Here is a 72,089-nt window from a genome sequence, read left to right on the forward strand (position 1 = left end):
TTCTCAGAAGAATTTCATAAATTCTTCCTTTTTTTTCTTACTGCAGAGTCTGAATAATACTAATTTGGCCAGGAAGTAGAAAATCATCTTTAGATGCTCCTTGTTCACCAGATTTTTCAAAATCCCTTATAAGTGAATAGTAATTATAGCTAATTCTTTATGTGGATATAAAAATTGACCAGGTTGGGAAAAAAGAAGCTGTTATTTAAAAGGGAGATAGTTTAAGATCATGACCTTAATATCAAGTGTCAGGCAACACCAGAAAATCATAGAGCTGGGGAAATGTCAACATTACTTGAATCTTTCTGAAATTACATCAAAATTACAGCAGCACTGATGGCTTAGGAGGCAGCTACTTGTCTGGGGTGGAGTTGAGTTCAGGGTCATCTCTAGGTGTCAATGTACTACAGATCTACTTCAGAGTTTTTGTTGCTGATTTCAGGCTCCCTCTCCAAGCTCACCCTGGACTGCAGGTTGAATTTGTGATCTAATAGATTATGTTATGTCACATATCATGTGATAGGATAGTATATTAGTGTATTCTTAGGCAGGCTACTTCTTCTGTCTGAACCTGAAGTTTCTCATCCATCAAAGGAGGGAGAAATTGATGGAGTTGTAGTAGATAATCCCCAAGATCCTTCCTACATTTTATAACCTATGCACCCATAAACACTGTAGTACATCATTGCCCTCAGCCAGCTGTGCTTAAAGAAGCACATATTGGCAGTTTTAGCTTCCTGTATGGGCCTTAGGATGATTGAATCATAAATCAAGAGTTGTAGGGAGTTTCAGAGTCCATTTCCAGAGTCCCCTCATTTTATGACTGGGGAAACTGAGGTTTAGCAATTTAAGTTCCTTGACCAAGTTCTCATAGGTAAGTGAGCATCAAGACAGGGATCTGAATTTAGGTCCTCACACACTAGAGCTTTCAAGGAGAAACTTAGAAAAAGAATGAACTGTTGGTAGTAAAATATACTGAATCTTACCTAAGTGGCTGCCACCTTGAAAATTAGAATGGACCAAATGGAAGAAGACATAAGACAAAAAGGAATATCAAAACAAAGTCAAAAAATTGAAAAAAGAGAAGATAATATAAAATATCTCCCATAAAAGAGTTGACTTGGTTGACAGAACAAGGAAAGATCTTTTAAGAATCAATGGACTGTCTCATTTTTTTTGATTATTTAAAACTTATTTATTTATTTTTAGTTTTCAGCATTCATTTCCACAAGATTTTGAGTTCCCCATCTCTGGGCCTGGGGCTGGAGCACTCCACTCTCCTACATTGGTTCTCCACTGACCTTCCAATTTATCCTCAGCATTTTGAGGTCATGAACTCTATAAACCACCATAGATGTGAGAGATTCAGTCTCCTCAAGGCTTGCTGATTTCCTGTCTGTACTGTTGTGGTCCATGCTGGACTGTGCTCTGCTCCCAGTGTGGCCTGATAGACACTTCCTGGTGACCTTCCAGGCTGTCTTGAACTAGAGATTTGTTTAGCTCTGTCATTCTGTGGGTTATACAGAATTTGTTTGGAGCCATTTTTTATAGGTATTTCCCTAGACTTGGAGGGAGTATTCCAGAAAATCCATGCCATTACTCCCTAAATGGACTATCTCAAATTCATGACCAGAAAAAAAGAGAGCAGGAATTATATTTCTGAAAATCAGGGGATAAATTTTCCCAGATCTCCTTCAACTAGACCAGGGGAGAGAAAGCAGCTACCTTGAGGTCTATGTGCTCTTCTAGGTCCTTGTGTGTGGTCTTTTGACTGAATCCAAGTTTTACAGAACAAATTCTTTTATTAAGGGCATTTATTCTGTGAAGCTTGGATTCAGTTGAAGGACAAATTTTGAGAACCTAGATGGCCACATGTGGCCTTGAGGTCCCAGGTTCCCTATCTCTGTAGACTCCAATTTCCTCAGGGCAAAGCAAAATTTGAAAGAATTCACTGTACAGTTCTGGATAAAAGATATCTGAAGGAAAACTCCTAAGAATGTCAGGGCCAGTATCCAAAGGTTCCAAAGTAAAGCAAATACTGAAAGAAATAGTTCAAGAACTGAGTAGCTACAGACAACACTTAATACGATTTAGCAGCTTACATTAAAGAGGAGCGGAGAGTGTAGTATATGTGTTCCTCAAATGAAATAATACACATTTAGAACTAAGAATATCTTACCCCATAAAACAGAGTTTAATTATTCTGGAGGAAAAGGGACTATTGATGAAACAGAGAAATGGAACATTCTTGAAGATAAGACCAGATTACAGTAGAAGCTTTAATTTACAAATAGAGAAATATACAAAAGGTGAGCAACTGGAAAAGACTAAAGTCTTTTAGGAATGAAGTGTCTGCATTCCAATTGGGCAAGAGACAGGAGGCAATATCTTAAAAAGCTATAGTACCAGATGGGGTCATACAAAAGCCAAATAAGATGGAGTACTTGGGAATGATTATTGTAATGTTTTGATGATCTTCAAGGAGAAGAGAAAGGGAGAAGGGAATGGATATACTGGGGAAGAAAATAAGAGGAATGGAGGTAATATATTCCATAACTAGAGGTGAAAGTAGAAATCCAAACAAATGAGAAAGGACATTGATATTTAGAATTACAAGTTCCAAATTCTCTCCCTCCATTCATCAACCCGATCGAGAAGACAAACAGTATGATATCAATTATATCTGTGAAGTCATGCAAAACATATTTCCATATTGGCTTTGTATAAAAAATAAAGGAAGAGGAAGTGAAAAAGTATGTTTCATTCTGTACTCAGTGTTCATCATTTTTCCCTTTGAAGGTGGATAACATTTTTCATTTTGGTTTCTTTTGAATTGTCTTGGATCATTGTTTTGAGAAGAGTAGCTAAGTTTTTCACAGTTGATTATCATTGTATATTCTTGTTTCTGTGCAAATTGTTCTCCTGATTCTACTCATTTCACCTTGCATCAGTTCATGTAACTCTTATGCTCAATAAACTCCAGCAGCTCCAGGAGCAAATAAAAAATGCTGTATTTGGCATTTAAAACTCTTTGTATCCTCACCCTTTAATACTTTTGCATTCTTCTTTCACCTTACTCCCTGTCACCTACACTTTGATCCAGTTTCACTGGACACTTGTCTGTTCAACAAACAAGACACTCTGTCTGAGCTCCAAGCATCTACTCTGTTCCTCTTGCCTGGAATGCTCCCCCTATCCTACTCTGATTGCTGACCTCACTGGCTTTAAGTCATAACAGAAATCTCACCTTCTACAATTAGTCTTTCTCACCCCCTCTTAATTCCAGGGACTTGCCTTTGTCAATAATTTCCCATTTGTTTTGTATATAGCTTGAGTTGTACAGGTTTCTTTTCTCAGTTACTCTCCTATTGAATTGCAAGCTCATTGAGGGCAAGGAATATTTTTTGCCTATTTTTGTATTCCCAGCACTTAGCAGAGTGCCTGGCACACGGTAGGCACAAAATAAATGTTTCTTGATTGATGCATATCTTCTAGATTCATTGTTCTTCTGGTAAGTCTTGAGTCTCCCCCCCCCCCCCCCACTGAACTTGTTTATCCTGCCATTTAAAAAAAAAATGAGGTTTAGCAAGGAAAACAAGAAGTATCAATTCCTATGTTTACCTGTCCTTTGGCCCTGAAACGGATTTGCACTTATGAGCATAAAAGATCCTATTTGCTGACTATGCAGAATTTTTCTTTCAGAACTCATACAAAGACTCAGGTGAGGAGTCACATCTTTTGTTTCAATAGTTAGGATGGGTTTAATCAAGGTGATTTTATTTTCAAACTAGAGAAATGTCCTATGCCACATGGAGAAATTTAATTAATTAAAATTTCCTTTTTATTATGTAGATATTTATCATTAGGAAGCTATTAAGAGTCAACTTATTGTTATAAATAAGAAAATATCTAGAAGGCTGAAATGAATAATAGAAGTATTATTGGCTATATAATTTATTTGATTTAACTCGTAATAATAATGCCAAATTCTTGGTAGGATACAATATGGACTTTGAAAGCTGAAGTATAGCAGTCCCTTTTAATTTCTTTTTTTTAAATGGGGGAAAAATATGCATGGTTAAAAGTCAGAAGAATTAATAAAATCTCTTAATTATAGCAAGTTTCTTGACTCTACAAGTAATAGTATTAAAAGAACCAGAGTACATAATTAACAGTTATGGATTAATGTCGAATCTACAGAAGGTCTCTATTATAATCATATAATTATTACAATACTTTATGTGACATCCTAAGTAGTTTGAATTCATTTGCACATTTTCTAACTTTTTTGATGTATTGATCAGTTGTAGGGAATTTTTGTTCCATTCTTAAAAAGAGTCATATAGTTGGTCTCCTATGGTGATGTAAAAAACAGAAAATATCGATAAGAATTATTAAAATATAAAAATATGAAACAATTAAACTTTAAAAGAAAAATTCTGAAAATGAAAGGCAAGAGCAACAAATTTGAAAGTTAAAAAGTTAAAGTAATGAATAAAACAGGATTATTCTTTAAAATAATGAACCCATTAGCTGATTTTATTTTATTTTACTATTTTTAAATATTATTTTTCCAATTACATGGAAAGACAATGGTCAACATTCATTTTTTATAAAATTTTGAATTCCATTTTTTCTCTTTCTCCCCTCCTCTCTTCCCAAAATGGCAAACAATCTGATATAGACTATACATGTGCAATCATATAAGCCATTTCCACATTAGTCATTGTGTGAAAGAAGAGAAAGAACAAAAAGGAAAAAGACATGAAAGAAACAAAGAAATTGAAACTTATATGCATTGATCTTCATTGAGAATCCATCAGTTCTTTTCCATGAGGATAGAATTTTCCCTCATGAGTCTTTTAGAATTGTCTTGAATCAATGTATTCCTGAGAAGAGTGAAGTTGATCATAGTTGATCATCACGCAGTGTTGCTGTTACTGTGTACAATGTTCTCCTAGTTTTGCTCACTTCACTCAGCATCAGTTCAGGCAAATTATTCCAGGTTTTTCTGAAACCTGCCTGCTCGTCATTTCTTATAGCACAGTAGTATCCCACTACATTCATATAGCACAACTTGTTCAATCATTTCCCAACTGACAGGCATTCCCTCAATTTCCAATTCTTTGTCATCACAAAAAGAGCTGTTATAAATATTTTTGCACATGTAGGTCATTTTTCCTTTTTTATGATCTCTTTGAGATACAGTCCTAGTAGTAGTATGGCTGGATCAAAGGACATGTGCAATTTGATTGCCCTCTGGACATAGTTTCAAATTCCTCTTCAGAAAGGTTGGATCAATTCACATCTCCACCAACAATGCATTAGTGTCCAATTTTCCCATATTTTCACCAACATTTGCCATTTTCTTTTTCTGTTAATAATTGGTCAATCTGATAGGTGTGTGGTGGTACCTTAGAGTTGTTTTGATTTGCACTTTGGTAATCAAAAGTAAATTAGAATATCTTTTCATATGACTATAGATGGCTTTGATTTTCTTCTTCTAAACACTGCCTCTCAATATCCCTTGACCATTTTTTAGCAGTTGGCAAATGGCTTGTATTTTTATACATTTAAGTCTGTTCTCTATATATTTGAGAAATGAGGCCTTTATCAGAAATGTACTGTAAAGATGCTTTCCTACCTTTTTGTTTTCATTCTAATCTAGGTTTTTGATTTTGTTTGTTCAAAACCTTTTTAATTTACTCTAATCAAAGTTATTTAACTTGCATTTGCTAATGCTGTCTAACTTTTGTTTGATCATAAATTCTTCCCTTCTCCATAGATCACACAGATAAACTATCCCTTGTTCTCCTAATTTGCTTATGGTATTATCCTTCATGCCTAAATCATGTAGCCATTTTAACTTTATCTTGGTATATGATGTGAAATGCTGGTCTATGCCTAGTTTCGGATATACTATTTTACAGTTTTCCCAGCAGTTTTTGTCAAATATTGCTTTTTAAAAAAATTGCATAAGTTCATTTTTCAAAGATCAAGAAGGACTTTCAATCTAACCATTTACATTATATCACGATCTTTGTATGATTGCATATAAATTAATAGTTACAAATGAAAGTAGTTAAGTTTATTGTTATACACTAAAACTTCCAACTTTCTGTATTATTCAAATATTTTAATATGCAACATGTCTTTCTTTTGCTCTTGTCCCCTTTTTTGCATATTATGGCATTGGGTTCTAAAGACTGACTTATTCTTTAATTCTTCATCACGGAGTGATATTATTATTCAAATGAACAGTCTATTCATTCAAATCTTCATTAGATCCCATTTATATAGTTTTAGATAAGTGAAGCTCCTAGGCTATTGAAAAATGTTTATCTTTCTTGAATAAATTTTACTTTAATGTTTGTAACTCCATCAATTTAGCAAGACCCCCCGAGTCCATTAGAAATGAAAATTCCCAAAATGTTTTTGAGCAGATGTTTTCTTGCCTGGTATTGTTGGCCAAATTATAAAGGTTTATTTGGTCTTTTGATAATAGGTTTAAAGCCTGTATTGGGATATCTGTGTAGCAATTTGAATATCACTGTGTAGCTCCCTTGGCTGACATATCTATTTCCAACCTGTGTCAGGCACATGAAAATTCACAACTGGAGAGTTTTGTCTTGATTTTTAAAAGGAAAATTTCCATTTAAATGCCATTATCTCTTAGAAAAATCACACCAATCTAGTTACCAGAGAGAGAAGCACCAACATCTGGGTTTTCTAAGTTGGTGGACTCCTTAAGAGTTTCATCTGGCCAAGCAAACACTGCCCCCCAAATACTGAGTTTTATCCCAAAAACTGGAGTTTGGATTTATGCTGATAGAATTTTAAAAAGAAAGAAAAAAGCCAGATTATCTCTAAAAAATGAAAAAGGTGTGAAGAAATGAAAAAAGTAAATAAGGAGCTATTTCACCCATACATGTGCCAACAGAACTGAGAATCTAATAAAACTGAAATGAAAGAATATTTACAAAAGTACAAATTGCTTAGTTAGCAGAACAGGAAATACATTGCATAAATAATTCTATCTTGCAAAAAGTAATTGAAAGAGACCCAAATGAACTTCCCAAAACAAGAAAGACATTAAGACTAGATGGATTTACAAAGGAATTCTACCAAACATTTTAAGAACTATCATGTCATATGCTACATATACTATTTGAAAAATAATAAAGAAGAGGTCCTACTAATTTCCTTATTTGGCACAAATATAATCACAAATATAGAGTCAAAATAGGCAAGGAAAACTATAGTTCAACTTACCTAATAAATATTGATGCAAAGGTTTTAAAGGAAATACTACTAAGATGATAATATATCTCAAAGATGATGCTTTATAACCAGATGGGATTTACATCAGGGTTGCAGAACAATTGCAATATTAAAAATATATAATAATTAACAATAGCAATAATAAAACTAAACAAAATTATATGATTAAATAAATTTGGAAGATATTGACAAAATGCAGCCATTTCTCTTAAAAACATTAGAAAGTGTAGATATCAATTAATCTTTCCTTAAGAAAATAAATAGTAGGTACCTAAAATGAAGAACAAGCATCATCTGTTATGGGGTTAAGCTAGAAACCTTTCCAATAAGATGAGGAAAAATGCAAGATTATTTCTTGCTACTGTTGCAATTCAATATTCTAATAGAATTGCAGGCTATAGCAATGAGACAACAGATAGAAATTAAAGGAATAAGTATAAACAAAGAAGAAGCAACCTATCACATTTTGCAGATCATATGATGGTTTATTTATAGAACCTTAGAGATTCAAATAAAAATTAATCGAAATAATTAACAACTTAGACAGATTGTACAGGTTACACAATATGCTATATCAAATGACCACAATAACCTCATGGACTACAAACTTAATGATCATACTTATTGGGTCAAGAACTCATCATCTGACAAAATTACTGGGAAAACTGGAAAATAGTCTGGCAGGCACTCGGCCTAGAACAAAATTTCCTATTACGTGCCAGAATAAGCTCAAAATTAGTACATGATTTAGACGTGGTAAAATCTTAAAGAATTTAGTGGACCATGGGAGAAAGTACTTATCAGATCTATGGGTAGGGGATGAGTACGTATCCAAACCAGAGATAGAGCATTTCATGGGAGGTAAAATCAATAATTTTGAATAAATAAAATCAAACAAGTTTTTGCACAAACAAAACTAATGCTACTCAAGTAAGAAGAAAACAGGGAACTGGGAAAATCATATTTGCAGCAAGTTCCTCTGATATATCATTCTAAAATATATGAAGAACTAAGTAAAATTTGTAAGAATAAGAATGATTCCCCAATTAATTAGTGGTCAAAGGATATAAATAGGTAGTTCTCAGAGGAAGAAATCAAAGCTATTAGTAATTGTATCAAAATGCTCAAAATCAGTAATAATTAGTGAAATGCAAATTAAAACCATTCTCTTAGACACTGTACACAGTAGGAACAATACTGCAATGATGATCATTTGCAAAACACAGCTACTTTAGTAAAAAAATGATCCAAGACAACTGCAAAGGCCCCATGAAGAGAAATGCACCCAATTCTCAAAGTAAGACAGAGAGAGAGAGAGAGAGAGAGAGAGAGAGAGAGAGAGAGAGAGAGAGAGAGAGAGAGAGAGAGAGAGAGAGACAATTGCAGAATTATAAGTGCGGATTGAAGAATATTTTTCCTTTTTATAGATCTTATTTTTATTGTGTTTTTTTCCCACATGGCTAATATGGTAAAATATTTTGGATGACTTCACATCAATAATCAATATCATCTTGCTTGCTTTCTCAAGAGGTCAAGGGAGGCCAGAGAGAAGGATTAAAATTGAAAATCAAAATTATGTTAATTTTTAAAATGGAACTTGAGAATGTAACAAAATAAATACAATATTTGCTAAAATAATACCATTCTGAGGTGCAAACTGACATCTATTAGATTGGCTAAGATGACAAAACAAGTAAAATGGAGATTGCTGTAGAAAATGTGGGAAAATAGGTACATTAATAAAATGTTGCTAGAGCTGTGAACTAGTCCAACCACTCAGGAAAACAACTTCGAACTCTACTCTCAAAAGCATTACATTGTGTGGTCCCTTGACCTGGCAATATTGGTACTAGGCATACAGCCCAGAGAGATAAAAGAAATAGTAAAAGAACATACACACACACACACACACACACACACACACACACACACATTAATAGTAACTTTTTCTGTGACGGCAAAGAATTGGAAACTGAGGGAGTCTTCATCAATTTGGAAATGGCTGAATTAGTTATGGTATGTAAATGTGATGGAGTACTACTGTGCTGTAAGAAGTGATATAGGGAATAGTTTCAGAAAAACACCAGAAGACTTACATGAACTAATGCAAAATAAAGTGAGAAAAATCAGGAGAACAATTTACATAGTAACAGCATTAGAGTAAAGATAATCAACTATGAAAGACTGTAACCTGAACCAACCCAATGACCCACCACAGTTCTGAAGGAACTTCCCCTCCCCTCCCCTCCCCTTCCTTTCTTTCCTTCCTTTGTTTTTGAACATGGCTAATACAGTAATTTAATAGGCACTGTACTTCTTCCCTTCTGACTGGATGAGGGAGGGTTTGGGAAGGGTATAATATGGAAACGAAAATAAAATAAAATTGAATGAAGCCATAAAAATAAAATAGGTGACTTCAAAATAAAATAAAGTAACTACAGAGAAGACGAAATACTTGGGAATCTACTTTCCAAAACACAGAGGAACTATATGAACATAATTACCAGATACCCTTTATACAAATAAAAATCATGTAACTAATTGGACAAAAATGAACTATTCATGGAAAGACCAAGTCAATATAATAAAAATGATAAAATCACATAAATCAGCTTACTTATTCAGTGTGATGCCAATCAAACTATCAAAGGATTGTTTTATGAATCTAGAACAAAATTATGTATAATAACGCAATTCATTTGAATTTCAATTCAATTTAATTTTATAAACATTTATTATATACCCACTATGTGTCAAGAATTAAACTGGATGCTGTAGGTATAAATAAAAGAGTCTTTTCCTTCAAGGAGCTTACAATTTAACTGAGGGAGACAATACACAGAAAAAAAAGTTAGAAACTGAGGGAGTGGGAGTGGGAGAGAAGGTACCCAGAACAGAAGTGTAAGAATGGTGGAACTGAATAGAGGCATGATAGGGAGTGTAACTGGTGGGATAAAGAACAAAAAGTCAAGAATATTTAAGAAATAAATGGAAGAAAAGTGGAAAGATAGGGAGCTAAGCAGTGCCTGATTTCAAATTACACTACCACGAAGCCGTGTATGTAACAAAAAAATGATCTTGAGTAATAGAGGAGTTAATTAGTGGAACAAATTAGGGACATAATATATAGAAACAAATGAGCATAGTATAAAAATAAAGTTCCGAGATTTGGGGAGAAGAACTCAGTATTCAACAAAAAGTGTTGGAAAAAACAGTTTAGCAGAAACCAGATATATGTCAATATCTCACAATGTATGAGGATAACCTCAAATGAACATATGATTAAGATACAAAGGATGATACTATAAGCAAATTAGAGGAGCTTGGGGGAAAATACTTGTCAGATCTATGAACAGAGGAAGAGTTCATGACAAAATAAGAGATAGATTCACAGAAGGCAAAATGAGCAATTTTGGTTGTATAAACTTAAAAAGATATTGCTTTAATAAAACTAATGCAGCTGAAATTTGAAGAAACTGGGAAAACATGTTTGCAACAAGTTTTTCTGACAAAGGTCTCATTTCTAAGATTAGTGGGGAATTTAGTTAAACTTAAATGAACAGAGCCACTTGTCAATTGATACATGGTCGTAAAATGTGAATAAGCAGTTTTCAGAGGAATAAATCCATCCTATAACTAGTCATATGAAAAATGCTCTAAGTCACTAATAATCAGAAAAATGCAAATTAAAATAATTCTAGGGTAGCATCTTACAACCAACAGATTGGCTGTGTTGACAAAAGGGGGAATGACAAATACAGGAGGGGGTATAGGAAAACAGGTACTTTAATATATTATTGGTGGAACAATAAACTAGCTTAATTGATACAAAACACTTAGGAACTGTGAACAAAAAGCTATTAATCTTACCATACACTTGTAATTTATCAACACTGGTTGTAGTTTTATAATCCAAAGAAATCACAGAATGAGGAAAATGACTCATAAGTACAGAAATATCTGCAGCAGCTCTATTTGTAATAGCAAACAATTGGAAACTGAGGGGATATCCATCAATTGGGGAGTGACAATAAGTTCTAATATGGCAGTATGATGAAACAAATATTGTGCTGTAAGAGAAAGGGGATGGTTTCCGCAAAACCTGTAAACCCTTCTTTGAATTGAAACAGAGTGAAGTGAGGAGAATCAGGAGAACAATTTATACACTCACATTATGGTAAAAATAGTCAACTTAGAAAGTCTATGAAACTCTGAAGCACCATATCAAATCACATCTAAAGGACTCATGATGAAACATGATGTTCAGCTTTAGGGTAGAGAGCTAATGGACTCAAATTGCAGATCGAAGCATACTTTTTTTTAAACTTCCTTTTCCATTTTTGGAGGATATGGCTAATGTAGGAATTTATTTTGCGTCAATATACAGAGTTGTAATTGGTTTTGTTTTTCTTGCCTCTCCAAAGGATAGCAGTGGGGGAGAGAGGATAGAGAAAGAGAATATGGAATTGAAAATAAAACAAAATTGAATTGTGAAAAGAAAGGGGGTATCATTTCTTACATGAGGAAGGTATCAGCTGCACCATCCTCTGTCATCCTCATATTCAACATGAAATGATGTGCTAGTTACAGCCCCTATATCTGAGAAATGACCTTGGAAAAATAAAAGAAAATATCCAAAGAAACACAATCAATCATGGTAGGTAGCTTTATTCTAGTACACCATCTTAAAATCAGTTGAAGGAAGTGAGGATGCTTTGCTTGATTAGAGACAGTTTAGGAAGGTGTGCTAGTTGTCTTCAAATGTTTGAAGGTTCTCACGTTGAAAAAGGGTTAGACTTGATTCACATGGCAGGAGAGAACAGAACTAGGACCAGCTATAGAAGTTACAGCAAGATAGATGTTGGCCTGAGGAAAGTGGACAATTCCTGAGGATTAGAACTACCCAGAACTAGAATTGGGCTGTCTCAGGAAGTAGAGGATTTCTCTTCTTTGGAGGTCTTCAGTGAAGGGTTGGGTGGTGTAGTGGATAGAGTGCCAGCCCTGGAGTAAGGGGCACCCAAGTACATATCTTGCCTTAGGTAGTTGTGTGAACCTGGGCAAGTCATTTAACCCTGTTTGCCTCAGTTCCTTATCTGTAAAATGAACTCGAGAAGGAAATGACGAACCACTGCAGTATGTTTGCCAAAGAAACTTCACGACGAATCAGATAGACTGAAACACGTCAACAACTAAGAAAAGGAAGACTGAAAGAGCACTTGCTTGGCTTGCTGCAGACAAGATGCCTGATCATATATTTGCTGTATTAATATATTCTTTCATGTCCCTTTCAATTCTGAAACAATATAATTATGTGATTTAGTGAAGCAGATGAACAGATTTTTTTTTCTTATCATGAGTTGGAAGCTAACAGTTAATTGGTACCTGAGAGTTCTTACTTGTCTTGGGATGATGTTTATAACACTGGTCAGCAATCTGGGATTTGATCACATTGCAAAACTTCCATAGAGACTTCCTCCAGGTATGTTTCTCTGTGGATGACTAGAGAACATACACTGGGCATTTCATTCTCCTCCCAATACATTAGGGGTTTGCACAATATAGCTACTCATGTACAGCTTCATTAGCAGAGGACACTTCTAGCAATCACTAGCATTTATAAAGTGTTTAAAGTTTGCAGAGCTCTTTGCAGACATTAATTCCTTTGAGTATCACAAGAAACCTTTTAGAAATGTACTACAAATACTATTTTCTCAGTTTCTTAGATGATAAAGTTAAGGCTCAAAGATGGTACATCCTGGGTTTGGAGAAACCTTTGAGCTTCCAGAATACCTCATTTTATTGATAAGAAATACTAGGTCCTGTGATGTAAAACACATTTTTGATGATCATAGAGGCCATAGGTAGCAGACCTTTCATTCAAACTTAAGCCTAATGAAACAGAGTTCAGCTCTTTTTTCATGGTTCCCTGACTCATAACTTTTCTAATCTCAAGCAACTATTAATAGCTGCAGCAAAATTTTCATCTTTGTTTCCCAAGTGCCAAGTGCAGTACCTGGCAAATATAGGCACTCAATATATGCTTTTGACTGATTTCTACTTAAATCTTCATAAAACTTTAATTCAACTCTGGTTTTGTCACTGCTATTTCTGATGAGCATTGAAAATGTTTCTTTGATTTTTGTGCTGTTTGTCCTTCATTCTCAAAGAGGACCACAACATAAGGAAGGTGATGCCATGACTTGTAAGTGAATTGGATTTAAGTGAGGGAGGTCTGTGGAAGGTCACCAGCCTCACTTTCTTTTTGGAGTCATCTGGGTCCAGTAGTAAAAGATAAATCAGGATGACTGAAAATACCCTCCAAAGATGTTTGTAACAATACTTATTTATAATGGTTAGTTAGTGTTTTTTGAACTCAACTGACCATCACAGTGTTCCATGAACTTTTTTTCCCTTACATAAGATCAATAAAGATAAACTCTGAGACTTTAGAGAAGATTTGTATAGGACCATAAAACTCCCCAGTTGGATCACAATTTCATTGGTTGACCTTTTAACTCCCCCTGCTGTTGTGCAGTCTATATATTGTTTTCAGATTTTGTCAGGGAATTACAGTAGCTTTCAAAGTCGAGGTTTAAGAAGTAGGGTAAAAACAGAGACAAGGAAAAGGAACAGAAGTAAAAAGCTGACTAGAAAGCATCACAATGAACATCATCCCAAGCTTAAGTGCTGGAACCTGGGCCCTACTTGTTCTCTTCCTGACTCTCCTGTTTCTGTAAGTGATAACCTCCTTTATTACCCCCTACAACTGATCAAGAGATTAGACCCGGGTTCCTTTGTGACTCTCACAGGACTTTCACAATGACTGGTTTCTAGTTGCTCCTACTCTCTGCATAATGTATATATCTGTTATTTAGAATTTCCGTAACTGAAAATGCTTTCTTCATATAATGGAATTGACATAGTTTGTTAGAAAAAGGACCAAGGGAAAGCTATAAATTCGTCAATCAAAGACTATACTGTCTTTTCCCAAAAGAATAGACTTTGAGGATATTCCTTTGGTGTTGGTTTCATGACTTAAAAATAAAGAAAACTTCTTAAAGAAATCTGAGTTCATGTCAACTGTGTGTGTTTTTCATATTACCTTTCCAATTTTGCTCTCTATTATTTTACTTTTCATAGTTTAAGAGGTATTTTCTTAAGTCTGAAAAGTTACAACTTATTTGCTAATTTTATCTTGACCAAAAAAGCCTGTAGTCTTTCCTCTCATCCAGTTTATAGAAATTCTATATGGCATTTCTACATGTCTTTTTATAGGCTTTAGTTGGGAGTATCACTAAAAGTTAAGCATCCTTAGCATTCTAAAAATTCTGGTTCTGCTTTATCTATCTCCTTTAACTAACCTCTGTCCTCATAAAGCAGGAGAACAGAAAACTGGTCAATGTCATAGATGCATGTCAGAGATGGAAGCTTTTCTGTACAAAAAATACAAGTTGATCAGTTTTGTCTAGTGTTGTAATTCCTACAAGCTGATTAGGCCCAGCATCCTTTCCTGGTAGGAGAACAGGTAGACACTCAACTTCAGATACTGCAACACCCTAAACATCTGCTACCTTTATATTTTTAGGCTTCTGATGACTTTAAGGACTACAACTTAATTATGCTCTATAGGATATAAATATTTTGTACTTAAGCCTTTATTTATTCCTAGTGTGCAAATTAAAAAAAAAAGTTACCACAAAATGAGATAGTGGTCACTGCTTAATATTAAAGGAAAATTCACAGAACTTCATAAATTTTCCTTTTTATTTTTTCTTGTAGACTCTGAATCAACACTAATTTAGCCAGGTAGTAGGAATTGATATTCAAATGCCCTTTGTGTACTAAGATTTTCAAAATCCCCTTTAAGTGAATAGAGACAACTTGGTTTTAATTCTCCACATGGATATAGTCTGGGACAACTGAAGTTGTTATTGAATGGGGAGATAGTTTAGTATCACAATCCCAATATCCCACTTTCTTTCTTAGAGTTATAAGGAAACACTAGAAGATCACAGAACTGAAGAAATATGGACATCAGATGCCACAAAGACCTTCTACGTTCATGCTAAAATCACAGTAACACTGATGGCTAGGAGGCAAACCAGAACGATAGTGCACTCTGGAGTGAAACGACCTAAATTCAGATGCGTCTCTTGATGCCTATTTATGTATGTGATCTTGGGCTAAGGATCTTAAAATGCCAAGTCTCAGTTTCCTCAGTCATATAATGAGAGGACTCTGAAGATGGACTCAAAAGCCTCCTAAAACTCTAGATTCTGTCATCCCAAGTCCCATAGTGGAAGTCAGAACTGCCAATGTGTGCTGCTTTGAGGTATTGCTGGCTGAGATTAATGATATATTGCGATGTTTATAGCAGCATAGAATATGAGACCTAGGAAGGATTTTGGGGATTATCTGCTACAACTTCCTCATTTCCCTCCTAATTTGAAAGATGAGAAACTTGAGCTTAAAACAAGAGAAGGAGTCTGTCTGGGAATACATTCTAACACACCCCAAATATAATATAAAGTGAAACACATAATATAGTATATCTTTGGAACCTACTAATTTGAAGTTATAATAGCAAACAGATATACTAAGCAAGAAAAGAAGGGAAGCTATACCCTAGATGAAGAAATAATATGAATAGTAAATATACAGATGATGAATGGTATATCAACAAATTCTTTTAAAAACTGCTAGAAATGTTATTGTGAATTCAAAACTTAATGAGCTGAGCCTTTGAAACAGCAGTCACAATCTTAGTTCAATCTTACTTCAATATAGAATCAGGTAAAATTACATATAAATAACATGGAAAGAAGAAAAAACACAGTTCCCATTCAGGCTTGCCAGAAATTTTTACCACATTCTTTGCTTTGTTTCCTTCCCATCCCTCTGTTATGTAGGAGAAGTTACAGTGTAACTGTATAATCATTTTGATTTTTTTGATTTTGCTATACCTCATCTCTTAAAGGTCCTTCCTTATTTTCTTGTGTACATTAACCAGAATTACTGTGGGGCATTCTATTATATTTGATTATGGTAATGAACAATTATTTTAACCAATTTTGAACATAATATTTTGTTTATTTCTGTGATACAGTCTTGCAATGCAAATGTTAGGAATTGATATTCCTAATTTTAATTAAATTCTTAATTCTTAATTTTAATTAAAATTATGTTGTAAATTAATTGAGCCTGAGAGAGAAAAGAAATAGAAAGAAAATGAGAGGTGTGCAGGCCACACTTGGAAAGAGAATTGACTATTTGTCATAAAGGGTACAAAATCTTACCCAAGTAACTGTTTCCTTGAAAATTAGAAGAGGCAAAACAGAACACAATGATTCCATGAAAGAAGAAGAAATATTAAAGTAAAGCCAAAAGATTGAAAAGGAAAAGATAATATAAGGTCTCTCATATAAAAAAAATGACTTGGATAACAGATCAAGGAGAGATCATTTTAATCAATGACCTACTTGAAAGCCATGACCAGATAAAAGAGCTCAGGAATCATATTTTGAAAAATCAGAAGATTTTCCAAATCTTCCAAGAAGAAGAGAAAACTTCCCAGATTTCATTCATATGGAGGGCAAAGTAAAAATTAAAAAAATTTGCCAGAGAATTCTGGAGATAGATGTCTGAATGAAAACCCCTAAGAATGTCAGAAACAATATACAAAGACTCCCAAGCAAAGCAAACTATTGGCCAGTGCTAAGTGATGAATAGCCACAGACAGGATCTAGTAAAATTTAAAAGCTTCCATTGAAGAGGAGCAGAGAGTGTGGTATATGTTGTTCCCCAAAGCAAAAGACATACACAATAATAACATATAATAACATAAATAACATAGCCAATAAAAATAAGTTTAATTATCTGGGGTGGGGGGGAATGATGAAATAGAGAAATTACAAGTGTTCTTGAAGAAAAAACCAGATTAAAGTAAGACCTTTAAACCAGAAACTTGGGAATAAGGAGATATATAAAAAGGTGAAAATTGGAAAAGACTAAAATCTTTTAGAGATGAAATGTTTGCATTCCAACTGGGCAAGAAACACAAGGCAATAGTTTGTAAGAACTATAGTACCAGATGAGATCATAGAAGGGCCAAGTAAGACTGAGGGCTAGGAAATGATTTCTATAATGTTTTGATTATCTTTAAGAAGAAAGGAAAGGGAGGAGGGAATATAATCGGTAAGAAAAGAAGAGTAATGGGAGGGGGACATATCCCATAATTGGAGGCGAAAGTAGACATTAAAATAAATGAGGAAGGGTGGGGACGAGTATGACTTGAATCTCACTTTGAATGGAATGCAAAACAAAGTGAGCAGAAACAGGAGAATAACTAATATTCTAATATTTTAAAAATGATCAATTTTGAAAAACTTAAAAATTTTGATCCTCATAATGGTTAACTATGAGTCCAAGGGATTGTGATGGTTTAGAATGCTTTCTGCTGACAGAAGTGATGGAGCCGCTATGCAGAGGAAGACATGCAATTTTGGATACAGACAATGTGGGGATATGTTTTGAATGACTATTTGTTATACAGGTTTTGTTTTCCTTTTTCTTTTCACAGTTTGAGTGTGTGGTGGATGATGATGGAGGGAGAATGAGCGAATGCTTGTTAATATAAAATTATTATTTTTGCCAAAAAAGTGAAGCCAGAATCTAGGAGGATACTGAATGGTAGTGGTTCTGGGATTAGAGTGCAAGGTAAATATGAAAAAAAAAAGATGTAGAGAGGAAAGAAATTATAATATGTGGTCAGATAAACCAATTTTTTAGAATCCTTTATCATAGAAGAGGAATATTGGGGGTGATCATGATGTCGAGATTGTTACTATCCCTCTATGTGGCAGATGGAAAATGAAGGAATAGCACATGGGAATTGAGATTAAGAATAGGGAGGTCAGAGGATTTTGGGGACTAACTGAATATTTATGTGATCTAGAATAAGGGCAGGGTTAGACTGCAGAGAAAGAGTGAGCCAGTGTCTGATGTGCTTGAAAAAAGAGAGCTGTAATGCAAAGGGTGATAATACCAGAGGAAGGGTCTGGGAGTGGAAATAAGGAGTAAGGGAGGAGCATACTGAGTCCTCCACCAGGACTAGTATACCTGAGGGCATGAGAACCCAGGAGATGAAGGAAATGTGTTGATAATAGAATGTAGATTAAGAGGACACAATGGAAGAGGTGGGCAGAGCTGGATTGCTATCTGAGAGGGGCAGAACTATGACATGTAGGGAAAAGAGAATGAAAAATGGAGGCAAGGGAAGTGGGTGGTTTTTGCTAAGTCATCTGAGAACTCTCTATTAAATGGAAGAGTAAGTAATAGTCTTATTATACTAGGTGTATACTAGCAGCCATTTCTCTTTCTAATATTAAGGAGGGAGGGATATTAGGAATGATGTAAATAGCTTGTCCTGTATATAAGGTCCCCAAAGTAAGAGGTGTGGTATCTAAATCTTTGGTGTTAGAGTGGATCATTAAACTGAGTGAAAGATATTGGAAATTGTGTCCTGGTTCTAAAGATGAGTGGTCTGCTGTCCAAGGTACCAGTACTGAATTGGGTCCTAGAAAGGAGGGCTTCAGGTCTGAGGCTCATGTCCTCATCTGTCTTGGTTGTATGTAAGGTGAATTGAGCATAGATTGAATCTAGTCTAGCAAAAAAGTCTCAGTCCTAGTCACAGCACAATAGAGTTAACCTGTAGTGATTATGGAATGAGTCCAGGCAGAGGGGGAGTATATTTAAGCATCAGTGCTGGAGATGGTTTACTCGAGGCTTGCCAAACTTAAGAACATGTTTTGTTTTAATGTTTTGTTTCAGGCCTTATTGCATCAAGGAAATCCAGCTTAGCCTTGGGTGTTTGTGCCCCTTTGGCACCTGGAACTGAGTGAACCCTGCCTTACCTCCGAGTTACAGTTATAGCTCCTTACCTTGTGATAACTGACAAGTAATTACCATTTATGTCTTTGGTCTTTGCCTTGGCTCTAATGTCTGTATTTTTCCTTCACTTTATAGATATGGGACCTATACACACAAGCTCTTTAAGGACCTAGGAATTCCGGGACCAGCACCTCTTCCTTTCTTTGGAACTATTCTTTCTTCTCACAAAGTAAGTTTCTATGAATTTCTTTCACTCTGTACAGTGGAAAGAGCATTTGCTTTTGGCACAGAAGATGGGTACAATGCCAGCTCTCATGTTTGTTAGTTATGTGACTTTGGACAAATCAGTCATTCTTCTTAAAACTCAAGTTTCCTCATCTATAAAATGAGAGAGAGGCTTGGACTTCCAGCTTGAGACTAGGATCCTCTGATTCTTTGTACAACTTTAGATTTTCTAAAGTTGTTACAGTGCGTGTCCTTCAGTGTTATAGGATGGAGCATGTGTTAGTATTCAGGTTCTCTTTCCATGGGACAAAGAGCTTCATTAACAAGTTTTAGCAACTCAATATTTTACAGTAAATTCTTCCTTAGTGGTTTTCAGCATTAATAATACTCTTTGGCAGATTTTACCATTGACTCAAAGAGAATTTCCTTTTGAGTCCAATGCCCTCAGTGCTTTAGAGGATGATGATTAGACCTGTGATTTTAACTGGCACAAGAGTTCCCAGGTGAGGTAATGGCTATTATCACCTGACTTTTCCTACAACTTTTAGTCTTATAGAATAATCTAGAGTATTGATTAATTACCTTGCCCAGTGTCATACAATCAGCATGTGTGAGAATCAGAACTTGAACCCAGGAATTTTTGGTTTTGAGGGCAGTTTTGAAAGACCTCTATAACTTTCTGCTAAGAGCATTTATTTCCAGATGTTGTTGCATAGATAGGACAGACTGCACGTGAAGCTTTATATCAGAAGCCATATCATGTGCTGGAAAGAACAAGACATCAAAACCCAGACTGATGGATCAGTCGCCGAGATGGGGAAACCATTCTACTTTTCTTTCAGTTTACTGATTACCTCATCAGTTGTGAGAATCAAATGAGACACATTGACTCATGAAGTGGATGTGAGATAGCTTTAGAAAGTGTAAGATACTATTAAAGGTAAAAGGGAATTGTGATCATCATAATTATGTAAACAATCATTTCTTAACAAACATCTCTTAATCATTTACTTTGAATGATACATTGTGATAGGCATTAAATCAAGGATCTTATGATAGAAAATGTGAATTTTTTGATTACTATTTTTAGAAAAATTGGATTCTTTTGTAATGCTCTATGTTTTGTGCATTGGAAAACATCAATTTGAGAAGGAGTCTGTAGGCATTTCTACACTACTAAAAAGGTCTATGACACTTAAATTGCTAAGAAGCCCTGCATTAGGGGAAATACAAAGATAAAAAAAAAATCAATGACTGATCACCTAAAGGAGCCTGTTATCTAGTACAGAGAATGACATATAATGAGACAATTGCAATTTAAATAAGAATATAGTGAGAACATAAGTGTTTAGAGTGTATAAATCCATTTTATTATGTGCCTATGATGGTCTAGGGACTGGATTACAAGTACAGTGAATAGAACAATCCCTACTTTAAACCTTTTTCTGGGAAAAGATATTATAGTAAAAATCTAAAGAGCAAGAATTCGGGAGAAATCTCTTTCTGCTAGAGAGATCAGGAAAGACCTCATGAAAGTGACCACATTTGAGATGGGTCAGATGTAAACAAGTAGGCATGCGGAGGGACAACAACCTACAGGCAAAGTGAAGGGAATGATAAAAATAGTAAAACACTATTATTTTATATTTAAATTCCTAATACAAGGCATTTTTAACATCATTCATCATTAAGAATTCATGGCAATACCTAATTTAAAAATTCTTTTTCCAGGGTTTTGCAAATTTTGACCTGGCTTGTTTTAAAAAATATGGGAAAATCTGGGGGTGAGTATTATAAGTAATCTTTCCATTATACCTATACATTTCTATGGTGAATTTCCTGTAGCTTCCCACACAATGCAAATATATTTATGAAGATAGAGGTATTGAAGATAATGTTTAATGCCTCCAAATTCTAATTCAGATCCATAGCATTATAACGGATGTGCCTAGTATGATATTCCTCCGGGTCATGGAGACTGTCCATGTCCCCTTGTTTTTAGTTCAGTGCTATGATAATATGAATGTTGAAGAAACAAGGAAACATTGTATAAAACACCTACTATGTAAAGACCTGCTGAGCAATGACAGAATTGAAAAAGAGTTCCTGCTCTGAAGGAGCTTCCATTCTATTGTGTAATTCAACATGTAAAAAGTATAGCAATAAAAAAAGATGAAACAATAGTGGCATTTTTAGAAATGTTAGCAGTTTTTCATGATGTATAATTATGTATGTAATAGCCAATTATGTAACATCACATGAACTAATCTTGCTTTAATTTCTATGAATAACCAATAATGTAGTGGTGAACATTAGTGTAGCACATGATATGTAGTCTGGATCCTCCTAGTAGCTACCCCAAATTCTAGAGATTTGAGAAGAGGACCAGAATTCTCTCCTAGTCTTAGCTCTTGAGCACTAACACAAAGGTTTTGCTTTTACTAGTCTGCCATAATACACACAGTCCATAACAGGTACTGTAACTAAAAAGCAATGAAAATTAATCAGCAACATAACATAGCCTTTATAAACTTTCAGCTCACTCTCCCTCAAAAATGCCAAAATTCAATGAGAAGAGATCATACATACATACATACGTACATATACACATACCTAGATGTATATATAAATATATGAATATGTACATATGTGTGTATGTATTGTATTGTATGTACATGTATGAGTGTGTACACACACACACATATGTATACACTTTTCCTTATTCTAATTCTCCAACTACTTCCCAGGCCCACTCCAACCCAATTTTCCATCTCCTATTGTTTTTGTCCTTCAAAGAACCCTTGTCCTATCATCTACCAACTTTCCTACAAATCTCTAAACATTTCTACCAGCTTGGTTTCTATTTCCTTGTTTTAGTAGAAACCTTACACTCAACCTAAAAAAGATCATATTCCTTCTCTTCTGTCTCCTACTCTTTCCACCCAATACTCACATGATTAGAAAATGGGGAAGGCATATTCATTAATCATTATTGTTTCCAAATCATTCTTCTTCCACTATCCCTTAAATACTTTCCTCTTTATCTGTTCACCTCCAAGTAACTTTCCCAACTTTTTCAATAACCTTGGTGCCTGATTCACCATCTTTCCTCTGCTCGTCTTCTGCTCTTGGCTACAAAAGAATATTTCGGTTGATAGCCTGACCATGTAAGTCCTCAGCCTCTCTAGTTCCAAAGAGTTCCTTTCCCACCTCCATGTGCCATGTTCACAACTTTTAACTAATAATTTCACTAATGCTAAAATTAAGAATTGAAATTTCACAATTTAACCATCAGCTTACTGCCTTCTACCTCTCCCATTCACTGTCAGTAAACCTAGTAGTCCTCTCTCTTTTTATACATGGTGGTTCTTGACCATTTTCCTGTTCTGCTTCCTTCCCTTTGGTTTTATTTGCCTCAGTGCTTGGCTTTGACCCTATCGCATGGTACTCTAATGTTTTCCTACCTCAGCTTCTAGTATCACTCAAATTCTTTTCTTCCAACAATCCCAACTTCCAAGCCCTCATTCTAGGCTGAATCCTAATAACAGAGTTTTCTACTTCTCTTATGGGAAAAAGACCATTCATAGAAAAACTGTTTCACTCAATTCAAATTCATTTACATAACTTTGGCTGGGACCATGGGTATCACAGTGGGCATAGTGTCAGGTCTGGAATCAGGAAAATCTGAGTTCAAATTCAGGCTCAGACATTTAGTTGCTGTGTGACCCTAAGCAAGTCACTTAATCCTGTTTGTCTCAGTTTCCTCATCTGTAAAATGAACTGGGGAAGGAAATGGCAAACCACTCCAGTATCTTTGTCAAGAAAGCCTTACATGGGTCATGAATATTTTCACATGACTGAAATGACCAAAAAATAACAATATTGTACTGTATTTTTATTTATTTTGTTAAACATTTTTCAATTTCATTTTAATATGGTCAATATGGTAACCAAGACTGCTTATAGATCACCTATGAGTTTGAAACTTCTGATTAATATGGCTATCATTTTCATAACTTTGAGGGTTTTATTCCATTCTTTTTTCTCAGTCTTACCTCAAATTCTTTCAGTTTCCTGGAATTTTCAATTCCATCTTTGCAACATCTCCTAAATTCCTTTTATAGTCCTACTGCCACTACTACCAATATTAGTAGAAGTTATTACTACTCATCTAAAGTATTGTTGTGACATCCTCCTGACAGGATTCTTCCTACTTCCACTCTCCCTTCTACTTGGTCCATTTATAAAATATTCATTTTAAAAAACTACTTTTGACATTAATTTAAAAATTTTAGAGTTTGTAGTAATCACCATCTCTGCACTCCCTCCATAACCCATTGAGAAGGCAAGTAACATATAAATTATACATGTGAATTCATGGAAAACCCAAGTAAAATAAAGTGAAAAGCAATATGGTTCATCAGTTATCCATCTGGAGATGGATGGTACTTTTCACCATGAATGGATCCTTTGGAATTTTCTTGGATCATCTGGTCCATTCTTAATACAACTATATTTTTATGCTCATGTATCTGCATCACTGACTCCCTGTTGCCTCTTAAGTAAAATGCAGAAACTACTGGTTCATGTTCAAGGCTCTACCTCACAAACTAACAATTTATCTTCCTAGGATTATTCCCTATTAGTACTCTCTATTTACTTTGGTCTTTAGCCAAACTGGATGACTCTTTGGCTTCCAAAAACAGTTGCTACTCCCATGCCACTGTGACTCTTCAGGTTGTTTGCTGTCATTGAAATGCCCTCCTCCCTTCCTTTTCCTACTGAATACCTGACCATTCTTTAAAGTCCAATTCAAGTGTCACCTCCTCAATGAAGCTATTCTCCTTTCCTGCAACACTTCACAGCAGAAGCAACAACAAAATCTACACTTTTAGGTTTTCAAAGTACTTTGTACATGTTCTCTTATTTGATCCTCACAAAATATGTTCTCATATTTGATCCTCACAAAATCTCTCTAAGGTTGATTCTATTTTTTCACTCATTTTGCTGATGAGGAAACTGAATCTGAAAGATATTACTGAGTTCCATGGGATCATAGAGCTAGGAAATGTCTGAAGTTGGATTCTAACTTAAGTATACACTAAGTATGTCAAAACTATTCTCTACTGAGTTTTATTTTAAATTCCTGACTCACTTCCACATCTCAGATTAGAGAAAACATAAGTCAACAGCAAGTTAATGCCCACCAGGTTATAGTTTCCATTTGCAATCTCTGTTTCCAACAGTGTAACTTGGTGACTGATGTAATTTGTTCCATTTGGGGGTACAGGTTTTTCGATGGCAGACAACCTGTATTGGCCGTCATGGACCCAGAGATTATCAAATCAGTGATGGTAAAAGAGTGCTATTCTGTCTTCACCAATCGTCGAGTAAGTGGTGGTGTGAAAAGTAATTCTGGCAGCAATGGGGAAAGCATGCTAAGTATATTAAAGGTGACTTGAGTTTTAGACCATCTATAAAGACTAAACTTCATTACTGACATTCCTGCAGAACACAGGGCAGGTAAGATGTCATAGCTGAGGGCAATGCAGCTTGAGTTGGAGGCAGAAGGCAGCCTTTCTGGGTGATTTGAAACTCTATCAACAGCTCTTGGGCCCCCCAAAATTGGGAGTGGTGATGCCTCCCTAACAACTAGACTTGTTTACAATGCAGACCATTATTAAAGGGAAAAGTCACTGTGGAAGATGGACTGCTTTCCTCATCTCCACAGGCAATAATTGCTGATCTGCTGCCTCCAAAGGACAGATGGGCACAGAATACATAGTCCTGGAAGTACCCCAAGGCTTCTTTCCTGTTTTTGGGTAGGCACTCCCAGTAAAGATCCTGGCAAAAAATTCATGTGGAAGAGGTGCTGGCCCTCCCCACCAATTGTCAAACAATTATCATGTAAGTGACAGACCAGTCAGAATAAGTGAAGCAATTGATACCATGAGGAAGACACAGAAAGTGATATGTACTAGGCACGTCAAATTATCATCACTTCCACCATGATCACCACTACCTTCAACACTTCACCTCAGATGCCATGAGAAATAGTCTAAGACATGGTACTGAGGAACCCTGGAAATTTCAATGCTTTTAGGCTGGTACCATTAGTCATCATCCTGGGAAGCAGCCTCTGTGGTGATGCAGTCTGAAAACTGCTCCTACAGGTACAAAAGTCACAACTTTTAAGATCTCAGAAAATAAATTCTTGTCACCAGAGTGTATGGGCTATAAAGAGTCAGATTACAGACTGTAGATATTTAGGAAGAATTAGTTTTTATACTGAAAAGTACAAAAGGTCTCCAGTTCTGGTTCCACAACTTAGTACAAAAATGGTCTTGCCTTTTATCTTTTTCTGCTAGAGATTTGGTCCAGCAGGGATTTTGGAAACTGCTATCTCAGTTGTTGAAGATGACCAATGGAAGAGGATTCGAACAGTGTTGTCTCCCACATTTACAAGTGGAAAACTCAAGGAGGTAAAGCAATGGACATTGGTCAGATTCTAGAAAACTGAGTCTAGGAGAGAGTAAACAAAATAAGTTCCAATGATTTTCTCCACTTAATGGCTAATTAATAGGCCTGCAAGTTTGAGCTTCCTATAAGGGAATATTTTGTTTCCCACTTTTTGTGACACAGTGAAAACAACACAGTCTCTGGAGTTAGAGAACCTGATCTCCAATCTCACCTCTGATGTCAAGTACTGAATAACCATTGGTAGAGCACTTAACCATTCTGGCTGCAGTTTCCTCATCTTTAAAATGAAGTAGTTTGACTGCATGGTCAAGAAGGGCTGTTCTTTTCATAGATATATGATTGTTTACATTCTTTGGGAGTTACCTCACCCTAATTGAGTACCCAATAGGCCTTGGCCTAAAGGGACCAAAGTCTCCCATTGCATCCTGGGCCATCTCCAGTCATCCTGATCAATATCTAGTCACTGGATCCAGATGACTTCAGAGGAGAAGTGAGGCTGGAGACCTTACACAGTCCTTCCTCACTCAAAACAAAGTCAAGTGCAAGTCATGTCACCATTTCTTTGATGGCATGATCTTCTTTGGCAATGAAGGACAAACACAACAAAAAAGAAAAATAAATGAATGAAATACCATTTTGTTTCTTCTGGCTTGGGAAGTTTGGTTTGTTCTGGAACTGAGTTTTCCACTTGTAACTATTATCATTTGACATTTTAGATGTTTCCCATCATTAACCAATATGGAGATGTATTAGTGAAGAACATGTGGAAAGAAGCAGAGAAAAGCAAGCCTGTAACTATGAAAGAGTAAGTATGGGGCGACAGTTGGAGGAATCTGAGGAGCAACAGACTCTCTCCTGTCATCTTTCCTCAGAAACTGCAGCACCCACTTTTAGAGCTATTCTTTTGACTTTGTAATTAACAAAGCAAGGATAAAGGACAGCATAGTAAGATCTTCCCCTCTGAGGCTAAGCACCTTGATTAATCCATTGTTCATTGATGACTCTACTTTTGCTCCTTTTTTCTTTGTCTTTTCATATTCTGAACTCTTTGTAGACTGGCTCCCAAATTTATCATTGAACTAAGGTTTTAAGAAAGTTTAAAAAAGTTCTCCAAAATTACTAATGATCTTTTCTTATATTTAAGAAAACATTTGAAACTCTTTTCTTAACATCTTTCTTTGTCTCTTTCAGAAATTGTGTTTGGAAATATGTCCAAGTTCCTTTGAAGCTTTGCTTGTAGATTTTTTTGGATATATTTTCTTCTGAGGCTGTGTTTTGAATGCCTCTATCACCACCATAACTTTTTATTATTGAATTCTTTTTGCTTGTTAATTTTTTTCAACTTACTAACTTTAGACTTTATGTTAGTTCCAGGTTCTGCACATTTCTGGAGGGAATACATGGGCTGGTTCCATTGCAGCTTTCTTTCATTATTGGTTGTTTTATTATTCTAGGCTGCAAAGGCAACTTATGAGCTTTTGATGCTTCCAAGTAGTCTTAGATGAGGCAAATTCTGATCAATTCCTTTGTCTTTTCCCCTTCCCAGTAAGGTATGAGTTTTGCAGGTTCCTGACCTGTAATTGTGTCGGAGTCGTAACAGACTGCTGTTGTACTGAGGCAGTATCATCAAACTCTCCTGGTTTGGAGGAAAGGAACTGTAGGCTTCTCTTTCATCTGAGATTCTTTTCACTAGGCTTCATATTGGTCTGAAAGCTAGAGTCGAGAGCAAGCTCTTTTCCTGGAGTCTTAGGCATATTTTTGTTGCTTGTTTCTGAACTTCTCCCTTGATAGGGCCTGTGGCTGATCCTCACATCTGGGTTCTTGTCCCTTGCATATTCCACACTGCATCTGTGACCCAGAAAGGTGTCAGAAATAACATCCTGTCAATTGGCACCTGTTCTTATCCCCTACATGAGTTCCCAATGTCCCAGTATTTGTTTAGAACCTTTTATTTCCCTGGAACATGGTCTCTATTTGGTGGAATATTGCATAGGGCTAATTTCTGGCCAGTATCTGAAGACCTTTATATGCCTCCCTATGCCAAGCTAATCTGGATAAATGACTCATCGTTTTTTCACCTCGGATTTCCCAGTCATCAGCCAGTTTGGTCCCTTTTCTGGACAAGTTTTGGGGTGGATGAAACTCTCTTTGATTCTTGCTTCTTTTCCGTGTTAACTCCATCTCTATTACTGCTCAACTAATTTTCAAATCAATGACTTACTGTGAATTTTAATCCTTGATGGCCCCATTGGAGTATCCTATTTTGTTGACCACTTCCTCTTTCTGGATGCTCTCTGTTCTCTGTGTTTTATACTTCTGCTCTGTTTTGACCTTCCTCCTGTCTGCTTGATCATTCTTTCCTAGCCTCCTTTACTGAATGTCTATCCATAGAAACCTACTTATTGTGGCTTAGTCAGTTAAGAACAACTTGTTATTTAATTTATTAAGAAAAACATGAAAACACAATATATGGAAAAGCAAAAGAACTGGGGTTGTGGCTTACATTATCATATCCAGCAAAGCTTAGCATAATTCTGAGTGGAAAAAAATGGACATTTAATGAATTGTCACACTTTCAGTATTTTCTTTAAAAAAAAAAACAACACTCTGAACTTAATAGAAGATTTGACATATGAGAACCAAGAGAACTTTAAGACTAATTACAAGGGACTCAGTAACGACAGACCACTCATCTTTTATGTATGTAAAATGTAAAACTTAGATCTAAGATTGTTATTAGTTATTGAGCAGTTCATAAGAAAGATTAAGGTAGACCTGAGTATGATATGTTATTAAAAAATAAAACCATTTCAGAACAGATTAAAAGAGTAGTTATAGACATGAGATGCAAGAGGAACTACTGACACAGAGGGATTAGATGTGGGGAGGAAGATTGGTAGTCCTGGAATCCTAGTTTCATCAGGAATGGGTTCAAGAGGGAATAATACACATATATTTAGAAGAGAATAAAGTCTTCTAAATTCAGAAATAAATAAAATGTTCAAGGACAGGGAATGGGGAGAGGATAATGTAGGTATTTTTATAAGGGAAAGTGAGCAAGTAAGTTAAGGAGAGTATAGAAGGGTGTTTAGATTAATGGGAATGGGAGGATAAGTGAGGGATCCTTGAGGTGGGGGATATTAAGTAACAAGAGGGCAAGGTAGCAGGTAAAAGTAAAGTCGAAGATACACACAAGCATAGAATAAAGAATAAAGTAGAATTTGTTAGGGAAAAAGGAGCAGGGTTGGCAATCATGATCTTGGACCAAGTTAAGGCTAAAATAGATTTAATCAAAAGAGAAAAATAGGGAAGCTACACTTTGTGTCAGCCATATTTATCAACTTCTTTTGGGCTATTTAAAACAACTAGACAGTGTAAGGTGGGAATATTGCTATGAGGTATAAAATAATGAGTTGGTAGACTTAGAATAATATGGAAAGACTTGGACTTCTGAAAGAATAGGTCATCGACCCTCAGAGAAATAGATAAATAAGTATAGTACAGTCTTACATAGATGCGCATGAATATGTATGTTTATATATGACTATAATTATTGATAGTATATGTAGGTGGAAGTAAATATATATATATGTATATATATAGGGGTGTGTAAAAATTTGTGTGTATGTGTGACTTAATTGTATCCTTTGAGGGGGAAGGAAAGGGAAAATAGAACAAAGTAAAAAGTGTGCAGCAGAGAACAAAAGATAACCTACAAGAAAGCAAAGAAAAGATGGACAGTTCTCAATAAAAAGCTTTATATTTATTATATTGGCTTTCTTGAAAAGGAAATTTATTGCTATCTATTTAGAATCCTCTCTGACATTCTGCTGTGCACATAGCAATGCTCTTTTCTTTTTCTTATTTGGTACTATTTTAGCTTTAGTATTTAAGTTTGTTTCTTTTTTCTTTTCTTATTTTATATTTATGTAAAAAGTAAAAAAAATTAGAAATAGAAAAGAAATGATAAACTAGATGAAAACGTGAATTGACTTGCACAAAATATTGAAAAGGGAAATTCGCAGAAGCAAGAGAACATTGTTTATAGTAATATGCACGTTTTAAAAACAAATTTGAGTGGTAAGTAATTTTCTCTATTATAAATATCCAAATTAACTACACAGAACATATAAAGGAAGATGCTATCTGTATCCAAAACAATGACAAATAGAAATATGTATAAAGTGATTTCACATACAGAAACACACACATACATGCATATATTTGTTTCTAATAGTAGCCATCTCTTTGGGGGGAAAGAAAAAGGAAAAAATAAATTTTCATGATAACATTTTTATATATTTAAAAGAAATATCAAGTTTTTCATAACAGATGTGCACTTTCATGGTCTAGCATTTTTTCTTACTATAGCATGCTGTGGAAATGCTTATTTTATTCTATAAATTAAAAATAAAATATATGAAAATTACAAAAGCAAAGAAAAACATAGAGGTAAAGTGGGAATGATAGTGTCACTAATCTGAACAAGACAGAAGAATATGGGATCAAAGGTACAACTGTTACTACCTTCTCCTATGTGGTCACCTTCTTCTTCTGTATTTATCTTATAGATATTGATTTCTAATTTATATCTTTATGTATGTATCCAATTCCTATTTGTATATAAACTTCTTGAGGCCAGAGAATGTTTTTGCATTTTTCTCATATCTTCAGTATCTAGAATAGTGCCGGGAATATAGTTAACCTTTAGTAAATGATAACTTAGTACTTGAAAGTAGAGAGCATTCACACTGTGAGGAGGAAAATGTACCCCCAGTTAAATGAGGGAAACATAACCTTCTCTAACAGCTTAGTGATAGTACCAATCATCACTGCTATGCATTTTGTCATATGAATGTCCAAGTTATCATTCATTCATTTACTTATTCATTTACAAAATGCTTTTTAGCTTCTAGGTAGTTGAGGAAAAGAATCTTTTTTTTTTTTTTGAAATATCTCAGGCAGTAGATGCTACTGACCATTTTCAAGCTCATATACCTTGCTGACTTGAACATAGAGCACAGTTGGCAAGCCTGATCAGACCACATTAAAATGTAACAGTAAAATATACAATGAAATAAAAAAGAATACAGATAATATTTATGTGTGATTTTGTATTTTCAATATAAGGCTCATGGATATCCTTTGAAATGTTTCAGTGACTCTAATTTCTATTGAGTTTCATACCATATGTTTATTTAGAGCCTCACTTTGCTTGGAAAAGAAAGATGTGGTGTCTATTCTGAGTCTTTTTTTTCTTTTGCTTTCTCTCCAGCATTTTTGGGGCCTACAGCATGGATGTGATCACCAGCACTTCATTTGGTATCAGTGTTGATTCTTTGAATAACCAGAATGATCCCTATGTCAGAGAAATGAAGAAGTTAGTTGCATTTAATATTCTGGACCCATTCATACTTACCATGAGTAAGTTGGTTCTTCTTTTCAGAAATAAATACTTGAAAATCCAGTGGTCCTTACATTTCTGAAAATAACCCAATAGATTGGTTCATAGATTTAGAGATGGACAGAAACTTAGAAGCCGTCAAGTCTAACCCCCTTATTTAACAGAGGATTAAACTGATACATAAAGAGAATGCAACACAATCTCAAGAATTCTGGATATTCAACTCTTTAATTACTATTCTTTGGTGAGGGAAAGCTTTTAGAAAGCAATTGAACTAAACTGCCCAGGGAATTATTTGTTGATTGGGACAGTCATAAGTAGCTCAGCAGTTAGCCTAGAAGACCAGGGATGAGCACAGGTCACCTGATTTTAGAGAGAGATTCCCTTCCACTGTTGGGTTTTTTGACTCCCACCAGTTCACAGATAGTTGGTGATGTCTAAAAGGACATGAATAAACCACATTGTGACTTGTACCTCTTGTACCATCTCCCCATCTATACTGCAAATAAAGGTAATAGCATCTCATAAAATTCTACAATTTCATAAGGATTTATTTTTGTTTCTTTTTCTCAGTGGTCTTTCCATTCCTTACTCCTTTGTTTAAAATATTCGACATATCTCTGTTTCCAAAAGATGCAACAGAGTTCTTAGCAAAAGCAGTTAAAAAAGTAAAGGAAGAACGAATGAAAAGTTCACAGAAGGTAAGTAGGTGTTTTCAATGATTAGAATAAGAATATGTGTACTTCATGAACTGTTGTATTTTCTATCTCCACAGCAGAGTAAAAAAACCCCAACAATTTGTGTTCCATTTTACTTGATATTCATCTATGCTGACTATACGCATATTTATAGAATTTCAATTGACAGATATTTTTGAGGACTTTCTGTAATATGAAGAAGTGTTGCTTGGTGGCCTCTAAACTAATTTCCAGCTCTAATTCTATGTTCCCATTATTTCATATTTACCAGACCTTGAAATGTATGACTCTGGGGGTACAAAAAGAGAAAATACATTATCCCAGATCTCAACTAACTTACAGCTTCATAGGTGGGATAAGGCACATATCCAATATTATGCGGCAAATTAGTATATGACATTTAGCAGAAACCCAAGAAAAGAGGACATATCTTTATCTTTCATTTATAGACTCCCAAAATAGGCCTTGCTAACAATACCAAGAATTATATAAAAATGAGTACAAAATTTAAATGTGCCAGTTATGTTGTATTCAAATTCTTCATATGGACTCTTGGCTCAAATTTTGAGCATTTTACATTGGTGCACAAAGCTTCTCTTCTGAGGCCTTTTAATGGAAGGGCTATGACCCTTAATTCTTGAAGGCCAGTTCAGAAAAATACAACCTATTGTCTATCCCTGAAAGCTACAAAGTCTTCAAGGATTGGGTTCATCCATTGCATGTGTGCTGACCTAGGACCAATTGAACTGAGTTTGAAGAGGCATGTCCATTGCATGATGACACTGAGATAAATTTGTTTGCCTAGAGTGATCATGGAATACTGGCCAGGAAGTAAGATTGTAATTAGTGGTGTCCACATCAATGCTGTTATACGCTTTTGAAGCACTATCTTTCTATCTTTTCTGTCAGACTTAAGAGAATTAATTTTTGGAAAATCTTAATTAAAAAAAAAATTCTTCAGTGTCTGTTTCCCTTTCATTACCCTGGTGATTGGGACCGAATATTTTTAAAGCTTAGGAATCTGATTTGAAGTCTTTACTTTATTCACTCAAGGCTCAGGCTCTTTAACACTCCAATGTCCTTTGTGAAAGTGCCTTGAGTAGAATTTAAATTCTGCCATGAGCTGAGGCCACAGTGTCTCTTATCATTTAGATCTCCACTTGTCTATCATGCAGCAGGCATATTAATTTTCTGTGTTTATAGCTAATTCCTGCATTCTCAAATATTTTCTCAGCATTATTGGTTTCCATTATTTTTTCAGCACCGGGTAGATTTCCTTCAGCTTATGATGGATTCTCAGAATTCTAAGAGTTCAGAGAATCACTCTCAGAAAGGTAAGTTGGGCATGAGGGTGGCAACAAATTGGAATCTCGAAGCCATTCTCTGTGAAAGTATGCAAAAACTTCCAATGTGCTTTGACAATATAACAAATTGCAACAACAACATGGATGACGACAATGATGATGTTGCAGAGTTTTAAGATTTGCAGAGCAATTTGCTTTTATTACTTCACTAGATCTTCATAACAATTCTGAATGATTGGTGTCATTCTTTTTTCTGTTTTAGACATGAGTAGTCTAAGACTGAGAGAGGGTAAGCAACTTGCATTGGATCACAGCTGGCAAAACTTTGAACTAGGATTTGAACTCAGATCTGACTTACCTCGAAGTCCAACACTTTGTGGTGTCACCTAACCACCTCAGAAAGATGCTTGACATCTGTAGGATGAGCTAAATGAGACAATTTTCAAAATCTTATTTGTGTTTGTGATGTCATTTAGTCTGAAGCATAGATGGTGCCACTAAATTCCCTTTTTCATTTCATAACTAGGAACAGCAATGAGGTATAGTGAGGTGAGAAAATGCAAGTTTTTGAAGAGAAAAAAAAATCCGTGCCTTTATCCTATCTGTGCTCCTTAGTCCTTGTGTGACCCTGCACATATAATTTCTCTTGTCTAGATTGCTTGTCATAAAAGTAGTACATTAGGCCAGATGAATCATTTCACTGTCTTCTAGCTCTAAATTCTATAGTTTTACTCTATTGACTGTCCTAGCCCACATTTCTTTGAACTCAGCTGGTTGTACAGCTAGGTGGCACAGTGGGTAGAATTGCAGTCCCCAAGTCTGGAAGACCTGAGTCCAAATCTGGTCTCTGGATTATCTAGGTGACCTTGGGCAAGTCACTTAACCCTGTTTGCTTCAGTTTCCTTATCTTTAAAATAAGCTGGAGAAGGATATGGTAAACCACTCTGCATCTTTGTCAAGAACATGCCAACTGGGGTTAGAAAGAGTTGGACAGGACTGGAAAAAAAACTGAACAAAAATAACACAGGAAAGAAAAAAATAGGCTATTTTGAAATACAAGTTTCTCTTGAAATACAAAACTTGTGGGCAAACTGCTCAAATTGTGTTTTATTTAGTACTATTCACATTTAACTACATGTGGAATGTAGACTCTCCTATGCTATACCTAAATATTCTTACAAGAACTCAACCTGATGGAGGTAGCATATTTTCAGGGAAGGAGGAACTGGAGTTGAGAGTCAAAAGGCCAGATTCTAGACTCAGCTTCAGCCTCTTACCAGTTCGGTGACTTTGGAACATCATGTGACTGCCCTGAGTCTTAACTGCCTTTTCTGAAGAATGGAGAGAAACGTTCTTGCACTAGCAATATCACAGGCTTGTTTGGTGGTAAAATGAAATAATGTAGGTAAAATGTAAATCTTAAGCAGTATGGATAGAAAAACAATCCAAGTTTATTGTTACCTTCTAGATGCCTTCCTTTCATGGTGCCCATCAGAGATAGGATGTGTTGGGGTACAGTGGGAAGAGCATGGTCCCTGATGTTTGGGGAGCTGGGTTTCATTCCTATCTCTGACACCTATGAGACTTTGGTAAAATTATTTAACCTCTTCAAGTCTCATTTTATGTAACTGTAAAATCAAGGTGTTAGACTATACAAGGCTGTTGAGGTTCTTTCCAGTTTTAGGTCTGTGATCTCCCTTCAAACATCTCTCCTTCATATTTACTTTACTCCTTATGCAACCACTCTGCTGGCATTTATTCCCTCTCATCTGAAACATTGCTAGAGTCTTCTAATGTGTCTGTCCTTTGACACAGTGGACTAGAAAGTAGACAGAATTCACTGAAATGAAATTAATTACATTCACAAGCAGCAACTGAGGATGAGGCAGGTGTGTGGAAAGAACAGAACAGATATAGGAGAAATAAGGTTAAGCAATCCCTGTTAGACTTAACTTCTTTTGTTGTGATGATGAATTTGGTTGGAAAACTCCTATCATATCAATGAATGCATTTTTAGATCTCTTCTAGGTATTCTGGAGAGTCAAGCAGACGACTTTTGCAAATTCTTGTGATATTCCTGAATGAATTAATAAAGGTATAATGACTATGTCTGAATATCTCCCTTGCCTTTATTTCAGATCTGAGTGATGAGGAAATCCTGGCCCAATCCATTATCTTTCTTTTTGCTGGCTATGAGGCCACCAGTACAGTCCTTTCCTTCCTTTTTTACAACCTGGCTACTCACCCTGAGATCCAGCAGAAACTTCAGGAGGAGATAGATGCAGTTTTGCCCAACAAGGTGAGAAGATGGGAACAGAACTATCCCACCCCACTCCCCCAACTTACTTTCAATTCACCTGTTTGTCACATCTTCCAGTAGAAGCATTGTTATAATCACCTGTGCTGATTATTAGCTCATTACTGGAACGTAGTCAGGATTTGAAAAGGCAAAGATATATTGAGACACTTATGTTTAGATAAAGCTCTCCTTTAGAACAATGCAATATCTCTATTGTCCACACATTCACACGGCTGCTTCACAGCCCTTCCTCCACATAATGATACTCATTTATCATCTCTTACAAAATGTCTTTGTGACATGGGGTCTCTTCTCTACTGCTCACTTACTCTCTCTCACCTTTCCTTCTTTTATATTATGTTTTTTTGTCCCTTGCTTGTTCTCTCTTTCCCTACTCTCTTCTCATCTCTTTTCAGATTTTCACTCAGTCTCTCACGTGACTGATAACAGGGGTTATAAACTCTTCCTGGTGTCACAAGAAAAAAGGCCTTATGAATGGACATTTGAGTTTGTCCGTACACAGGAACCTCTTTTTGGTGCGCCAGGATGACCTCTCTCTATCACTCTTTGACCAAATTGAATAATTGCTATTAAGGGAATACTTAAACAGTCATTTCCCTACAAAGTCAGGAGATTGCCTTGAGAACATATTGAAATATTCCATTTAAACAGTGATGAGTGACAACGTTACAGTGGTGGCAGTAGGAATGGTGAGTAAATAAATTCCCAAAAGTAGTCCTACAGATCTCCTTGATCATCTGGTGAAGCCAAATGTAAACCTTTCTAATGGTGCTGACAACAACGTAGAACACATAAGAAAATAGGGACAGATTCTGTCTCCTTTTGGTTTGGGAACTGAACTTTTTTCTGCTAGCGATTTTCCCTATTATTCTGCAGGTTGCCAGGGTTTTTTTTTTTGCTTGGAATTTTTTGCTTATTTCTCCCATACTTCTTTTAAGTCCCATAATATTCTCTAAGCTATTAGAAATCTCAGAAGAGAAGGATATGTTCAGAGTTGTCTTTTCAAATAAAAAACTGTCTATATTATGTGTTGGGATGAATGTTGGGAAAGCTCTCTGTCCCACCTCTGAGTAACTTTCTAAATTCAACCATTATGGATACATTGCTTTGCATTTATTTTTGTTTTGAAGAACTTTCATGGTTTAAAATACTAAACTACCAGCGCATCCCCAAATTGATGGTAAGCTGAGAGTGAGGATTTCTAGAGTCTCAATAGAAGTTAGTCATTTTTGAAAGAATAAGCAGGGATGACAAGAAGTGGAAGCTGGGGAGCAATGAAGACACAGAAGTCTCAGGTTTCAAGTGTATCTAAAGTAAACTTAAGGGGTGGTGGTGGAGCCAAGATGGCAGAGTGAAAGCAGGGACTTGCTAGAGCTCTCCTTACAAAACCCAGCCAGATACCTGTAAAAATGACTCTACACATTCTGGAGCAGCAAAACACACAAAAAGATGGAGTTAAGCAAATCTCTAGCTCACAACAGCTTGGAAGGTCGACAGGAAGCATCTATTGCCCTGGACTGGGAGCAGAGCATGGTTAGTCTGTGTCTTGCTGACACAGATGGAACCTATGCAGACCTCAGTGGGACTGAATCACTAGCACCTGTGGTGGTTTCTAGACTTCTTGACCCCTAAACGCCTGGGACATATTGAAAGGTCAGTTGATAAAACCTACTGGACCAGTTTGAGAGAGTATGACCCAAGCCCCAGGAAAGTGAGGGGGTCAGAGAAGCCCACTGCAGGCACAGCAGCAGGAGGGGCAGCTGCAGCAGCTGTTTCTAGAGCTCTAGGCCCACAGATTGTGGGAGCATCAAGCAGCTGACAATAGACCACCCAACCCCTACTGGAAGCAGAGAATTACCTTGACAAAGAGCTCAAAAGTCAAGTAATTGACTGGGGAAGTGAGCAAAAAACAGGAAAAGATCAGACTATAGAATTTTATTTTGGTGACAAGGAAGATCAAAACATACAACCAGAAGAAGACAACAATGCCAAAGCTCCTGCATCCAAAGCCTCCAGGAAAAATATGAATTGGTCTCAGGCCATGAAGGAGCTCAAAAATGATTTGAAAATCAAATGAGAGAAGTAGCGGAAAAGTTGGGAAGAGCAATGAGAATGATGCAAGAAAATCATGAAAAATGAGTCAACTGCTTGCTAAAGGGAGCTCCTAAATGCAGAAGGAAATACACCTTAAAAACTGAGTAACTCAAATGGCGAAAGACATCCAAAAAAGCCAATGAGGAAAAGAATGTCCTCAAAAACAAAATTGGCCAAATGGAAAAGGACGTTCAAAAGATTTTATTTAATTTTATTTATTTAAGAAAGTAATTTCTTGAAAATTAAAATGGAGCAAATGGAAGCTAATGACTTTATGAAAAATCAAGAAATTATAAAATAAAACCAAAAGAATGAAAAAATATCAGATAATGTGAAATATCTCATTAGAAAAACATCTGACTTGTTAATTAGATCCAGGAGAGACAATTTAAAAATTATCGGACATCCTGAAAGTAATGGTTAAAAAATAGCCTAGACCTCATCTTTCAAGAAATTATCAAGGAAAACTGCCCTGATGTTCTAGAATCAGATGATAAAATAGACAGAGAAAGAATCCACTGGTTGCTTCCTGAAAGAAATCCCCAAAGGAAAACTCCTAAGAATATTGTAGCCAAATTCCACAGCTCCCAAGTCAAGGAGCAAATACTGAAAGCAGTCAGAAAGAAACAATTTGAGTATTGTGGAAACACAATCAGGATAACACAAGGTCTAGCAGTTTCTACATTAAGTGATCAGAGGATTTGTAATAAGATATTCCAGAAGTCAAAGGATCTAGGATTAAAACCAGGAATCAGGTAGCCAGTAAAACTGAATATAATACCTCAGGGGGAAAATTGATCATTCAATGAAATAGAGGACTTTCAAGGATTCTTTTTTATTTTTATTTTTTAATGTTTAACAATCACTGCCATACAATTGCGATTTTATCCCCCCCCCACCTACCCCCCACTACCCCCCTCCCTCCCCACGACTGCATACAATTCTGTATAGATTCTACATATACTTTCCTATTGAGTATATTTTCACTATAGTCATGCTATGTAGTCAGACTAAGATAAATGAAAGAAATCGTATAACAAATCAGAACATGATACACAAACACATACACATACACAAACATGATCTGCTACATTATGTGAATGACTTCCATGTTTCTCTCTCTGAGTGTGGAAGGCATTTTGCCTTGAGATCCACCATTGGGATTTTTTTTTTTTTGTAAGAAGTTCTTGTGTTATTACAAAAATCTAAGTCTACCAGAAAAAACTCTCACACACTGTGGTCGTTGCTGTGCATAAAGTTCTCCTGGTTCTGCTCCTTTCACTCAGCATCAGGTCATATAAGTCCTTCCAGGCCTCTCTGAAGTCTTCTTGTTCATCATTTCTTATGGCACAATAGTACTCCATTACATTCATATACCATAATTTATTTAGCCATTCCCCAATTGATGGACATCCCCTTGACTTCCAGTTTTTGGCAGCTACATAGAGTGCTGCTATAAATATTTTTGTACATGTGGGACCCTTTCCCATTTTTATGATCTCTTGGGAATATAGTCGTAGTAGCGATATTGCTGGGTCAAAGGGTATGCACATTTTTGTAGCCCTTTGGGCATAGTTCCAAATTGCTCTCCAGAATGGTTGGATGCGCTCGCAGCTCCACCAACAATGAATTAGTGTTCCAACTCTCCCACATCCTCTCCAGCATTTATCATTTTCTTGTTCTGTCATGTTTGCCAATCTTATAGGTGTGATGTGGTACCTCAGAGTTGTTTTGATTTGCATCTCTCTAACCAATAGTGATTTAGAGCATTTTTTCATATGATTATAGATAGCTTTAATTTCTTCCTCTGAAAATTGCCTGTTCATATCCTTTGACCATTTATCAATTGGGGAATGACTTGTATGATTATACATTTGGATCAGTTCTCTATATATTCTAGAAATGAGGCCTTCATCCCCGAGCTTAGCTGTAAAAATTCTTTCCCAATTTACTACATCCCTCCGGATTTTGGTTGCATTGGGTTTGGTTGTGCAAAAACTTCTCAGTTTAATGTAATCAAAGTTATCCATTTTGCATTTCATAATGCTTTCTATCTCTCCTTTAGTAAAGAATTCTTCCCTTCTCCATAGATCTGATAAATACACTATTCCTCGTTTCTCCAGTTTATTCATGGTATCAATCTTTATACCTAAATGATGTACCCATTTGGACTTTATTCTTGTGTGCGGTGTCAGGTATGGGTCTATGCCTAATTTCCGCCACACTGTTATCCAGTTTTCCCAGCAATTTTTGTCAAACAATGAGTTCTTATCCCAGAAGCTGGGGTCCTTGGGTTTATCAAACAGAAGGTTGCTATATTCCTTGCCTACTGCATCTTGAGTGCCAAGTCTATTCCACTTGTCTACCTCTCTGTTTCTTAGCCAATACCAAGTGGTTTTGATAATTGCTGCTTTATAGTAGAGTTTGAGGTCTGGTAGCGCTAGGCCACCTTCCCAAGCATTTCTTTTCATTAGTCCCTTTGATATTCTGGACCTTTTGTTTTTCCAAATGAATTTTGATATTATTTTATCCAGCTCTAGAAAGTAATTGTCTGATAGTTTAATTGGTATGGCACTAAATAAGTATATTAATTTGGGTAGAATTGTCATTTTTATTATATTAGCACGGCCTACCCATGAATAACTGATGTTTTTCCACTTACTTAAATCTGACTTTATTTGTGCAAAAAGTGTCTTGTAATTGTGTTCATATAATCCCTGGGTTTGTTTTGGCAGGTAGACTCCTAAGTATTTTATACTGTCTACCCTAGATTTAAATGGGATTTCTCTTTCTATCTCTTGCTGTTGGACTTTGTTGCTAATATATAGGAATGCAGAAGATTTGTGTGGGTTTATTTTGTACCCTGCAACTTTGCCAAAGTTGTTTTCTTAATTCAAGTAATTTTTTACTTGAATCTCTGGGATTCTCTAGGTAAATAATCATATCATCTGCAAAGAATGATAACTTAGTTTCTTCTTTGCCTATTCTAATTCCTTCAATTTCTTTATCTTGTCTAATTGCTACAGCTAACATTTCTAGTACCATATTGAATAATAGTGGTGATAATGGACAACCTTGTTTCACCCCTGATCTTATTGGGAATGCATCTAGCTTATCCCCATTGCATATAATGCTTGCTGAAGGTTTTAGATAGATACTGCTTATTATTTTATGGAAAGTTCCCTTTATTCCTATGTTCTCCAATGTTTTTAGTAGGAATGGATGTTGTATTTTGTCAAAAGCTTTTTCTGCATCTATTGAGATAATCATGTGGTTTTTGTTAGCTTTGTTGTTGATGTGATCGATAATGCTAATAGTTTTCCTAATATTGAACCAGCCCTGTAGTCCTGGTATGAATCCTACCTGATCATAATGTATTAATCTCGTGATAAGATGCTGTATTCGTTTTGCTAAAATCTTATTTAAAATTTTTGCATCTATATTCATTAGGGAAATTGGTCTATAATTTTCTTTCTCTGTTTTGTCTCTTCCTGGTTTGGGTATCAAAACCATATTTGTATCATAGAAAGAATTTGGGAGGACTCCTTCTTCCCCAATTTTCAAAAATGGTGTATGTAGTATTGGAATTAACTGTTCTTTAAATGTTTGATAGAATTCACTTGTGAATCCATCTGGCCCTGGAGATTTTTCCTAGGGAGTTCATTGATGGCTTGTTCAATTTCTTTTTCTGAGATGGGGTTGTTTAAGTATTCAACTTCCTCTTCTGTTAATCTGGGCAATTTGTATTTTTTAAAATATTCATCCATCTCGTTTAGATTATCGAATTTGTGGGCATAAAGTTGCGCAAAGTAGTTTCTAATTATTGTTTTAATTTCCTCCTCATTGGAGGTGAGTTCACCCCTTTCATTTTTAATATTAGTAATTTGATTTTCTTCTTTCTTTTTTTTAATCAGATTGACCAAAGGTTTATCAATTTTATTAGTTTTTTTCATAAAACCAACTATTGGTTTTATTTATTAATTCAATAGTTTTCTTAATTTCAATTTTTTAATCTCTCCTTTGGTTTTCAGTATTTCTAATTTGGTATTTACTTGGGGATTTTCAATTTGTTCTTTTTCTAGCTTTTTCAACTGCAAGCCTAAGTCATTGATCTCCTCTCTCTCTGTTTTATTTATGTAAGCATTCAAAGATATAAAACTTCCCCTAATAACTGCTTTTGCAGTATCCCATAAGTTTTGGTATGTTGTCTCACTATTGTCATTCTCTTGAATGAAATTGTTGATTGTTTCTATGATTTCTTCTTTAACCAACCCTTCTTTAGAATTAGATTATTTAGTTTCCAATTGATTTTTGGTTTCTCTTTCCATGGCCTTTTATTACATGTAATTTTTAATGCATTATGATCTGAGAAGGATGCATTGATTATCTCTACCTTTCTGCACTGGATTGTGAGATTTTTATGTCCTAGTACATGGTCAATTTTTGTAAATGTTCCATGCACCGCTGAGAAAAAGGTATATTCCTTTCTATTCCCATTTAATTTTCTCCAAAGAGCTATCATATCTACCTTATCCAGAGTTTTATTTACCTCCTTAACCTCTTTCTTGTTTATTTTGACGTTGGATTTATCGAGTTCAGAGAGGGGGAGTTTGAGGTCCCCCACTAGTATAGTTTTGCTATCAATTTCTTCCTTCAACTCCCCCAACCTCTCCTCTAAGAATCTGGATGCTATACCACTTGGAGCATACATGTTTAGTAATGATATTGCTTCATTGTCTATGGTGCCTTTTAGCAGGATATAGTTTCCATCCTTATCCCTTTTGATTAGATCTATTTCTGCTTTCGCTTTGTCTGATTAGGATTGCTACTCCTGCCTTTCTTACATGAGCTGAAGCACAATATATTCTGCTCCATCCTTTGACCTTTATCCTATGTGTATCCCCCCGTTTCAAATGTGTTTCTTGTAAGCAGCATATTGTTGGATTATGGCTTTTAATCCATTCTGCTATCCGTCTCCGTTTTATGGGAGAGTTCATTCCATTCACATTCACAGTTATGATTACAATCTGTGTATTTCCCTCCACCCTCTTTCCCACCATTTGTGCTTTTAACTCTCCCGTCTCCCTTCCCCTCCTCAATAGTATTCACTTTTCTCCCCCTCCTCCTGCAGCCTTCCCCTCCTTCTTTTAGCCCCCCTCCCTTTTACTCCCCTTTACTCTTATTGCTTCTTTCCTCCCTTTTAGCCTCCCTCCCCTTTCTTCCCCCTTCCCCTCCTACTACCTATAGAGCTAGTTAGGATTATCTACTTAAGATTATTGTTCCCTCCTTTGAACAAATCAGATGAGAGTACCTCTCAAACAATGCTCATCTCCCTCCCCTCCTTCCCTCTACTATAGTTTTGTACTTCTTCCTGTGATATAATTTGCCATTTTCTGCTTCCCCCTTTCCACACCTCCTATTCCATTCCCTTCTCATACTTAAATCATATTTTTGCCATGACATCATTTACTTTATGCCCGTTCCCTCTACATATATCCCTTTTATCATAATAGCTGCACAGTTCTCAAGATTAACAGGTATCATCTTCCCTTATAGGGAGGTAAACAGTTTGCCCTAATTGAGTAGCAAGTTTTTGTTTTTGTTTTTTCCCCTCTGTTTACCTTTTTATGATTCTCTGGAGACCTGCATTTGAAGATCAAATTGTCTATTGAGTTCTGGTGTTTTGGTCAGGAAGCTCTGGAAATCCCTTATTTTGTTGAATGACTTTCTCCTTGCCTGAAATGTTATGCTGAACTTTGCTGGGTAGTTGATCCTTGGTTGAAGTCCCAACTCCTTTTCCTTACAGAATATTGGGTTCCAATTCTTTCGATCTTTTAATGTAGAAGCTGCAAGGTCCTGTGTGATCCTGACTGTGTGTCCTTGATATTTGAATTGTTTCTTTCTGGCTGCTTGTAGTATTTTCTCCTTCACTTGATAGCTCTGGAATTTGGCAACGATATTTCTTGGGGTTTTGAGTTTGGGATCCCTTTCGGGAGGGGAACGGTGGATTCTTTTGATGACTATTTTGCCCCCTGAGTCTAGTACTTCTGGGCAGTTTTCCTTGATGATTTCCTGGAAGATATTGTCCAGACTCTTTTCTTCATCATGGGTTTCTGGCAGGCCAATAATTCTTAAATTTTCTCTCCTGGATCTATTTTCCAGGTCAGTTGTTTTTCCAATGAAATATTTTACATTTTCTTCTATCTTTTCATTCTTTAGATTTTGTTTGACTGATTCTTGTTGCCTCATTGAGTCATTAGTTTCTACTTGCCCAATTCTAATCTTCATCGTATTGTTTTCTTCAGTTAGCTTTTGCATCTCTTTTTCCATCTGACCAATTTTTCCCTTTAAGGAGCTATTTTCTCCATTCAATTTTTGTATTTCTTTTTCCATTCGACCAATTTTCCCAGTTAGGTTTTGTGTTTCCTTTTCCATCTGATCAATTTTCCCAATTAGGTTTTGGGTTTCCTTTTCCGTTTGATTAACTCTTCCTTTTAGGGAATTATTCTCTCCAGGTAATTTTTGAACTTCCTTTTCCATTTCTTCAATTTTCTTTTTCAGAGTGATGTTCTCATCAGTGAATTCTTTTTTTATAATTTTAAAATCATTGGCCAGTTTTTCTTTTATATCCTTCTTCAGATGTTCCAGGTAATCTAGTTGTGCTTGCGAGAAATTCATAGTCCCATCTGAGGTTTCAGATGGAAGTACAGTCTCAGCTCTGACCTCTTTGGTGTTTGTGTTTTGGTCCTTATCCCCATAGAAAGATTCTATGGTTTTTTCACTTTTCGTCTGCTTTTTCCGATTCATGATGTTGGCTGAGTGTTGTAGCTTTTGGTTCTTTCAGTCAGATGATACAGATCTTATAAGTTGAGTTGATGTGTGTCTAGGCTAAAGGCAGGCTTTTTTTTTTTGTTGTTGTTTCCCAGATCAACCCTGGGGTTAGCTTGTTAGGTGTGTGGGAGGGGTGGTCTGGTCTCAGGAGATCTCCACAGCTGACTTGAGGCAAAGGCAAGGTCAGGGGATGGTGATCCCAGCTTCCCTTTTGTCTTCCCTTTTCCCCTGGAGGGCTGGGGCACGCCTAGAAGCTAATGCGTGTTCCCGCCCCTCCTGGGGCTCGTCTCCCAGCGCTGAGGCTTGCCTGGGTCTCAGTGTGAATTTTCTCTGCCCTGGGTCATCTGTCCCTCCAGATCACCTCCGCCACAGTAGGAAGAATCCCCCTTTGCCACTTTTCCAGCCTCTGGTGTTATGAGACCACCCGCCCCCTTCTGCTGTTCCCGCTGATCCAGGATTAATCTGGGGAAGAATTTTATGGTTCCCTCATGGTCATCAGGGGGGAGGAGAGAGCACTTACTGATCACTCCGCCATCCCAGCTCCTGGAAGTTCAAGTAGTTGACCCACCGAAGTCCAGTCTTCAGGCTGAAGGTTTCAAGGGCTGCTGAGCTGATATCTGGCACTCAGCGGCTCTCATCAGCTCGGCCTGGCTTATCTCCTGCTCCGCTGGTCTTGCCCGCCACTCTCGGGCCCCTCAGGTCCCTTCTGCCCTGCCGCTCCGACCGCGCTGCGCTGTGCGCCGGGGTCTTACCCCCGCGGAACAGATCCCTCCCGTGGACCCTCCAGTCCAACCTGGGCTCCGAATCCGTCAAAGTCCATCACCCACTGGATTCTACACCTCCAAAGTCTGGTCAGACTCTCCCCCCGGAGATATCCAAAGGAGTTTTTCCAGGAGCTTAGGTGAGTCGTTGCTTTCACTCCGCCATCTTGGCTCCGCCCCTCCTCAAGGATTTTTGATGAAAAGATCAGAGCTGAATAGAAAATGGGACTTTAAAACCCAAGAATCAAGAGAAGCATGCAAAGGTAAACAGGAAAGAGCAATCATAAGGGAATTACTAAAGTTGAACCATTTACATTTCTATATGGAAAGCTAATATTTATAACTCTTGAAACTTTTCTCAGTATTCATATAGTTGGAAGGATTATATATATGACACATGGTGATTTGGGTTTGAATGAATATGAACGAATGATATATAAAAATAAAATTAAGGGGTGAGGGAGAAATATATTGAGAAAAGTAGAAAAGTAGAAATATAATGGGTTATGTTATCTCTCACATAAAAGAGCCATGAAAAAATTTTTCTTTTCTTTTTTTTTTTTTTAGTATGAGAGGTGAAAGTGAAGAATTAGCAACTCTAGGAATGGCCCTCACCTCACCTTTGCTCACTCAGCCTCTTTACTTTCAGAAAAAGCTTTTTCAATGGAGGGAAAGAAGGGGAAGGTGAGAGGGAAAGAGTGAACCTTTCATCAGATTTGGCTTAAGAAGGGAATAACATGCACACTCAATCTGATATGAAAATCTATCTTCCCTTACAGGAAAGTAGGAGGGAAGCTGAGAAATTAGGGGAATGTGGGGGAATAATAGAAGAAAGGGAAAATGGGAGGAAGGAATAATTAGAAGCAAACACTTTTGAGAAAGATCAGGGTCAAAAGAGAGAATAGCATAAATCAGGGGTGGGATAGGATGAAGGGAAATATAGTTAATCTTTCACAACATGACTGTTATGGAAGTGTTTTGTATGACTATAAGTGTATAACCTATATTGAATTGCTTGCCTTCTCATTGAGGATGGGGGTGGGGAGGAAGGAAGAGAGAGAAGTTGGAACTCAAAGTTTTAAAAATGAATGTTAAAAATTGTTTTAACATGCAAATGGGAAATAAGACATACAGTCAAGAGGATATAGAAATCTATCTTGCCCTACAAGAAAATGGAGGGGAAAAGTACAAAAGAAGGGTGTGTGTGATAGAAGAGGAGTCATATTGGGGTAAGGGGTAATCAGAATGCATGCTGTTGGGCAGAGGGGAGAGATGGGGAGAAAATTTGGAACTCAAAATCTTGAGGGATTGTTGAAAGCTAAAAATTAATTAATTAATAAAAATAAATTTAAAAACAGACAAAAAGTAAACTTAATTGACATAGATTTTTTTCTACCATTCTGCCCTGGATTTCATATTAGCCCATTTTGTTTCAAAAGAATTCCTGGCAGAACAGGAGAAAAACAAGATTCATCTTGGCACAATTTCCTTCTACTGAGGTTCAAGAGTTTTTTTCACAGGCTCAAAAGGGCTCATTTTATGAAAATATTTTTATAGATGCAGATCTTACTTTGATGGAGCTCAGAATTTTTGAATCACTTTATTAACAAGTTGAACACTGCAGTGATCCCCAACATTCCATAGATTTAATAGAAAAAATATATTTATAGTTTTTCTCCAGAAGGTATTACTGTAACATCTGGTGACCAGATGTACAATTGGTATAGACTCATTCTAAGACCAAGTGAATAAAGGTAGAAATGTTGTCACCTTAGTGACTTTTTATTCTTTTCCCAGGAAGCAGTCACATATGATGCCCTGGTACAGATGGAGTACCTAGACATGGTGATAAATGAAAATCTCAGGCTGTTCCCTGTAGCTGGCAGGATTGAAAGGGTTGCTAAGAAAACTGTTGAGATCAATGAACTGGTAATTCCTAAAGGCACAGTGGTGATGACTCCACCTTTTGTCCTTCATCGTGATCCAGAATACTGGCCAGAGCCAGAGAAATTCTGCCCTGAAAGGTATCCTTTTTTTTTTTAAACAATGGAATAGGTTACTCAACATGGTTAGCTGAGAACATTTGGGAGAACAGTGAGTTAGGGGAGAGGATCAGGGTTTGAATCCTGCTTTTGTGTCTTGCTTAGATTGATGACTTTGGATCTGTAATTTAAACTATCACCACAACCCTGAATAATGCCTACAGTCACTGTTTCCAGAGCTTAAACATAGCAATTTAGGCATTCTTGTTCCTATTTTATGGTTGGAGGAACTAAAGCTTATATACGTTAAGTAACTTGGCATTAGCTCTACCCTAAGAAGTGGCAGAAGTGCACTTTTGGTGCTCATTGTTAGGATTGTCAAGTTGAAAAATGTGTGTTGAATTGTGTGCCAATTGAGATCCCTTTGGGCTTTTAATTCTATAATATGTGACTCTTAAATAAGTATTCTATAGGTTGTCTGTTCCTAGTCAATGCAAACGTGTAATTATTTTCATGAATCATTTTTTTGTAGATGTTTTCAAGCCCTTAACAGTGACTAAATATTTTAGGCCATATCAAACAGAGGACATGGTGCTACATTCATAGTCAGTAAGACCTAAATTCAAAGCTCACCTCTGACACCACTTAGCTGCATGGCTAAGGGCACTAATGATCCCATTCTACGTAGTGAGTCTTCCAACCATTTGTTTTAGTCCTTAAACCTCTCATTGCTTTCCTTCTCCCCACTCTTTAAGCTGGGAACCTTCCCTCATGTTTTGCAGAAAAAATTGAGGCTATTCACAATGAACTTCTTTTCCTATCTTCCTCACCTTCTATCACTCAGACTTCTGTCATTAGTCCCTCCTTTATGCCTGTATCACAGGATGAAGTAACCTTATTGGTTACCAAGGCTAACTTCTCCACATTCGTTCAAGTGTTCCCATCTCTTCTAACAGATTGCCTCATCTGTCATCCCCAGTCTTAAGTTTATTGTCAATTTGTCCCTGTCTACTGACTCATTTCCTACTGCCTACAAACATGCCCATGTGTCTTCTACACTGAATTAACCTGCACTTGTCTCTTCCTTCCCTGCCATTGTCCTATATCTCCCCTGTCCTTTGTAGCTAACTTCCTCAAAAAGTTTACGATGCTAGAGGTACAAAGGTTACCTACAATAGGTGACTTCACTTCCTCTCCTTTCTACCTCTTTTTCTTTGGATTTTATTGACTTATTTAAAACCTTTTGTTGTTGTTTTCTTCTTGTTCAGTTATGACTGACTCTTCTTGACCCCATTTGTGATTTTCTTGCCAGAAATATTGGAGTGGTTTGCCACTTTCTTCCCCAGCTTGTTTTACAATGAGGAAATGGAGATAGACATGGTTAAGTGACTTGCCCCAAGGCCACACAATTACTAAGTGTCTGAGGGCAGATTTGAATTCAGTTCCTTCTGACTCCAGGTCTGCATTTCTATCTACTGTTTCACCTAACAGTACAAAAAGTCTTTAGTTTAGTTGAAATGCTATTGCAATAAAAGATGAGCAGTTTCATTGCTTACATTTCTTAGTAATCCACAGTTTAGAATTTGCTACAACATGAATAATATAGATATTAGAACAACTTGTTGAGAGTCCATTGGAATTTCTGCCTTTCAAGACTAGTTTGGGAAGTTTAAAAATGGGAAAAAACAAATCTGACATCTTCATAAAAAAGAATAGTTTTGAAGACAGATAAGTGGTTATTTAGATATTGTCACTGTCTTCTTAAGGCAGATTTCTTGATGTCTGACTTATTTTTGCCTTTTTATTTTTCCTCTGATGCTTTAAATTTTGATTTCCAAATTCTCTTCCTCTATCTGGCCCTTCCTCACTCATTGAGTAGGCAAGATATATGATGTCAATTTTACATATGAATTCATGTACAAACATATTTCCATATTAACCTTGTGCAAAAAAGACAAGAAAAATAAAGTGAAAGTCAATATGCTTAAATCTGCACTGAGAATTCACAATTTCCCTGTGGAGGTGGTTAGCATTTTTCATCATGGTAACTGTAATTTATCTCAAATTATTGCATCAAGCAGCATAATTCTTTCACAATTGGTCATTATTATAATTTTCCTGTTACTGTGAAAATTGTTCTCCTTGTTCTATTTTATTCACTTTGCATCAGTTCAGTTGTCTTCCCAAGTTTTTCCTGAAACCATCCTCTTTATCATTTCTTTTTTATTTCTTTTTATTTTGTTTTCAATTTTATTTTGTCTTTATAATTTCTTACAGGACAATACTATTCTATCATAATCATATCACAATTTTTTCAGTCATTCCCCAACCAACAGTATCCTCTCAATTTCAATCTTTTGCTGCCACACAAAAGTCCTGCTATAAACTATTTTTGTGCATATGGGTTTTCCCCTATTCTCTGCTCTCTTTGAGATATAGAAATAGTAGTGGGATTGATAGGTCAAAAGGTTTACATAGTTTTATAGTTCTTTGAGCATAGCTACAAACTGTTCTCCAGAATGGTTGGACCAGTTCACAACTCCACCAACAGTGTGCCCATCTTTTTCACATGGCCTCTAGCATTTGTCAGTTTATTTTTGTCAGGTTAATCAGACTGAGAAGAGTAAGGTGGTACTTTAGAGTTGTTATAATTTGTCTTTCTCTAATCAATAAGGATCTAGAATATGTTTTTGTGTGACTATGGGTAGTTTTGATTTCTTTTTCTGAAAACTGCCTGTTCATACCACTCAACCTTTTATCAATAGGGTGTTGCTCTGGGGTTTTGTTTTTCCTGCTCCCTCCCCCCCACTTTTTTTTTTTTTTTTTACAAATTTGACTCAGTTCTCTACATATTTGAGAAATGAGGCCTTTTCCAGAGGAACTTGCTTTCAAAATCCTTTCCCCATCCAGTTTCCTGATTTTCTTCAAATTTTGGCTGATGTGGTTTTATTTGTGCAAAAACTTTTAAACTTCATGTAATTCAAGTCATCCATTTTACTTCCTGGGAGCCTCTCTTGTTTGGGCATAAAACCTCTCCTAATTCATAGATCTGAAAGGTAATTTTTTTCTGTACTTCCTTAATTCTCTCATGATCTCACCCTTTATACCTAAAGCATGCACCCATTTTTTCTTTATCTGGTTATACGGTGTGAGATGTTTAGTTTCTGCCAGACTGCTTTGCAATTTTCCCAGCAGTTTTTGTTGAACAGTGAGTTCTTGTTCCCAGTGTTTGGCTATTTGGGTTTATCAAACACTGGATTTCTATGGTAATTTACTTATGTATATTGTGAATCTAATGTATTTCATTAATCAACCACTTTATTTATTATTCAGTACCTGATTGTTTTGATGATCAGTATTTTCTAGTATAGTTTGAAAGTTACTAGTGTTGAGGTTTCATCTCTGGGATACCAAAAACTGTTGGGGTTTCATGATATGTTGCGGTGGAATCATCTCAAAGAATTCAGTCAGACCACTTTTAATCCAAGTTTAGGCATTTTTTGAGATTGAAGCTCTCAAGAAGTGGGCTAAGTTCCAAAAGGAACCAGAAACCTCAGAGAGAGCAAGATGGATTTATATTGAGTAAAGATGCAATTACATAACAGAAATTTACATAGAATATAGGAGTATAATCAATATTAAAAAGGCAGGAGGAGTTTATTAAAGAATTACATAATAGAGGAGGAATCCTAGCTACAATGGAAATACACACGCAATTACCCATGATGCATACAGAGAAACCCATTCAGGGGGACATGTATATATGATAATAGTATTATAGTAAGCCTCTCTATGTCATAAGTTCACTCTGGGTGACTTCTTTACTATTACTGCTTAGGTGTCTACTTAGGGAAAGTCTCTTCTATTGTTTTGGGGTCCATATCATGCTTGGGCATCCTGGTACTCTTGCTTTCTGATTGGCTGAGTATTGCAGTCCTGTCTAAGATTAGATGGATGTGGATGAGGTTGAGCACATGGACACACCTGCTGTTTCTGTGGAAGATATGAGGAATGAGTCCCGGGGCAGTGCCTAGTTAGAGGCAGTGACTGGGTTCCCATCACATGGACATGCCTGCTGTTTCTGTGAGAACTATGAGTTTCAGGGACATACCTGTTGTTCTAGTGAGCAGTGAAGCATGTATGAAGAAGTTAGGACAATGTTCTGGGGCTAGGTAGATACAGTGGGTTTGGATCAGTGGAACCTATAATGAAATTAGAGCTGGGGGCAGCTCTATTAGGACTCCATCACTAACACTATTCTTACTTTCTTCACTTTCCCCCTCAATGATTCCCTTTATATTCTTGAACTTGTTCTTCCAGATGAATTTTGTTCTTTCCATTTCCCCCCCCCCTTCTCCAGTGCTATAAAATATTTCTTTAGTAGCTTGATTGGTATGGCACTGAATAATTAAATTAATTTGAATAGAATTGTTATTTTTATTAAGTTGGTTTGGCCTACCCAAGAACAACTGATATTTATCCAATTGTTTAGAGCTACCTTTGTTTGTGTGAAAAGTCTTTTGCATTTAACCAGTCCTACATTCCTGGTATAAGTCCTACCTGGTCATAGTAATCTTTGTGATATATTACTGTGGTCTCCATGCTACTGTTTAAATTTTTTTGCATCAATATTCATTAAGGAACTTTTGCTCTGTTTGTTTTTGCTCTGTTTGTTTTCTTTGGCTTAGACATAAAGAATGTATTAATATTACAGAAAGAAATTTGTAGAATTTTCTAAATCTAATTTTTCAAATAGGTTATATAGTATTGGAATAAATTGTTCTTTAAATGTTTACTGGAATTCACTCAAAATCTATGTAGTGATAGGGATTTTTTTTCTTACAGAATGAATTTATGACTTGTTAAATTGCTTTTCCTAAGTTAGTATAATTTAAATATTTTATTTTCACTTTTTTAATCTGTACAGTTTATAGTTTTTGTAAATATTCATCCAGTTCATGTAGATCATCACTTTAATGGACACATAATTGGAAAAAAAATAGCTCCTAATAGCTGCTTTATTTTTTTCTTCATTCATAGTGCTTTCTTTTTTTATACTGGTAATTTGGTTTTCATTTAAAAAAATTAACCAATAGTTTATTTATTTAATTCCATCTTTATGCCAATGACTTTCAAATCTCACTATACTTCTCCAAACTCTCCATTGATCTCCAATTGTCTTTCAGACATTTTGAACTGGATTTTGAGAAGACATCTATAATGTTAATGTGATTTATGTAAATGAAAGAACTTCCCCACTTATTAATGGGCCTCAGATTAGGGGAGGCTTGTTTTGCAGGAAGGCCCAGTATTTTGATAATTCCTGCCCTCCAGCTACTCTGAGGTGATCTTTTGCTTTGGAGTCTTGGAAGAAGGTGCATGTGCCAGATGAGACTCTGGGTAGCTGTGCAGCCTCCTCCTCTTCCTCCCTCATAGTTTTGAGAGCCCAGATGTTGGTGCTTCTCTTTCCCTGGTTACTATATATGTATGGAATGATCATACATTTGGATCTGTCTGTTGATCTGTGATGTATGTATTGCTTATGGTCAGACAGTTACAAGTGCTGGCTGTTCATCTTTATTTTTCTGCTTGTATTTTCTCCTTTGGTATGTAATTAAAGAAGATTGTTGACCCCTCAAAAGTTGCTTTCTTTTTAGAAAAGCAGATCTAAGAACCTGTATAGTAGGGCTTCCTGTGTATACCGGGGAACTTGCTGCTACTACATCTGAACTTCAGTATGATTCATTATCATTCCCTGTAAACTCCCTCCCTATCTTCTCTATTTCTGGCAACATCATGCTCCCTCAGATTCACTACCTTGGAATTATACTTGACTATTCACTATCTATCACCTCCTCACATACAGTTTGTTGTTAAGTCCTGCCAGTTTCATCTTTGTAGCATTTTTTTTTTCAAAAATGTTCTCTTCTCTTGTCTGATGCTGCTCCTAGTGTAGGATCTCATCAGCTCACACCTAGATTGTTATAACAGCCTGTTGGTGTGTCTACTTGCTTCACTTCTCTTCATACATCAATTCATTCTCCATTTTGTCATGAAAATGGGGTCCCGATAATGTAGGTATGATCATGTAACCCCTTCCTCCATAAACTTTGGTGGCTCCCTAGTACCTCTAGGAGCAAATCTAAAATGCTCTATTTGGCATTCAACACCTTTCACACCCTAACCCCCTAACACTTTTCCAATTTTTCCCCCCCTTACTCCCTGCCACCTATATTTTGATTCAGTTTCACTGGCCTTCTGAATGCTCACAAAAAAGACACTCCATTTCAGCTCCAAGCATCTTCTCTGGCTATTCCCCATGCCTGGAATGGTCACCCTCCTCTGCTCTGACTGCTGACCTCCCTATCTTCCTTTAAGTCCCAATTCAAATCTGACTCCCTAGGGAAAGCTTTCCTCAGCCTCTCTTAATTCTAGTTCCTTTCTTCTGTTAATTATTTCCTATTTATCCTGTATATAACTTACATCATATATATTTCTTTGCCTATTAACTTTCCCATTAAGTTGTAGGTTCATCGAGGGAAAGGAATATCTTTTGTTCTTTATGAAACCCCAACGCTTAGTACAGTGCCTGACACACAGCAGGTGCTAAACACTTATTGATTGGTGGGTTGATGCATGCCTTCCAAAATCAGGTTCGTTGTTCTTCTGACAAGTCTTTTTTTCTCTACTCTTTTTTTTCCTGCAATTTTGAAAAAAAAAAAACAGGTTTAGCAAGGAAAACAAGGCCAGTATTAACCCCTATATGTACCTGCCCTTTGGTACTGGTCCTCGAAACTGCATTGGGATGAGATTTGCACTTATAACTGTGAAACTTGCAACTAGCCGACTGCTGCAGGAATTTTCTTTCAGAACTTGTAAAGAGACACAGGTGAGGAGTCACATCAATTGTTTTGATATGTAGGATGGTATTTTATTGAGATGATTTTATTTTCAAAGTAGAAAGATACCCTATGCTGCATAGACAAATTTAATTCAACACAATTTGCATATTTATTGTGAACACGCTATTAAAAATGAACTTACCCTTATTAAGTTAGAACTATACAGAAGGCCAAGGAAGGTATGATTTAAGTGCTGTTGTGTGCATAATTAATTTGATTTAACTATAATAGCATTAACACAAAATTCTTTGTTGCAAGCAATATAGATTTTGAAGACTTAATTCCTTTGTTTTATGAGAGAAAAATATGCAGGATTTAAGGTCGTGAGAATGAATGGAATTTAATTTCAGCAATATTCTTAATTCTACCTTACAATAGACTAGTATTAATAAAACCTGACTATATAGTTAATACACATTTATTATATTTTGCAACGGTCTCTGACAATCAACCTCCACTGGGTATCTATTGCAATCATATCAATCTAACAGTCCTTAGCTAGTTTGCCTTCATTTGTATAATCTTCTTTTCCATAGGATATCATTAGCCTTTGTAACTACTTCTCTGTAGCACCAATCCAATATTCACAGCACCTAAAGTGACCATGAACATCCCAGCCCAATTCTGAATCACGAAACACCACAGACTCTTCACATGGAAGACAGAATCAAAACACTTATTCAGACACCAGAAAGCCAAATCCATCATCGTAATAAAGACATCTATACACAATAACAATGCAGAGAACAACACCATCTCCAAACCTTCCCTATGCTAGACTTCCCACAAACCAGCTCCATGATCTTCCCATTAAGAAATGCATTAACCCATTATGCAAAAGTACGTTAACAAGACATTCTCTTTCTTTCTATTGTTTGGTGCTGGTTGCTTATGAAACTCAAATTGTTTTTCTTAATTGTTGCAGATTCCTCTGAAACTGAGCAAGAGACCAATCCTTTCACCAACTGTACCCATTGTCCTACAGGCTGTACCAAGGACTGTGAAGGCAAAGCAACACTAGAAATTCTCTTTCTCATTCTACTCACCCCTGTCTACAATCATGTCCCAGATTTCTCTACTATTTGCAATTAAATTGTTTCCTGTCTTGTAATGATGTAATCTTATTGAGCAGCTAGGTGGCATAGGGGATAGATAGAGCACTTGGCTTGGAATCAGGAAGACTCATCTTCATAAGTTCAAGTCTGTTGTCAGTCACTTACTGGCTATATGACCATAGGAAAATCACTTAATGCTGTTTAACTCAGTTCCTAATCTTTAAATTGGGCTAAGAAGGAAATGGCAAACCATTCTAGTACCCTTGCGAAGAAAACCCCAAATGGGAATTTTAATGAAGAGTTGGACACAACTGTAGGAGCTCAACAGCAACAAAAAGGGTGAAATCAATAATTTTGAGAAATATATGGACCCAAATGACTTGTGACCGCTGGCAAGTCATTTAACCACTCTTGCCTCAATTTTATCTTCTCTAAAATAGAGATGATACTTGTGATTATGAAAAAAGTACCTTTTAAGATTTAAAATGCTAAATAAACATGAGCAAGGATGATGATCAAATAAAGTATTCTCCACATTCAGGCAGTACTGAGTAAAAAAAAAAGGCTGCTACATACACAGTCCCTTGAGATCTCTTGCTAGGTTCTACATTAACCACAGATTCACTATTTCCTCTCTCTCTCTCTCTTTTTCTTTTTGACCATGGCTTTCAAGTAGTCCAATAATTTTTAATTTATGTCTCCTGAATCTATTTTCCAGGTCAGTTGTTTTTCTAGGGAGATATTTCACATTGTGTTCTACTTTTTTCATTCTTTGGTTTTGTTTTATAATTTCTTGGTTTCTCATAGAGTCATTAGCTTCCATTTGCTCTGTTCTAATTTTTAAGAAATTATTTTCCTCAGTTAGCTTTATGGATTTCCTTTTCCATTTCACCAGTTGTGCTTTTTAAAGGATTCTTCTTCTCATTGGTTTTTTTGTACCTCTTTGGTCATTTGGGTTAGTTTATTTTTAAAGGTGTAATTTTCTTCAGTATTTTTTTATGTCTCCTTTAGCAAGCTGTTGACTCATTTTTCATGATTTTCTTGCATCACTCTCATTTCTCTTCCCTATTTTTCCTCTACTTCTCTTACTTGATTTTCAAAATCCTTTTTGAGATCTTCCATGTTCTAAGACCAATTATGGTTTTTCTCAGAGTCTGTGGATATAGGGACTTTGACTTTCTTTTCTTCTGGTTTTATGTTGTAATCTTTTTAGTCAACAGAATAAGATCCTATAGTCTGAGTTTTTCTGCTATTTTGTCACTTTCCCAGCCAATTACTTCACTAAGTAACTTTTTTGTTAAGGTAGGGCTCTGTTTCCAGTGTGGAGGGTCTGTCCTAAGCTTCAGGGATTTTGCATAATTGTTTTCAGAGATACTTCTAGGGACCTGTAAATTTTCAGTTTTTCTAAGGTGGTATAATCAAAGGAGAGGTGTTTTCTGCTCTCCTGGCTTGTGTTCTGGTCTGTGAGTTACCACAAGCACTCTTTTCTGCCTTGCAACTGTGAGGAGAATTCCCTCTCCACTGCCACCATAAGCTATGCCATACCAGCTTTCCTCCTCTCCCCAGGAATGCCAACCAGGGTTGTGCCATGTTCAACTATGATTGTCTTAGTTTTTCTCAGCAATACAACAATCTAAGATAACTCCAAAGGAATCATGATGGAAAATGCTATCCATATCCAGTTAAGGAACTATTGAGTCTGAATGCAGATCAAAGAGTGCTATTTTTACTTTTTTGGGTTTTTTTTGTGGTTTTCTCTTTTGTTCTGTTTCTTCTTTCAAAATATGACTAATGTGGAAACATTTAACATGATTGCACATGTATAACCTCTTTCAAACTGATTGCCGTCTTGGGGAGGGAGAAAAATTTGGAATACAAAATCTTGTTAAAATGAATGTTGAAATTTGAAAAATAAATAAATTATTAAAAAAGAAATTAATGGTTAAGAATCCAAGGAAATTTTATATAAAAACAACCCTAGAACCCTAGACTAGTATCAATAGGTAAAGAAAAAACCCTTGAGTACATGAAACACTCATTTCTGTCATAAAACAGCAAGCCTAAAGGAGATAGAAATTGAAGTAATTTTTTTCGTATTTTGACATCCATGTATCTGAAGAGAAGAGCCAAACTTATTTGTACGGGAGAAATACCAAATCTTTTCTAAAATTAATTGACTAAAACAAAGACACCTTATTATTTCAATTAATTTTTAAAAATCTATCAATAGACATAAGAAAAGGTGAACCAAATTGAACGTTGAACATTGGTAAGAAGAACATGTAATTATTCGCATTTTTTGATTGTATTATGGCTTCCTTAGACCATCCCAGAGCATCAGTCAGGAAACTAATTGAGATATTGCCTACATTGAAGTCATAGTTTAAAAAACAAATCCATAAAAATCAATATCATTTCTATCCTATAACTACAAAAACCAGGAGGAACAAGGAAAAATTCACTCAAAATTTTTCTAAAATGTAAAAAAAAAAATAGTCTAGATTTATGTAAATAGAATTGTAGCCTTTTCTGTATGAATTGAGCCAAAGTAAAGAAAATAAAGTCAAGAAAACAATATACACACTAACTACAACAATGTAAGTGGAATGAGCAATGATATCAAAATATCAAAAGTAAATATAACAAAATTAGAAAGATAAAATGAGACTTACATGAAGAGATATGGTAGATGCTCTGAGGTTATCTCACAGTAGAGGTGGAAGTCCACAATTGTTGCATATTGCACAAGGTTTTGAACTTCTTCAATGTATCAATCAGTGACATAATTTTTTGTCCACTCTAAAAGTTACTATTTGTCATCTGGGATGACTTTGGGAAAGTGGTAGGTAGGTTACTATTTGTCATATGGGATGACTTAGGGAAAGTGGGAAAGTTGGGATCCTCTGGTGATATAAGAAATAGGAAATATTGATAAAATTATAAAAAATTTCAAAAAACAATTAAACGCAAAAATGAAAATCCCCAAAATCAAAGACAAGATTAACAAATTTGAAAGTTGAAAAACTGAATTAATGAGTAAAAGTAAAATTAAAAATATCAATAAATTATTAGTTCATTGGATTTTATTAAGGAAAAAGAAAACCAAGTTATTTGTGTCAAAAATGGAAAGGTGAATTCACCACCAATGAAAAACAAAAATAAAACAGAAGATGAGGCTTGTTTCAGCCAAGTATATGCCAATAAAACTGACAATCTAAATGAAATAGAAGAATATGTTTAAAAACATGAAATTCCTAATTAAAAGGATAGGAAATAGATTACTTAAGGAATTCATCTTAGAAAATGAAACTGAAGGAACCATAAATAATTTACTCAAGGGGGAAAACATCTGACCAGCACTAGATGAATTTATAATAAAATTCTTCCAAAAATGTTTAAAAACAATTATTTTTTTGTAAATAAAGTTCTTCCATCACAAAGGAAAAATAAATAAAAAAAGAACAATCATTCCATATACTGCATAAACTTGTTGAAAAATAGTAAAGAGATGTTACCAAATTCCTCATAAGGCACAAGTATAGTCTTGATACTTTTATCAGAGAAGTCAAAACAGGGAAAAAAAAAAAACCTATCGAACTATTTTCCTAATGAATATTGATACAAGAATTTTAAAGTAAATGCTATAAAAATACAATATATCCCAAAGTTGACATATTATAACTCAGTTGGATTTTCATTAGGAATACAGTATAGGTGCCATATTAGAAAAACAATAAGCATAAATGAAAATAGTAATAACAATACCAACAAAAATTATATGATTTTATTATCATCTCATCATCATCATCATTATTTAATGTTAGTATTTTTATTTTCTTACTCTTGAAAGTTATACTTTCAAGAATTCATGGAGCAGAATGCAATTAAATTATTTTAAGTATATAAATAAAGTTTAGTAAACATTTTTGTAACTTAATTTACATATTCATATAGCTTACAAACATTTTATTAATGTAAGTATGTTATAAATATTTCATAAGAGTGTATATTAGAGACAAAAGAGTGATTCAGTTCCCATTATTCAGAATTTTGTTACCTACATATTTTTATCAGATTATCTAAGTAATTACAGAAGCTGTTTACAAATTACAACCATTTCTGTTAAAAACACTAGAAATCATAAGTATAAACAGATCTTTCCTTAAAAAGATAAGCAATATATACTTAAAATAAAGATCAATCTGCTATGGGTATCAACTAGAAGTCTTTCTAATAAGATCTGAAGAGTAGCAAGAATGTCCTTTACCACCATTGTCACTCAATATTATACTAGAGCTGCTAGCTAAAGCAATAAGACAAAAGAGAGAAATAAAAAAAGCACAGGCAAAGAAGAACCAAGTTATCACCTTTTACTGATAACATGTGTTTGCTTACAGAACCCTAGATTATATTACTTAATTACAGAACTACAGATTAATTGAAACTATCAACGACTTGGGTACAGATTCGATATACAATATATAATAGTAGATGTCACAATAATCTCATGAGTCATAAATTCAAAGTTTCCTGCTATTAGGTTAAAACCCTACTATTTGACAAAAGTACTGGGAAAATTAGAAAGTAGCCTGGCAGACACTAGATATAGACCGGGTATTATTATGTACCAAAATAAGCTCATAATTGGTACTTGATTTATATATAAATGGAAATATACTAAGGAAATTATTGGAGCATGGAAAAATTACCTGTCAGATCTATGATCGGTGGAAGAATCCATGACCAAACAAGATATAGAGAATTTCATTGGAGCTAAAATGAATAATTTAGAATACATAAAATTAAAAAGAATTTGAAGAAACAAAACTAAAGCTACTAAAATTAGAAGAAAAGCACAACTGGGAAAATATCTTTGAACAAAGCTTCTCTGAGAGAGATCTACTAAATCAACTGTGTAAGAATACGAGTGAATCTCCAAGTGATAAGTAGTCAAGGGGATATAAACAAGAAGTTTTCTGAGGAAGAAATCAAAGCTTTCAGTAGTAATATAAAAATGCCCCAAAATACTAATATTTGGAGAAATGCAAATTAACCCATTCTAAAGCACTGTACTAAGTAACAACAATATTGCAATTAAGATCAATTGTGAAGGATTTAGCTACTCTAATCCAAGACAGCTCCAAATGAACTACTAGGAAAAGTGCTTTCACCTTCCAAAGTGAGTATTCATGTACTCTGAACTTCACTTGAAAATATTTTCAAAACTTTCATTACGGTGCAAGACATCTCTGAGTGACATTATGACGAAAAAATGATAGCCATACCCAGAGAAAGAACTGATGGTGTCTGAATACAAACTCAAGCATACTTTCTTTTACTTTCTTTATTTTTCTCAAGTTTCTCTTTTTCTTTTTTTAGTCTATTTTTTTTCCACAACATGACAATTATGGAAACGGTTTGCATTACTATTCTAGTACAACCCACATCAAATTATTTGTCTTCTCAATGATGGGGGTGGGGAAGGAGGAAGAGAGAGAATTCAGAACTCAAAATTCAAAAAACTAATGTTAAAATTGTTTTACATGTAACTGGGGAAAATAAAATACTATATTTAAAGCTTACGTTATGGTTTTTGCTTTTTATTGTTTTCTTTTTGCCACATGGATAATGTTCAAAAACGCTTTGGATGACCTCACATCAATAATTCATATATTGTTTGCCTTTATAAGGTCTGGGAAGGTGAAGTGAGGAAAGAGAACTTGGAACTCAAAATTAAAAAGTTACAATTTTATTAAAAATCTAATTGTGAAATATTTACCAAAATTAATAAAATATATTTAAAAATTATACCATATGTAGGTAACATCTCATAACCACGGACTGGTTGAAATGACAAAAAAAAAAAATGCAAAATGTTTTGGGGGAACGTGGTGAAATAGTAAAGTCTTCATAGAATTCTGAAATAGTCCAAACATTCAAGAAAGCAACTTGGAATATATCCACAAAGACATTAAACTGTGCACTCCCTTTGACCAGCAATCTTTGTACTAGCTGTATACGCTAATGAAATCAAAGAACTAACAGAAGGACCTATATATACAAAAATATTATAGCAATTCTTTTTGTAGTGGCCAAGAATCAGAAACTGACAGGATGCTCCTCAGTTTGAAATGGCTTAATTAATCATGACATATAAATGTGATGGAATATTATTGTGCTGTAAGATTTCGGAAAAAAAACCTAAGAAGATATATATGAATAGATGCAAAATAAGTGAGGAGAATAAGGAGAACAGTTTACAAAGTAATAACTTTTCAGTAAAGACAGCAAATTGTGAAAGACTTACAAACTTGAATCAATCCAATGACCCACCATAGTTCCAAAGGACTCATGTCAGAATATGTTATTCATTTCCAGAGAGAGAAGTGATGGAATCAAACTGCATGTTAAAGCATTTCTGTCTTTCTTTTTTGGGGGGGAGGGCATGGCTAATTCAGTAATTTCTGTTGTAAAACCTCTTTGCTAGTAGGTTTTGTATTTCTTGTCTTCTGAATGGGTGAAAGAAGGTGTTGAGAAAGAGAGATAATCTAAATCTAAAAATAAAATAAATAGAATGAAAGCAGAAAAAGAAAACAGGTGACTGAAAAATAAAACAAAATAATTGCAGACAAGACAACATACTTGGTTGTCTATCTGCCAACACAAAGAGGAACTATATGAACACAATTACAAAATGTCCTTTATACAAATAAAAAATATAAATAATTGTGAAAAAGTTAAAGTGTTTATGGCCAAAGCAAAGTAAGATAATAAAATGAGAAAAATATGGAAATTAATCTATTTATTCAGTGCCATCCCAAAAAACTGCCAAAGTATTACTTTATGGAACTAAAACAATAATGACAAAATTTATTTGAATTTCAATTCCATTTAATCTAATAAATATCAATGAAATATATACTATATGTTAAGAATTAAGCTAAGTGCTGTACAGAAATAAAAAAAGGAAATCTCCTCCCTCAAAGAGTTTACAATCTAATTGGAGAAGATAGTAGTCAAAAAGGTGAAAACTGAAGTAGTAAGAAGTGGGAGGGAAGGTATCCAGAATAGAAGCATGATTACGGCGGAGTCAAACATAGGTTCTATAACTGGAATGATACGAGATAAGGACTCAAGAATATCCAGGAAATCAATTAAAATAATGGAAAGGAAAGTAGCTCAGCCTGATTTCAAAGTATACTACTTCAAAACTATAGTTGTAAACAAACAACAAACCATAGTATTGGATAACTGATAGAGACGTTGATTAGTGGAAATAATTAGGGATATTATACAGTGAAACAAATGAGCATAGTAACCAATTTTTGATTAAAAAAAATCACAAAATTTGGGGAAAGTACTTAGTATTCAACCAAAGTATAGGCTATTGGTTGGTTGGTGGGTTGTTGTCCTTTGTCTTCAAAGAGGACCAAAATGACATCATGATGATAAAGTGAAATTTCAGTGTGTCTGACTGCGTCTGATCAGACAAATATGAGCTTGGATGCTCTACCACAGGTTGGGCACACATAGTCCATGTGAATATTTGGGATAGATACCCCAAATTTGCATATCCTGCGTTTTCCTTGTGCTGTCTCAATTCTGCCTTGCTCAAAGAGCACAGCACCCTTTCTGATGTGGGCACGCTGTGCTAAGAGATCCTGTGCCAGTGTCTCCCATGTTGCACAGTCAAACCCAAAGTTTTTGAGAGAGACCTTTAGAGTATCCTTATATTGCTTTTTCTGGCCACCATGTGATCGCCTGTCCCATGCGAATTCTCCATAAAATAGTCTTTTTTGCAAGCATACATTTTGCACTCCAACAACGTGACCAACGCATCAGAGTTGTGCTCTGTGAAACATAGTTTGAATACTTGGCAGTTCAGCTCAAGCAAGGACTTCAATGTTTAGTACTTAATCCTTCCAGGTGATCCTCAGAATCTTCCTAAGACAGTTCAAATGGAAGAGATTCAGTTTCCTGGCATGGCGCTGGTAGACTGTCCATGTTTCACAAGCCTATAACAATGAGGTCAGCACAACGGCTCTGTAGACTTTCAGTTTGGTAGTCAGTCTAACACCTCTTCTCTCCCAAACTTTTCTTCAGAGCCTCCCAAACACTGAGCTAGCTCTGGCAATGCTTGCATCAACCTCATTGTCAATGTGTACATCCTTGGAAAATACACTACCAAGGTAAGTGAACTTATCCACAGCATTCCAAACTTCTCCATTGGTTGTAAGTGATGGTTCCATGGATGGTGTGGTGGAGCACCTATGCTTTCTTGGCATTAATTATTAGGTCAAAATTAGTGCAGGCAGCAGAGAATTGATCCATACTTTGTTGCATCTCAGGTTTAGATGCTATATTGAGTGCACAATCATCTGCAAACAGAAAATCATGCACCAACACTCCCTCCACTTTGGTCTTGATTTGTAACCTTTTCAAATTGAAGAACTTGCCATCAGTATGGTAGTTGACTTTGATGCCATGTTCATCCTCATTGAAGGCATTTGTCAGCATGGCTGCAAACATCATGCTAAAAAGCATGGGAGCGAGCACACAGTTCTGTTTCACTCCATTGGTGACTGGGAAGGCACGAGAGCATTGTCCGTTATCCAGAACCTGGGTAAACATGCCATCATGAAATTGACATGCAATATTGATGAACTTCTCCGGGCAACCAAAATTTGACATAATTTTCCATAAGCCTTCGTGACTAACAGTGTCAAAGGCCTTGGTCAGCTCTACAAACATTGTGTGCAGACCTCTGTTCTGCTCCTGGCATTTCTCCTGAAGTTGTTGGACAGCAAACACCATATTGACTGTTCCTCGACCTTTTCTGAAGCCACACTGGCTCTCAGGTATATGACCATCTTCCAGGTGAGGGATCAACCTATTAAGGAGGACTCCAGCAAGAACTTTGCCAGCAATGAGTAAGAGAGAGACCCCCTTGAGATTGTCGAAGGACAATCTATTCCCTTTACTCTTATAGAGATGGATAATAGAGGCATTCATGAACTTGTAGGGGATAACCTCCTTTTGCCATATAATCTGGAAAATTTCAGTCAGCTTTTCTATGAGCAATTATCCCCCTGCCTTATAAATTGCAGCTGGAATAGAATCTGCATCAGGTGCTTTGCTACTTGAAAGGAGCCTAATGGCCCTCAAACCTCTTCTTCAGTTGGAAGTTCAGCTAAGGAGGGATTGACTTAACCTGAGATAAAAGTTCAGTGGCCTCAGCCTTGATTGATGGTGGTCTGTTGAGAACCTATGGAAGTGTTCAGCCCATCATCCCTCAAGGATCATGTCCTTATCACTAATCAATGTGACTCCATCAGCACTGAGTAGTTGTGATGCACCATAGATTTTTGGTCCATAAATAGCTTTCAGGGAATCATAAAAGTGCTTTGAATTGTTGCTATCAACATAAAACTGAATTTCATCTGCCTTCTTACTGAGTCAGGAATCCTGCATCTCTCTAAGCTTTTCTTGTACTTTACTTCTGATGGAATTAAATGCTCCCTTCTTAGAGGTGAATAAGCTATCCTATTGGTAAATCCTGAGGAGTTTTTCTTTTTCATTTAGCAACTTCTGAATTTCCCCATCATTTTCATCAAACCAGTGCAGGTGTTTGCAAGAGTGCTGACCCAGATGATCAAATGCAGTCCTGTACACCAAATCTCTGAAAGCTGCCCATTCCTTTTCCGCTCCACTGTTGCCAACTGTGTGTTGGTTCAACTTTTCCTCTAAGTCAGCAGCAAGCTGTTCATGCTCAGAGAAGAGCTCTAATTTGTCGACATTAATTCTTCTGGTAGTCATTTTGCCTTGGGTGTGGTGCTTTTGATGAATGTGAATATTTAGCTTGGAAAGGATAAGTCTATGATCAGTCCACAACTCTGCACCACACATTGCCTTTGCCACTCTCACATCTTGTCTGTCTCTTCTCCTTATAATCACTTAATCTATTATATTCCAATATTTGCTGAGGGTGCATCCATGAAATTTTATTGCGTTTAGGTAAACAGAAGGCAGTGTTGGTGATGCACAAGTTATGTGATGCACAAGTCTTCAGCAGTAAATGACCATTGCTGTTACTGTTTCCAAGTCCATTCCTCCCCAGGACTCCCTGGTAGTCTGAGCCAACTCTAGCATTAAAGTCAAACAGAATTACAAACTTGTCCTCTTTTTGCACATATAAGATAAGGGTCTCTAGGTCTACATAAAATTTTTCTTTTACTTCATCAGGGTTTGTTATGGTGGGAGCATAAGGCACTGATGATGGGGGCATGGTGTTTTTCTGTGAGTAGCAATCACATTGTCATGAGCTTGTCATTCACTCTTTTTGGCAGGCATGCCAGCTTGCTGCTTAGGTTAGTTTTAATTGCAAAACCCATACCAGCTTCACAGCTCTCCCCTTCCCTTCACCCACTCCAAGAAAAGGTGTATTCAGTTCCACATTCAGTAGGCTGGCCTTCATTTGCCAACCTTCTTTCACCCATGGCTGCTATTTGGATGCAATACCTGTTGAGTTTTCTTGCAACAAGAGCAGTTCTTCTTTCAGGTCTACTGGATTTTTTGTAGTCTGTAAGTGTGCACACGTTGTATTGCTGATGGTGAGTGGAATCATCTTTGCAGATATTTTTGTATGTTTTGTACATTTTTTGTGTTTTGTCCACATAGTGGGATTCCCTGCCTGCCATGGTAATCAGGTGAGGGTTGGGTAAGCAGACAACGTTGAGGACACCTTTTCTAATCCCCTTCCTCACACCAGGAGGTGAGAAGTGCGATCCTTAAAAGATGGCTCAGACACCCAGGGGGCTGCTGAGTCCCACTGCTGCTTCCAGTGAAAAACAACCCTATGGCCTGGGCCACCGGTGTGCAAGGTTCCCAGTGTATCTGCCCCTACTGCTTCATCACTTGCTTGTTGCCACAGGTCTTTGAGGCATAACAGTGAAATGGTAAGGGTTATGTCTTTTGATTCATGAGAAAATTGGATTTAAGTGGGGCAGAGTTGAATGAAGTCATCAACCTCATTGTCTCCTCCAGAGTCATCACAGTAAAGTGGCAGGACAGTCAACATGGCTAGCAATGGCTCAGGATGCAGTGGATGATCTTGACATCTTCGGTGTCTAACCAAACTCTAAGTGCTCCACATCACCTGCTTCATCTGCTTTCATGGCCAATGGAACAAATTGTTTTCATCTGCCCATTCCACCAGAGGATGTCTTCACATGTCTTCACATGACTCCCATAAGTCACCAATAGTTCTAAAACACTTGATTACCCTCAGTCTAGTTTGGCCCATCTCCCTAAATGGTTTACTGGGGTGTGGCTGCTGCCCATGTTGCAACTTTTTGGAGCCACAGATGAGAGTTAGGTGGAATAGGTGGACCCCAAAGGTGGAAAAGAACCACAAAAAGGGTTCAGGAGTCACCACACCAAAGGTACTGGTCCTCCCTAAACACACCCTACACACCAACTTTTGGGAAAGAACTTAGTATTCAATAAAACTATAGCCCAGTAGAAACCTGGTATATACCAGTATCTCATAGAATATAATAGGAAAAGCTCAAAATGAATACATGATTAGGATGCAAAGCAAATTAGAGGGGTATGGAAAATTAATTGTCTGATCTGTGGATAGAGGAAGAGTTTATGGTCAAATTAGAGATAGAGAGGTTCATAGTAGATTAAATGAACAAATTTGGTTAAATAAAGTTAAAATCATTTTGAATAAATAAAGTTAACACAGCTAAAACTTGAAAAAAGAAAATTGGGAAAACATTTGCAGGAAAGTTCTCTGACAAAGATTTCATTTCTTTTTTAATTAATTTATTTGCTAAAACTTAAATTCACAATGAAAAAAGATAAAGAAACATTATAAACTTAAATACTAAAAGTTAAATACACAATAGAAAAAAAATCATATTTTTCTTGGATCTTTCAAATTTTCTATCATGTTTAGTTTTTTTTGCAACAAAATCTTGAAAGATTGTCAATTGACGAATGTCCATTTTTTTCATTTATGATTATGTTTAACTTTGCTGCTTATGATATTTTTGGCCACAACCCCAGTTTTTTTTCTTGCTTTTTGATATACAGTGTTCCAATACCTTTGGTCCTTTAGATTCACTGCTGTTAGGTCTTGCAAAATTCTAATTGTGGTACTGCCATATTTAATTTTTTTTCTTGTTGCTCATGATATTGTAACCTTAAGCTAGGTTTTTCTGTATTTCACTATGGTATTCCTGTAGGTTTTCCTCATAGGATCTCTTTCACGTAGTCATTGGTGGATTTTTTTCTATTTTAAATTTTTCCTCTTCTTCTAACATTTCAGGACAATGTTCCCTGTTTCTTTTATTATTGTATCAAGATTCTTTTTTTGATTAAGCTTTCAGGTAGCAGGATTATTCTTATGTCTTCTCATCTTGATCTGTTCTTCAGATCAGTTGTTTTTCTTATGAGATGTTTCACATAATTTCATTCTTTATACTCCAGTTTCACTCTTATATTTTATTTTAGTGTTTCTTTTTCTCTTCTAACTTCACTCACTTCTCTTTGCACAATTTTAATTTTTTTTAACAAATAATTTGGATTTTTATATATAACATTTTTGACATTAGCCAAACACCTTGATTTTTTCTTTTTTCTTTTCCAGTATAAAAATGCTACCTCCCCTTGGGGGCAGACCTAAGATGGCAGAGTAGAAAGACCAACCAATTCTAGCTCCCCCAACCCCATAACCTATGGGATATCTGTAAAAGGGGGAGGAGCCAAGATGGCGGAGTAGAAAAACACACATATGCTAGCTCCGAACCCACAGCCCATAAAATATCTGTAAAGAAGAACTCCCAACAAATTCTGGAGCAGCAGAAGCCACAGAACAATGGAGTGGATGAGATTTCTGTTCCAGAGAGCCCTGAAAACCTGACACAAAAGGTCCGTTGGGCACCAGACCGGGAGCAGAGCCCAGCCCTGCCTTGGCCATGCAGTACTGAGAGGAGCTGATCCCAGCAGGATTCAGGGACAGAATCTCCAGTGGCTGAGCAAGTCCCTCCACCCACAGGTGCTGAAGGTCGGTGAGAGGGTCTCTTTGGCTGGTCGAGAGGGGAGTGGGGTGTCCCCATAACTCAGGCCCCCTCGGGAGGCAGCAACAGGGGAGGAGGTGGACAGGGGCTCCCCAAGCAGGCAGGAGCTCGGATCCATTGTTGGAAGTCTCCCCATAAACCCCCTGAGGGAACTGAGCCCCATGAGGTGGCCCTGCCCCCACCTGAGCACCTGAACTTAATATCATACTGAAGAGCAGCCCCGCCCCCACCCAAATTCTGGGAAGCAGAATTTGAATCTCAGACCCCAAGTGCTGGCAGGGCAGATCTGGAGGCAAGGTGGGGGTGGAAAAAAAACTCAGAAGTCAAGTCACTGTCTGGGAAAATGCCCAGAAAAGGGAAAAAAAAATAAGACTATAGAAGGTTACTTTCTTGGTGAACAGATAATTCCTCCCTTCTTTTCTGATGACGAAGAACAATGCTTACCATCAGGGAAAGACACAGAAGTCAAAGCTTCTGTATCCCACACATCCAAAATAAATATGCCATGGGCTCAGGCCATGGAAGAGCTCAAAAAGGATTTTGAAAATTAAGTAAGAGAGATGGAGGAAAAACTGGGAAGAGAAATGAGAGACATGAAAGAAAAGCATGAAAAGCAGGTCAACACCTTGCTAAAGGAGACCCAAAAAAATGCTGAAGAAAATAACACCTCGAAAAATAGGCTAACTAAATTGGCAAAAGAGGTTCAAAAAGCCAATGAGGAGAAGAATGCTTTAAAAAGCAGAATTAACCAAATGGAAAAGGAGGTTCAAAAGCTCACTGAAGAAAATAGTTCTGTCAAAATTAGAATGGAACAGATGGAGGCTAATGACTTTATGAGAAACCAAGAAAAAACAAAACAAAACCAAAAGAATGAAAAAATGGAAGATAATGTGAAATATCTCATTAGAATATCTGTAAAAAATGACTTTAAGCAAATTCAAGAGCAGTGGAAGTCACAAAATGACACAGCGAAACAGATTTCCAATCCAAGACAGCCTAGAAGGCTGACAGGAAGAGTTGATCACACAGTGCTGGTAGCAGAGTACAGCCCAGGCTGGGTCAAACTACATGGATGGGACAGGAGCAGGCTTTAGGGCACAGAAACACTGGTAGAAGCTGTGGTTCTCAGATTTCTCAACCCACAAATGCCCAAGATAGTTTTAAAGGTCAGTAAGAAAGCTCTTTCACTTGGGTGAGAGGGGAGCATGGTTCATCCCCAGCCTTAGTCCCAGGGCGGTGGCAGCCACTGCAGCAGCCATTTCCATTTTTGGAACTTTGGCTTAAAGATGCTGGGAGAAGCAAGCAACTGATCTGAGTCTCAGTCCTGAGTGGAGGTCCTAGGGTGAGGAGTAGCTCTGGCCTGGTGGAGCTGGTGGTGGCTATGGAGAGGGAACCCTACTTGCAGTTCCAGGGCAGAAAAGAGTGCTTGTAGTTGACCACAGATCAGAGTGTAGGCCAGGAGAAGAGCAAACTCCTCTCCCTTGATTGTGCCACGTTGGAGGAACTGAGAACTTCCAGGTGTCTAGAGATATCTCAGAAAACAGCTGCACAAGATATCTGAAGGGTAGGGTAATATACCCTCCACTTGACAAGGGACTCAAACCTCAAGTAACTGGATGGGAAAATGCTCAAAAAAGGAAAAAAAAAGTAAGACTATAGAAGATTACATTCTCAGTGTAAATGTATTTTCTTCCATCCCTTCAGATGAGGAAGAACAGAGCACAACATCAGAGGAAGACATCAAAGTCAAGGTTTCTACATCCAAAAACCTTCAAAAAAGATATATAATTGTCTCAGGCCATGGAATAGCTCAAAAGGATTTTGAAAATCAAGTAAAAGAGACAGAGGAAAAATTGGGAAGAGAAATGAGAGCGATGCAAGAAAATCATGAAAAGCAAGTCACCAGCTTGCTAAAGGAGACCCAAAAAATGCTGAAGAAAATAACACCTTAAAAAATAGACTAACCCAAATGATAAAAGAGGTTCAAAAAGTCAATGAGGAGAAGAATGCTTTAAAAAGCAGAACTGGTTAAATGGAAAAGAAGGTTCAAAAGCTCACTGAAGAAAATGGTTCTTTAAAAATTAGATTGGAACAGACGGAAGCTAATGACTTCATGAGAAATCAAGAAATTTTAAAACAAAACCAAAAGAATGAAAAAAATAGAAGACAATGTGAAATATCTCATTGGAAAACCAACTGACCTGGAAAATAGATTCAAGAGAGATAATTTAAAAATTATTGGTCTACCAGAAAACCATGATTAAAAAAGGAGCCTACCCATTATCTTTCAAGAAATTATCAAGGAAAGCTGCCATGATATTCTAGAAACAGAGGGTAAAATATTCAAAGAATTCACCAATCACCCCCTGACAGAGATTCCAAATAGGAAACTCCTAGAAATATTGTAGCCAAATTCCAGAGTTCTCAGGTAATGGAGAAAATATTACCAGCAGTCAGAAAGAAATAATTCAAATATTGTGGAATTACAGTCAGGATAACACAGGATTTAGCAACTTCTACACTAGAGGATAGAAGGGCTTGGAATATTCCAGAGGTCAAAGGAGATAGGATTAAAACCAAGAATCACCTATCCAGTAAAACCGAGTATAATACCTCACAAGAAAAAATGTAATTTCTATGAAATGAAATAGAGGACTTCCAAGCATTCTTGTTGAAAAGACCATAGCTGAACAGAAAATTTGACTTTCAAATACAAGAATCAAGAGAAACATGGAAAGGTAAACAGGAAAGAGAAGCCTTAAAGAACTCATTATACTTGAACTGTTTACATTCCTACATGGAAAGATGTTATTTGCAACTCATGAGACCGTTTTTCAGTATTAGGGTAGTTAGAGGGAATATATGTATGTATGTGTTCATATATATATATATATATGGAGCTGTGTATGGGTATGTATGTATGTATGTGCTAATATATATATATATACATATATATATATATAGGTATGTATATGCACATGGGTGCATGCATGTAGGTACATATGTATGTATATGTATGTGTATATATATGTATATATTTATGTGTGTATATGCATACATAGAGGGCACAGAGTGAGCTGAATATGAAGGGAGAATGCCTGAAAAATTAAATTTACTGTTGAATGAAATGTACTAGGAGTAAGAGAAAAGGGGAGGTAGAATGTAGGAAATCTTCTCACATAAAAGAGGGAAGAAAGAGCTTTAACAATGGAGGAGAAGAGGAGGGAGATGAAAGGAAATAATTGAGCCTTACTCTTGTAAGATTTGACTTAAAGAGTGCTGCGGCCAGCGTAGTCCAGCAGGTCCGGGGCAGTTATGGGGCTCACAGAGCAAGGATGAAAAGATAGGCAGGACACAACAGTCTGAACAAGCTGAGTTTATTCTGGACATACTGAGCCAATAAATTAGGGGGTCAGGGTGCTTAAATAGTAAAAAACCATAGGGGTAGCAATTGGGTCATGAAAGAGAACAGATTATAATAAGTAGAAAGGGAGGCCTCAAGGCCTTTTTATTGGAATGTTATCCTGTGTAGCAGGGGCCCTGATTCCTGGAACTTCAACACCAGAATTCAAGGACATGCACCTGAGAACAATATATCACTTAGCTTCTCAAATCAGCTCTTAGTCTCCCTTGGAGGAGGGGAACTCTTGATAAGGGGCTCTTTCAAACCCCTCAAGGTTCTCTATATCTCCCCCTTTTTGTTTTACAATGACTCTTTCCTATTCATCCGAATGCTGAATGCCAGGTTACGTAGAGTGTTGATGATCAAGGACAGCAG

The 72,089-nt window shown here is 36.2% G+C and overlaps 1 protein-coding gene across 1 annotated transcript; it reads left to right on the forward strand.

Annotated features, from left to right (window-relative positions):
* The first annotated feature begins 13,849 nt into the window (after positions 1–13,849).
* On the forward strand, positions 13,850–57,165 carry LOC140497106 (cytochrome P450 3A4-like). The gene is made up of 13 exons (XM_072597666.1): positions 13,850–14,014; positions 19,306–19,399; positions 21,127–21,179; positions 24,686–24,785; positions 25,764–25,877; positions 26,592–26,680; positions 31,151–31,299; positions 31,853–31,980; positions 33,239–33,311; positions 35,420–35,580; positions 47,085–47,311; positions 53,996–54,158; positions 55,097–57,165. Exons 1-13 carry the CDS (start codon positions 13,944–13,946, stop codon positions 55,190–55,192), a joined length of 1,518 nt encoding a protein of 505 aa, XP_072453767.1. The 5' UTR covers positions 13,850–13,943; the 3' UTR covers positions 55,193–57,165.
* The last annotated feature ends 14,924 nt before the right edge of the window (positions 57,166–72,089 follow it).

Source organism: Notamacropus eugenii, chromosome 3 (assembly GCF_028372415.1).
Source record: "Notamacropus eugenii isolate mMacEug1 chromosome 3, mMacEug1.pri_v2, whole genome shotgun sequence".
Lineage (NCBI taxonomy): Eukaryota > Metazoa > Chordata > Mammalia > Diprotodontia > Macropodidae > Notamacropus > Notamacropus eugenii.

What these genes read in the sequence shown, in the direction of transcription:
- LOC140497106 (XM_072597666.1), top strand. Translation starts at nt 13,944, where the DNA reads ATGAACATCATCCCAAGCTTAAGTGCTGGAACCTGGGCCCTACTTGTT. An exon ending in CAAGTGGAAAACTCAAGGAG is followed by an intron (nt 25,878 to 26,591) that starts GTAAAGCAATGG and finishes TTGACATTTTAG; the next exon opens with ATGTTTCCCATCATTAACCA. An exon ending in AAGCCTGTAACTATGAAAGA is followed by an intron (nt 26,681 to 31,150) that starts GTAAGTATGGGG and finishes CTTTCTCTCCAG; the next exon opens with CATTTTTGGGGCCTACAGCA.